General features: G+C 32.3%; 6 protein-coding genes, 1 long non-coding RNA gene and 1 pseudogene across 15 annotated transcripts in view; 4 read left to right on the top strand and 4 right to left on the bottom strand.

The window, feature by feature from the left end:
- LOC133695480 (histone-lysine N-methyltransferase ASHR1) overlaps positions 1 to 2764 on the top strand; it is a 6000-nt gene extending 3236 nt beyond the window's left edge. Inside the window, exons 8-14 of one of the 3 annotated variants that reach the window (XM_062117495.1) lie at positions 1 to 44; positions 351 to 435; positions 513 to 632; positions 789 to 895; positions 1022 to 1091; positions 1532 to 1595; positions 2288 to 2764. The exon at positions 1 to 44 is cut by the window's left edge and continues 61 nt beyond it. In XM_062117495.1, the coding sequence (XP_061973479.1) occupies positions 1 to 44; positions 351 to 435; positions 513 to 632; positions 789 to 895; positions 1022 to 1091; positions 1532 to 1595; positions 2288 to 2450 (653 nt within the window). In that variant the 3' untranslated portion in view covers positions 2451 to 2764. Of the gene's footprint in view, positions 45 to 350; positions 436 to 512; positions 633 to 788; positions 908 to 1021; positions 1092 to 1531; positions 1599 to 2045; positions 2268 to 2287 lie in introns of those variants that run through there. The other 2 variants (XM_062117496.1, XR_009842444.1) reach the window with 2 other exon arrangements.
- A 740-nt stretch (positions 2765 to 3504) lies between these two features.
- LOC133693194 (PHD finger-containing protein 1-like) lies at positions 3505 to 6406 on the top strand (annotated as a pseudogene).
- An 839-nt stretch (positions 6407 to 7245) lies between these two features.
- On the bottom strand, positions 7246 to 12566 carry LOC133693763 (serine/threonine-protein kinase MPS1-like). 4 transcript variants are annotated; one of them, XM_062115051.1, is made up of 6 exons: positions 12195 to 12566; positions 11476 to 11877; positions 10305 to 11326; positions 9789 to 9989; positions 9174 to 9335; positions 7246 to 8090 (listed from the first exon to the last, which is right to left on the bottom strand). In XM_062115051.1, exons 1-6 carry the CDS (start codon positions 12358 to 12360, stop codon positions 7521 to 7523), a joined length of 2523 nt encoding a protein of 840 aa, XP_061971035.1. In that variant the 5' UTR covers positions 12361 to 12566; the 3' UTR covers positions 7246 to 7520. The 4 variants fall into 4 exon arrangements, with proteins under 4 accessions (XP_061971035.1, XP_061971036.1, XP_061971037.1 ...); XM_062115052.1 differs by having other exon boundaries at positions 10305 to 11257; XM_062115053.1 differs by having other exon boundaries at positions 10305 to 11257; positions 11524 to 11877.
- Positions 12567 to 21414: 8848 nt separating this feature from the next.
- On the top strand, positions 21415 to 23410 carry LOC133694058 (uncharacterized). The gene is made up of 2 exons (XM_062115480.1): positions 21415 to 22342; positions 22643 to 23410. Exons 1-2 carry the CDS (start codon positions 21661 to 21663, stop codon positions 23272 to 23274), a joined length of 1314 nt encoding a protein of 437 aa, XP_061971464.1. The 5' UTR covers positions 21415 to 21660; the 3' UTR covers positions 23275 to 23410.
- A 9070-nt stretch (positions 23411 to 32480) lies between these two features.
- LOC133693892 (O-fucosyltransferase 10-like) lies at positions 32481 to 38634 on the bottom strand. Its single transcript, XM_062115262.1, has 10 exons — positions 38065 to 38634; positions 37552 to 37642; positions 37320 to 37387; positions 37078 to 37166; positions 36132 to 36329; positions 35717 to 35921; positions 35429 to 35596; positions 34770 to 34937; positions 33758 to 33948; positions 32481 to 33263 (listed from the first exon to the last, which is right to left on the bottom strand). Exons 1-10 carry the CDS (start codon positions 38446 to 38448, stop codon positions 33065 to 33067), a joined length of 1761 nt encoding a protein of 586 aa, XP_061971246.1. The 5' UTR covers positions 38449 to 38634; the 3' UTR covers positions 32481 to 33064.
- On the top strand, positions 38296 to 39303 carry LOC133693893 (uncharacterized). Its single transcript, XR_009842194.1, has 2 exons — positions 38296 to 38412; positions 39104 to 39303. It is a non-coding gene; the product is annotated as an uncharacterized LOC133693893 (long non-coding RNA).
- A 16331-nt stretch (positions 39304 to 55634) lies between these two features.
- Positions 55635 to 60837, bottom strand: LOC133693962 (ubiquitin-fold modifier 1). 4 transcript variants are annotated; one of them, XR_009842210.1, is made up of 6 exons: positions 60620 to 60835; positions 60409 to 60506; positions 56476 to 56508; positions 56224 to 56320; positions 56017 to 56106; positions 55635 to 55923 (listed from the first exon to the last, which is right to left on the bottom strand). XR_009842210.1 is itself a non-coding variant. In XM_062115353.1 (5 exons), the coding sequence occupies exons 1-5, from the start codon at positions 60706 to 60708 to the stop codon at positions 55885 to 55887; spliced, it is 315 nt and encodes a 104-aa protein (XP_061971337.1). In that variant the 5' UTR covers positions 60709 to 60837; the 3' UTR covers positions 55635 to 55884. The 4 variants fall into 4 exon arrangements, 3 of the variants coding, with proteins under 3 accessions (XP_061971337.1, XP_061971338.1, XP_061971339.1); XM_062115353.1 differs by lacking the exons at positions 56017 to 56106; positions 56224 to 56320 and adding an exon at positions 56168 to 56223 and having other exon boundaries at positions 60620 to 60837; XM_062115354.1 differs by lacking the exons at positions 56017 to 56106; positions 56224 to 56320 and having other exon boundaries at positions 60620 to 60828.
- A 2612-nt stretch (positions 60838 to 63449) lies between these two features.
- LOC133695347 (pathogenesis-related thaumatin-like protein 3.5) lies at positions 63450 to 65177 on the bottom strand. Its single transcript, XM_062117290.1, has 3 exons — positions 65044 to 65177; positions 63902 to 64565; positions 63450 to 63734 (listed from the first exon to the last, which is right to left on the bottom strand). The coding sequence occupies exons 1-3, from the start codon at positions 65099 to 65101 to the stop codon at positions 63611 to 63613; spliced, it is 846 nt and encodes a 281-aa protein (XP_061973274.1). The 5' UTR covers positions 65102 to 65177; the 3' UTR covers positions 63450 to 63610.
- Between the last annotated feature and the right edge of the window lie 5904 nt (positions 65178 to 71081).

The following is a 71081-nucleotide window of genomic DNA, read 5'->3' as shown; positions in this document are numbered from 1 at the left end:
AACAGTACTTTTTCACTTGCACATGTCCCCGCTGCATCAAAGTGGTACCCTCCTGGCCTAAATTTATAAGAATGCAGCAGACACATGCATGTGTAAAGTATGCTAGGCTTGTCTTCATCTTTCCCTCATAAAATATTTTGCATGGAAAAAAATATTATGAGGAAATGGTGTATCAAATTCTTTTGATTTTTGACTACTCTTTGATAAATCTAAGTGATTTCTGTAATGAAACCTGTTTTTAAAGTGGACTTGTGATGATCTGAAAATAAGAGGTTCCACCATATGCATGAACACACAGACACGTACATTTGTTGCCAGCTAAAATTTTTAGCATACTGTTGATGGGTCAGTATGATGATATCCAAGAAAGTGCGATTCTGGAAGGCTACAGATGCAAAGATGATAGATGCAATGGTTTTTTGCTCCGTGATTCTGGTATATGATTATGTTGTAGTCATTTCAATCATACAAGCTTCGCTGTTTTTTAATTCTTTTCTTTTTGGGTATGGCAGAAGACAAAGGATTTATATGCCAAACTTGTGGCCTTCGTAGGAGCAAGGAAGAGGTAAAAAGGATTGCATGTGAAATAACAGCAATTTCAGACAAGAAACTCAAGTCTACTTCCCCTGGAAGTATCCTTTTCCTGTAATTCTTTATTTCCATTTGGTTACATAGGTTTGCTTCTCGCCTTTCCATTGCTATGTTTTGTTTTTTTTTCTTTGTTGTAACGATACTTCCATTTACATTTGACAAAATTAAACGAGAGTTTGATATTTAACTAAGTTTAGACCAGGAGGAAGTTATTTCTCTATATAAGATGATTGAGAAACTTCAAATGGAGCTGTGCCATCCTTCTTCAATTAGTTTGATGCGAACTCAAGAAGAACTTCTGAAGGTATTTCCTTAGGTGTGTTTTCTTTTTAATGATTGTTCTCTTACGAACATTGAGCTCTGTGTTTGAAGCAATATGTGTAAACGTTCAATAAATGCTTGTGCTGAAATGTGTTATTTGGCTTTTCAGATTTTGATGGAGCTAGGAGATTGGAGAGAAGCTCTGGCATATTGCAGATTGACCATTACTGGATATCAAAGTATGCCACGCGTTGACTGGAGTTCTGGATAGGAAATATATTAAAGCTTATTTTAATTATTCTCTGGTTTTTAATAATGGAAATGGGATACTTTTGTCTAATATGGTAACATGAAGGCTTATTCCTTCAAAAGCCTTGGAAACTCAAGCTTCAAGATTTTGTAAAACTATCTACTCCAGCCTTGAAGGCTAGCAAAAAAAATTAAGCTTAATTCAGCAAACATAGCTCATATATTCTGTACTTGGGCCTGGATACTCTGAGTTACTCATTGTTGGTTGACTAGTTTCTTAACAATTATATTGTAGTGCTTTAATATCAGATTTATTTCTTTTACACAGGGTCCTTTTGTCCATGTAATTCATCTTTTTCCATTTTCGAATTGCAGAGCTGAAATTGGATTGCTGCTGACATCCTAAACTTTGTTCCCTGTCCTATTGCAGGAGTGTATCCAGAGCTTCATCCTTTGCTTGGGTTGCAGTATTATACCTGTGGCAAAATCGAGTGGTTAGTTTTTTCCCTTTTACCTCTTAGATTCTATTATTTTAATTCCAACCCCTTTCCTCCCTCCCTTTTCTTGATTCATTTTTGACATGCTTTGACAATCCCTTTGAAAGCCTATCTTGTCAGAAATATGGCTTTGAGGTTCAAAGTCGTTTTTGGGCATGTAGAACTTACAGTTACAGTGACTGGAACACTGTCTACATCCGGCAGATTGTGAATCATATCACAATCTTCTTTAGCTTAACCCTTTTAGTAATGGATGACCAAAATCAATTAACTATACCAGTTTAACAATTCAATAATGTAGGAGACAGATGTTGTAATTTGGCATAAGAAATGGGGCCGATTAAGATTGGCACATGCTTCTCATTTCTTTTTGAAATTTTCTCTGTCTGACTTCTGATCCTGTGATATGCAATGATTCATGGAATCTCTTCGCTTTTTTTGTGCTAGAAACCAAGACCTGAATGGACTGTGTTTGGAGTATTCAAGATATAGTGAGGACATCTTGTTGTGCATTATTTAAGTGCTGCACCCCATGCCCATGTACAAACAAAAGAGAAGAACTTCAAAGAATATTCTCATACTTTTTTGAGAAATAACTTCATTGGCGCTACACTTGTGGAGTTTAGACTAGTAGTTGCTGTTGTTGTCCCTGGTTCAGATGCACTGAACTACTGTTATTTGTGTTACAGGTTGCTTGGTTGCACAGAAGATGCTATCAAGTCACTGACTAGGGCTGTGGATATACTTCGAATTACTCATGGGACAAACAGTCCCTTCATGAAGGAACTCATGATGAAGTTGGACGAAGCACATGCTGAGGCTTCTTACAATCTTTCATCGAAAGATGAGTAGCGTGCTGCTATCTTTGCTCGATGAGCTTGTTCTGAATGATTCTGTTGAGCTCTGTCCGGTCATCGTTTGAGAAGCGGATTTACCTAGATCTCACAGCACTACTTTATACGTAATCTCTGACATCAACTTGCATCCGAGAGCCATCTGTCCATTTTTCTGCCAACAACTTGCGTTGCAGCACTCAGTTTGATTTAACTCTCTTCTTTGCCAGGCAGCTCTCATCTAATGTTTTGACTCACTGGAGATTTCGATGTAAAGAATATTTTTAAAAATAATATTTATCACAATATTAAACAGGTTATTATTGCTTTAAATTACTGCGTGAATGCTAAAGTCTTTGATTGCTTAACTACCACTTGAATTTCTAATGAAATCCAAACTCAAATTTAATGTTTGAAAATCTATACTAGAACTAGAACCCAATCAGAGGAAGATGAGTTTATGTCTGATTATCTATTAATTAAAGTTGCAAGATCATCCGAATCGACAAGTCACTTTCATATTCCATAGAGACATCATTATGATTTTACTTCTCCATGCGCCACTTGCTTCATTATCCGGGACGTGAGCGCCTCCTGCCGAGCGCGTGAAATACGCTCTTTATCTCAGCGGCTGGGTGATTAAAGAGCAATGGACTGTTTAGGTCCTTTGTTTTAAAAATATTTGTGAAAAAGTTTAAATTTTTTTTTATTTTAAATTAATATTTTTAAATATTTTACATCTTTTATAATATTAATATTAAAAATAATTTTTTAAAAATAAAAAAATATATTATCTTAATATATTTTTAAGTATAAACATTTTAAAAAATAATCATAACTATATTGTCAAATATATTCTAAATATTTAATAACTTAGCATGTTATTGTAATTATTTTTTAAATTTTTTTATTTAAAAATATATTAAAGTAATATTTTGTTTTAAAAATTATTTTTGATATTTTAAATTAATTTTAAAAAACTTTAAAAATTATTTTAAAGAAAAAAATAAAATAAAAATTATTTTTTAAAAATACAAAAATAAACATGTTGGAGAGAGATGGCATAGAGAGAATGGATTTTATGGTGGTTTTTTTTTCTTGTGATCTTATAGGATTTTCAAGAGAATGGATGAGCATCACTTGATAAGACTCGGATCAGATGGGCTGAGTACCCAAATCCTCTCTTTCAATCGCTTAAACAACAAGGCAAATGCAAATGGTTCTTGTGGAGAAACATTCGATGGTAATTTTCTTAGTTTTACCATTTTGAGTCATCATTCTTCTCGTCTTTCCTTGCTTTACCTTTTGGTTACATCCTAATCCCACTCTTTCAATTATTATTATTATTATTATTATGGATTTGATTATATATAGCAAATCATACTCTTTCTTTCTCTTTGGAATGGATCTGGCTTCCCTTGTGTTTCTAAATTTTACAAAACCACCATCTCTGTATTGTAAATAAATGAATTGCAAGCCCTTCCCACCCCAATAATTATCAAACTGAGTTTTCTCTTTTTTAGATCGTACGAGATACCATGCCCATGTCGTATCATGACACACAACTACTTCACCTTAATACGATGCGGGATTCTGGCTTCCTGGAGTCATTCTAGGGCAAGCTAACCTTAACAGACCTGCTCTATGGACATTTTAGGGCAAGATAGTGTCGCCGACCTGCCTGCCTTTAACGAGTGCAACGTTAAGCAATGATTATCTCAGCATTTTTTGTTGTTGTGTAAAGCCAATGTGGCAGCGCGCAGGTGTTTGATATGTTTGTTGACTTGCTGCAGAATACAGTTTGTCAAAAGTGCGGTGATCGTGGCTATCCGGAGGCTCTAAATTACTGTGTAAAGTGTAAAGTTGTTGCTGAACACACGTAAGCTTCCTCCTGTCTGCCTTTATTTGATTGTATGATTAGATTGATTTTTGGTAGCTCTAAATGTCTTACTGTCTAAACTTGATGCCAAATTGAGACCCAGAAATGAAGCAACCAAAATAGAAGGAAAGAATCAGCATAAATTGATTATCATCACTGCTGCTGCTTATCACTTATGTTGTGACTGTACACGAAATCATCTGTGTATTTTTAGTAACTTCTGTGCTTCCTTTTTTATATTATTCAGCTACTGCTTAGATGTTGTTCCCAAGGATTTTGAAGAGGATGTGGTTTGGACGTGTTGGTTTTGTTTATCTGGGAATGATGGCGGACATAATAATACCTTAGACAGTTCTAGTTATACCCAATTATTAACGAGTGATCAAGCAGTTAAAGTTGTAAGGAAACAGAAATGGGAGGCATCAGATGCATACTTGAAAGCTCTGAGAAAGGTAGAGAGACTAAAAAGGGGTCCCTCTTTGCAATCTGGTGAGGCAGAGGCAGCTAAAAGGGTTTGCTTGACTAACTCATCTGATCAAAAATCAGACTGTACTCACCTTCATAAGGACAAAAGGAGAACACTGGCCCGGGGTGAGAGCTCTGATGAGCATCAAAAAACGAGAGAACATGGTATAATGATTGTAGAAGATAGGGGTGGCTCGAATGAAGAGGTATTAACTGTTGAAAGAGAATCATTTCAAAATGGCAAGAGTGATCTGCCCAAAATTTCAGACCGCGATTCCAATGTTGATGTACAGCAACCTTTTGAGGAGAACATGAATACACTGTCTGGCAGTGAGAGTTGTGCACAGGATCAGAACTTAAGTGATCAGAATAGATTGATTCCTGATGTTGGGGGTGGCTCAAATGAAGCGGTAAATTGTATTGAAAAAGAGGCCTCTCAAAATAGCACTGATGATCTGCCAAAAATTTTAGATCGGGATTTCAACACCAATGCACAGCCAATTCTTGATCCCATATGGAGGTAAGAATATCGGGTTCTCTTTTTATTTTGTCATGTTCCTTTCCTTACTTTGGGTGTTTTCCTTTTTTTTTTTTTTTTTGGTGGGGTAGGTGTGTTCTTTAACTTGTACAGAGCATTTAACCTATTCTCTTTGCAAATTTGGCAGGGGAAATTTTACTATCAACAATGGAAATTTTGATGTTATGAAAGGACTGGTGGCCTATACATCTAACCAAGCATCCCCAAAAGTTCGTGAGACAGCTAGTTTGTTGCCAGGATCTGTTTCTATAGAAATGCTTCCTAGGCATGAAGTGTTTCCGAAAAAGTTTGGTACTTCAGATGTAACAGCTGAAGATATTGGCCTTTATTTCTTCCCGGAAAAAGAGAGGTTCCATTTCTGACAATATAATTGAACAATACCTTTGATGAGTTATATCCTGTTTTAATTCCTTGAAACATTTTTCCCTCTCTTCAATTGCTGCAGAGATGAACGAGCCTTTGATGAGTTAGTAGATAATATAATTGAACAAGACCTTGCCTTGAAAGCCGTTCTTGAGCATGCAGAATTATTGGTTTTTACATCTCTTCAATTACCTTTGCAGAACTGGAGTAAGCTTTGCTGCCATTACGTGTTATATTTGTCTGTCTCTGTTCTCATTGAACTGAATGAATGCTTGAATGATCTTTTTGCAGGATATCGGGGAAAGTATTATCTGTGGGGGTTGTTCGGTAGACAGAAGCTTTCTCACTATTCAAGTAGAAGAGAGCATGCTACAGCTTAGACTTTGTAAAATGATGTGGGTAGAGGCAGCTCAGACAGATCAGAACTATATCATGTCTCCGTAGGCAAGGAATGCTGGAAGGTAATTGGCATGATGCAGAGAAGACATACTTCGAAAATTCCAGCAATCTTTTAATGGATCAAGTCTTATATCACTGTGTTGTAAAGGAAAGAAATGGGCACGTGGGAAATATTACCACGGGAAAGTTGTCCAATTTTGAGAGTTGGGGCTGTGGTGATGGATTTTGCATCTTTATATGCTGCTGTGATTGGCAGAGATGATTCTTGACACAGATGCCTCACTGTCGCCTATACAAATATGAAAATGAAAGTTGTTATTTGTCGTTTAAAGCTTGCAATTCTCTTACACGAGGCATCTCATTGTGTCTCCTCCTTTATCCTTTCTCTTTTATTATTGTTTTTTCAGTTGGGATCATAAATAAATAGCTGATGTACTACATGCCTTGAATGGAGGAAAAGAAATGTCGGTTTATTCCAGTCTGCGAACTGGATCCTACCGCTAGAACTCCTTTCAGGGAAAAAAAAAAGATTCTGCCGATCAATCAAACTATGCCTAGATTCTGTAATCCGTCTCGAAGTTCCCTGCCCGGTTCACAAGCTGAAAACTGGGAGTATGTGCTCCAAGCTACAGGGTGTTTTTCCCCACTTTTTTCTTAAACTGGAATTTGTAGCATCCTTGTTTCCCTTCCAACATTGAACATCTAGAACCATGTTGTTAGTGACCAAGGATAATGCTAGGGATACCAAGATTCTCCAGAAAGATAGGGTACGCCCTTAATAGCAGACTTCACGGAAGCATTCAGTTAATACTCCATAGTTCGTATTTCACCTCTGGCTACATGGTAATCATGGAGCTCACAACTGGCTCTCGTTTTTTTCTAGGGCCTCCCACAATCAATCCATTGTAGGATGCAAAAATTCTCTGCGACAAAGGAACCGCCGGCCAACTACTTAAAGTTGCTCACGCCACCATATATATATATATATATATATATATATAATAGTCATTTCTCATGGATCTTCTAAGACATTTTGCAACACATTGGCTAGGTCAACAACGAGCAAGTAACGATATATATATATATATATATATCGTTACTTGCTCGTTGTTGACCTAGCCAATGTGTTGCAAAATGTCTTAGAAGATCCATGAGAAATGACTATTCCAGTTAAGCCGAGAATCAAGTCATGTATGCTGCTCAAAGTATATGTGAAAGATTACATCCAATGTCACACTGCGCGCATTCATCGGGTCCGTAAAGGAGATACATACAAGTAAAGAATTGGAGTTCAATACTTCTGTTCGAAGTCAAAATAAAACAACAGGGATGATTACACCTTATAAAGGGTAGGACGGCCATGATTTCTCATATTCCCCGAAGAGAAGAGCTTCCCGGAGTTGACTGCCGACCTCAAACATGGATTTATACACCTGAAACTATTCCTAAAATCCCTCTGACTTTGCTAAACATTCCCGGAGCTGAAAACAAAGCTTAGACATCTGGGAGAACAACTTATATTGTTGGTCTCGTGATGTTAATGACTCGGATATGTGAGTGCCTGGGTTAAGCAATTGTTGGAGCTCATGGCACAGCATAGAAGCTTCTTGGTCACTGCCACAAGTTTCTGCAACAAGTTGAAGCAGTTCACAACCTTGATTCTGAGATTCAGATTGTTGAGTCGGTACTGGTGGAACAAGAAAAGGATGTTGGAGTAATTGAGGGATCCTCCATCTCTCGTTCCTCTCCCAAGCCAGGCATCTTTTCATAAGATCAAGAAGCCATGGATTGGAGACTGGCTCGTAAGTTATCTCATGGTTTGGATCCGTTATAACTTTGAACTTGGCCCAAAATGTTTTGTACGCAGAAAAAGGGGTTCTTCCATACACCATTTGGTAGAGGATGCAGCCGAGGGACCAAATATCTGATGGCCGACCACACTTTATGGTGTTTCCATTAGCATCACTCTCATTGCACATGAATGCCTCTGGAGACATGTAGCTTAGGGTACCTACCTGCCGAAACAGAATATGAACCACTAAGCTAAAAAGCACGAACTAAAAAACCTTTGAAATAAGCTAAATTGACAAATAAGCAATCCCCTCATTTCTGTAGTCAACGCAACTTCGTCGCTTTTGTGTACCATTCGGACAGCAGCCCTTTCAGGGGTTCCTTGGGTACCGATTCACCCTGCGTAGATTGACTGAACGCAGAAAGCCTTCCACTGGCAGGCAATCGCATTTTTCACAGATTTCTCGTTATCCAAAAATATTCAGAACAAAAGAGATTCTGAAGTGGCAACATGTGGTCAGTCACAGATCGGCAACAAGGTGAAATAAGCATTCTAATAAAATCACTTCTATGTTTCCTGTTAAAAAAATTAATCAACAAAAAAATACTTTTTCATTAAAAAAAATTATAATTTAGTTTTTAAAAAGTATTTTTTCCACAATAAACACTCTGCAGAAATTATAAAATAATAAAAAATATCTTTTTATTTATTGATCATATTAAATTTAGTCTTCAATTTTTTAATTGTTATATATTTTATTTTGAATTTTTTTTTTAATTTCACCCTTTAGAATTTGATTTTTATATCAACTTTAATCTTCACTCTTTTTATTGTTATTTTTTTCTCTTATTCTTTTTTTAATTGAAATTTTTTATTTATCAAATTTGATTTTCATTTTTTTAATTGTTATTTATTTTATTTGAAATAATTTATAAATTATTTTTTTTAATTTCATCATTTTTCAACTTTTTTATCTGTCAAATTTAATTTCCATTATTTTGAATGTCATTTATTTTTTAAAAATAATTTATGAAATTATTTTTTTTTTCAATTTCATTTTCCTTTTAACTTTTTTATATGTTAAATTTGGCCATCATTCTTTTAATAAATTTGAAAAAAAATTAAAAAATTTTTTTATCTTATTTTCCATGACATAGTCAAACACTAAAAAGTGTTTTCCAACTTATTTTTTATAATGTTATCAAATATCAAAAAATAATTCTAAAAACTAATTTTAAGCGAACAAACAGGTTCTAAATCTAATAATAATCTGGAAAACCAAATGCGAGGAATAAGTAAAATCTACCTGTGAATCCCTTTGAATGTTAGTAGTATCGCTCATTATGGCTTTGGCGATACCAAAATCAATCAACTTTAGAGAACCTTTGACAAGAAGAAAATTAGCTGGCTTCAGGTCAGAGTGCACGATACGTTCCTCATGTATGGTATTGACAGCTTGAAGTATTTGCTGCAAAATATTTGAACAAAACACTGTCAATCCCCGTTGCCATTTAATTAACTATGAACAAGACCAACAAGTAATGTGTGTTTTGAAGACGATGTAAATTTGCTACTTGATAGGTATACTATGAAGACAGTGTTGCATCAGTGATATAAAACAAATGTGTTTCTTCATCCATGCCAAATACCCTTCGATACAAAATATGAGAGAAAGATGGAAAACCAAACAATGCCAATAATCAACATCATGCCAACATTAGAAACCTATCCAGTATCCACCCCATGATGCAGACCAAGTCTCAAGAATGTCATTGAAACAAAGAAACATTGTCCCCACTGTCTACAATGACTTTATTCTAGCAATAAACACTAATATCTAGATTACTATGAGAAAAAGCTATAGAGTGTTGCTATAACCAAAACTGCAACTATGAAGCAAAATAAGGTGTAGCCCAAGGACCTGCCAATAAAATCTCAGCCAATTCTCATCTATCGTCTGGTTGGAGCTATCCATCTCCTTCCATTTCTGGGACAGCATGTGAGCCAAATCAATTTCACCGTATTCAAGGACCATGTATATACACCCATCATCTTTGACTCTTCCATCTTTATTATTTACAGAGCCACTCATGACTTCGTGGAGCAAAGTTTTATCTGTCACCTAAATCCAAAAGAGACTATTAGAGATCTACTAGATAAAAATAAAGCAAGAATAGATGCCAAGCCTTGGAAATATGGATTCTGATGAGAAGAAAAAGGAACACCAAGCTCAAGGATAAAAGATATATTATTCCGAGACAAGATTTATCATCTTCTGTAATGAGATCTCAAAGCACCTATGTTGCAACCACGAAGTATCGAGTTCGTGTAAATTGGACAAACAGAGAGAACATGATAATATTCTATTGTAAACATATTGCCCCAGATTAAATCATGGAGATTAGTGCATGATTCTTTTAAGGCTGTAAGTGAATACCTCATAATCTATTAACTGTATAATGTTGTTCTTCCCCTTTAGTTTGTTTAGATAAAGAATTTCCTGACAAAAACCATATGCAGTTCCATAATCACGACCCTTGAGCTTGATTTTCTTAAGTGCATAGATTGTGCAGTCTGATGAAATGACTTTGTGAACCTCACTGCTTCCTCCACTTCCTATCTTACCAAGCCTTTGATAGAGCTTCCCATTAACTTTAAAGAACAAATCAGGGTCAAGATTCCTTTTTCGAGGCACTGATGCACCTTTACTACTTGAAACTTTTTCTTGTTTTTCATGTTTAGGAGGCTCCAACTTCACATCTGAAGATGGGTTTTTGGACATTGGAGGCTGAGATTGTACAGCAGCACCATCATCTGCTGGTTCAATATCCTTAGTGGACCTATCAACAACAAGTGAAGGATTGTTTGCAATGTCACTTACTTCAGGCACACCTCTCTGTTGCTCCTTAGGCAGGTCCTTAAACTGGGAATGGATAGAAGAGGTAGAAGGCCGGGTTGCAGTGGCTCTCAAGTCAATTAGCATGCCACTAGTGTCCTTCAATGTAGGATGTGACAGCTGCTCCAAATTCCCTGGAGTAAAGCTCTGAGAATTTGCATTAGCATCCCTCAAAGGTTCGACTGCAGCTTGAGAACCACTCTCACGAGAGCAATATGTCATCGAGTTAAGCATGGGTGCTGAAGTAGAATGAACAGATGTTGTGGTAGCACAGGATGGTCCAGCAACAGAAGATTGAGTAGCTGGTTGGCTTAAAAAGTTCCTCAATTGATGCAACTGATTCTGAATAACCATTGTTCTCTTTGCCAGTGATGGTACAGCTCCATCGGACCTCAAAGTGAGATCTGATTCCATGTTCTGAAAGTTCTGCTGCTTTGTTTCTTCATTGATCACATTTGACACCTCTACTTGATTGCTCACATCCCACTCCATTTCTGTCAATGCAAGTGAATCCATATGAGAAGTAAAGTTCTCCAATCCAGTGGCCATTCCATTATCGGCCCCTGCAAGTTAGAAGATAACAGAGCATATATATCTAGAGCAAAAAATTTAGAAACTTTTGTCACAGCATCACGAATTAGATGACAAACAACTATTCCAGCAAAACCAACTTTCAAACCACAGCTCAAAACAGCAAGGAACAACATATTACCCTGTGAAATGGTGTTGTTCAGTGTCGAAAACTGGACTTTTCTCTTACCCTCAACAGGTTGGGATTCTATGCATGTCAGGGGCATCGGATTGTTCTCTTTAGTATCGATAGCAGATTTTGGTTGCTCTCTCTGTGCATCAAAGGGATTGAAACTCTCATCAAACGTCTTCGTGATTGTTCCAGGAAACGAAGGAGGTGTGATTGACGCATCTTCATGACTTTCCATGATAACAGTAACTGGATTCTTCTTCGGCAAAGTTGAGTCTTTACTCAATGGAACAACAACTTGAGAGTTCTTCGTGCCTGTAGTTGGACCCATATTTGAAGCTACAGTTCTTGACGCTTCACGTTTTGGAATTAACGTACGTCTAGGCTTTGTGCTATTACTCGTCTGCATTATTCCTAAAACGAGCATATCAATCATTTAGAGCTTCAACAGTTATTTCATTTTTTAAAGCATTAAGTTCACGGTTTTTTTTTTCTTTAAAAAAAAAAAAGGAATCCAAATTGAAGAAGTCAATTCCATTTAAATAATAGAATCATCAACAGACAGGGTAATCAGGATTCCTGGATTAAGCCTTCATTTAGCTTTTTAGTAAATGACAACAAAAAAATAATGTGCCAAAATTGAGCACTAGCTTTCAGAATTTCTTAGTAAAAGAAAAATCCAGAGAGACAAAGCATAAAAAAAAGTTATAGATAGAGAGTTGCGGTGGTACCAAGGGGGCGGTGGCGCTTGAAGGCATCTTGGACATGCCGGAGAAAGTCCGGCGGGGAGGAGGACGAGGAGGAAGAAGACGTCGTGTCGGCGGCGTTGGTGACGGGACGAACGAGATTTCTTTGCGGAGGTGCAGATGGGACCAGAAGGTTAGCCTCCCTGTCCATGACCGGATCTGAACGGCATTTCCGTCAAGGAGAGGGGCGATTTCGGAAGTAAAAGAGCAAAATGAAGATTTTAATTTGTGGAAATTAGTGTTTGTGTGATGTCCATGAGAAATTTTGAGTGCGTGTGTTCGTGTGTCAAACAGAGAGTGGAACCAACCACAATCGCTCTTCCACTCCTGCCAAAGCCAACGAGGGAGAGAGGTGCGTCTTAAGTTTCGAAATGACTTGTTGGCGCTCTCGACTCAATTCTGAATTTGGGCCTTTATTGGGCCCCTTACTTTTTCTCATCTATAAACCACCTAAGGCTAATATTAAAACTGGGCTTTCTAACACGTGGATTTGTAAGTGGGAAACTCAAAAGCTTTCTCCAAACCGCTAAGAGTATTTTTAATGGCAAATGCTAAATAAAAAAAAATCTAAATAGTTAATATGGAATTTAAAATATATTGTAAATATATTTTTTTTATCTACACTCCAATATAAAAAAACTATTTTAACAATATATTTATACATTTTCCATGTTTTAGCTTTAGTATCTCGTGAAGAGAAACTGTTATTTTACCTCTTGGTTGAGCATTCCCGTTAGAGTTGCTTAGAGAAAAATAACTTAAATAATCATTAATTTTTTTTGCGTTGGAGATGATATAAATTTTACAGTAAAGTGTTAATATTAAAAATAATTTAAAAAAATAAAAAAAATATATTATTTTAATATATTTTTAAATAAAAAATATTTTAAAAAACAATCGCAATTATTTTTCTAAGCACCTCGTAATTACTGCTGCCGCTGTGGGTATGCAGGAGAAACAAGACTCTATACAGAACAATCTTAGTACAGTTTGGTTCGAATATGATGCATCTCAGGTCCAAAGTTCTGTCTTTTTTTCTAACAGCTTGTCCTGTTCAAATCTGCTCTATCCAGTTCAATAATTTTGAAATTGAATCGTGTATGTGAAAATTCTCTTTGCAGCTATGGTGGTACAAATTTTCTCGAGGAAGTGGGCATTAATACATGTGAGAATCATCATGACAAAACCTGGCTACTTGTGTTAAACCAATCATTTTGCTGGGCATTCCGGATAGGTACTTTTAGATTGGGCATTAACCTTTTCTTCGCCTAGTGAAGCAGCCCTTCTCCTCTCCGAGGACCCAGGCAATCCTATAATTGGGGAGCCACTGCTTCCATGCTAAGCCCAAGAGTGTACGAAGATAGGATACCTCGAGTGGAGAGTCTTGACCAGACATCAATATAATTGGAGTGAATATTAACCAAAGCAAGAACACTATAACGTGTGAGTAGACATATTATTCTATTTTTATCAGTTCATCTTTTCTATTAAAAATGTTGAACTTGTTACTGGGGTAAGATGGTTTTTTCATCAGGATTCATTAGTCAATGTTGATTTGGATGGGATGGATTGGTCTTTAAAAATGAGCATTAAATGAATGTATTGCATTTTTTAAAAAAAAAAAAACTTTAAATTGAAGGGTTTTTTTTTTCATTATTTTCAATTTTCAAGCACAATAATTTTGAGTCTATCATACTTTTTAGACTTTTTACCCTTGATTTTTTTTATAATAATCAATGTGAATAAGGATCAACTTCGTCTTTTTAGAGGTATAAGAAATAGTTAAAAAAAAAAAAGGCCAGCACTTGAAAAACACGTGTTGTTGTGTGTATGGGGAGGGGGGGTTGTGCTCAAGCGGCATGTTCAATCTCCTCTGGCTCCCAAAAATGCTCGACCGTCATGTCTCTCGCATCGTCGAGTGAGGGCATTTCCAATGAGGTGGCGCGCCCATGGTTGTTCGTGCATGATTGGGCAGCGGTGAGATTTTTTCTTTCTCCATCCTTTCTTCTCTTTCTTGGTTTCGAGATTCGTGCTTCCCCATCCAAAATAAAAATGTTTCCTCCCATTTGTTTTGCATATGAATTATAGTCATCATTCTTTTAATTGCTATTTGTTTATTTTAAATTATTTTTTAATTTTTCTTTCACTACAACATTTAACAGTTTTACCGACGGAATTTTTCCGTCAACGTAAGACATATATTCCATTGGTAATTAATTTACCAATGAAATCACCGATGGAAACGCTCTGTCGGTGCATCTTTCATCGGTAATTTTTTGTCCGTCGGTAAATCCATTGGTAATAAAAAAAATATTATTACTGATGGATTTACAGACGGAAAAGACGCGTTGGTAATAAAATTTTTTTATTACCAACGGAATTACTAATGGAATTTCCGTCAGTAATTATTTAAAAACATTTTAAAAAAAATTCATTTTATAAAATTATAAAATAATTAAATCAACACTCTATAATATATACTCAAAATGCTTGGAAAAAAGAATAGGAAAATCAACTCAAACAAATTTGCAACAAATAAATAAAATGAAAAAATAAATTCAACTAAAAAAATTCATATGAATAAAATGAAGTTGCAATTGCTAAAAATTTAAAAATCCTATAAATAAATCAACTAAAAATTGATCTCATATGAAAAAAAAATCTCACAACAACATTTATAGAATTATTAAGAACAAAACAATTAAAAATAAAATAAAAAACAAATATGTGAAAAAAATCATGAAAAAAGAAGAAAAAGAAAAATCTTACCTTAATGTAGTTGCAAGTGAAACTAAGGAGAGAGAAAAAATTCGTAAAGCATATTAATTAAAAAAAAACCCTAAGAGGATAAAAGAAGAAATAAGAAGAAAACATACCCGAGCATGGAGGAAAAGAGAAGGAGATTAGGAGAGAAAAGAAGAGAAAGAAATAGATATTGATGTTTTTTACATATAGTGAAGAAGAAGAAGAAGAAGAAGAAGAAGAAGAAGAAGAAGAAGAAATGAGTCTGTCTCTTGTGAAATAAGCGTATTCAGGCTTTTTATTGGGGCGCGTTAGCGACGAATTTACTGACGGATAATTGAATATTAATATTTTTTAATTATTCCGTTAGTAAATCCATCGGTAATATTTAATTTAAATTTTTAATTTCGTAAAAAGTTTTCAGAAACCGCCAACAATTACCAATGATTTTTCAATCCGTCGGTGATTCTATCTGTAATATTTAAATGAAAATTTAAATTAATTGATTTTTTTCAGAAAATCGCCAAATAACACCAACGACTTTTCAATCCATCGGTGATTTTGTCTATAAAGAACAACAATTAACAGTGCAATTGGAAAGTGAAAAGTTCTAGGGCTCTCTGGAAAATACCAACGAAAAATTCCGTCGATGATTCCCTTTGTAATTGACATGATGAACAATGTTCACAGTTTACCAATGAATTTACCAACGGAATTTATTCTGTCGGTAATTCCGTTGATAAAAATGACATGTCATCATTTGTTTTTCTTTGTTTTAATTTTTTTCCCACGGTAATTCCCTCAGTATATATCGAGGAATATTTCCGTTGGTAAAATCCCTTGGAAATTTACCGACGGAAATATTCCCTCGGTATTTCCGTTCGTATTAATCGCTTTTCTGATAATTTTTTCAATTTCATCCATTGGTGAAATTAAAAGGTGTCCTCCCGTTTTCTTTTTATTTCAATTATAGTCCTCATTCTTTTAATTGCTCTATAATTTTTTTTTATGTTTCAATTTTGATCATCATTCTTTTAATTGCTAATTTTTCATGAATCCTTTTGTATAATTGATTTTTTTTCAATTTCATCCATCAACATTTGATTGATTGAGAATTGGGTTTCTTGTTTTTTCAAATAGGGTGCTTCCGATCTAATAACCCTAGTCAGAGGCTGGAAAAGTTAACGCAAGCTGATATTTTTAAAATGAGCTTTGTGATTTTTTTTATTTTTTTTATCAAGTTATCCTGATCTCATGACTTAGACCATGGGTTTAGCGGGAAAATCTTGGTTGGCATAACCCTAATTATCAGGGTTATAGGATTTTCATGCGAACCCGAGTTGATTTTTTAAGTTTTTTTTTTACCCAATTTTATCCTTTCATTTTTAATAGGCTAGAAAATGAGCTACATCGTTGTTTTATTTTGGAAAAATATTTTTTTTTAATTTAGTTCATATGTTGTCATTGACCATTTTTTTATTGTCTAATTAAAATAAAAACAACTTATTTGATCCAGTCAAATCTATAACTTAAGTCATGGATTTGTTTTCCTTCTTTGAAATGCATTTGCGGCACTTAACCATCATTTTTTGTTCGAAAAAAAAGGGCCTATGACATAGCATATATATATAAGAGAGAGAGAGAGAGAGAGAGAGAAGATCTCTTTATTTTTTCGATTCATAAAAGGTTTCAATATTTTGTTGTTGCCTATATGACAACATGATGGATTTGTACAATGTTTTTAATTTTTTCCTTAGATCTTATTTATGTTAGTGATTGAACTTTATTTTTAATCTTATCATTTCAAATTGGATTGATTTGTGATTAAGCTTTGATAATTTACTTCATATCGCTTTCTTTTGGGTTTTCATAGTTTAAAAAAAAAGTCTTGGAATTGATTTAGTTCTTGATTTTACAAAGAAGATTTTGGTGTCGTTGTTTGAAAGAAAGAAAATTTTATTTTGGTCCTTAATTTTTTTTAGTCAGACCATTAAGTTTTTTTTTTTCAAATTTCATCCTTTTATATTATGTTGATTGGTGATTTAGCTTGCTAATTTATTTTATATTGTTTTCTCTCGGGTTATCACAGTAAAAAAAATCCTGATATTAGGTTAGTCCTCGATTTTTCAAAGAAGAATTCAATTTTGTTGTTTATGATAAAAGAAAAATGAGGGGATCAAAATTAGAAGTTCGGTAAAATAGAAGTCCATTTTAAAAAAAAAACAATGCCAACACCTTCTAGCCTTAATATTTTTTCCAATTTCTATTTTGATCCTTTTAGTTTGAAAATTATACAATTTAGTACAAAACTTGATTTTATTCATATTTTAATTCCTAATTTTGTGAGAGGAGAGAGAGAGTCTTTAGAAAATAACAAATAATAGAGAATTAAAGAAATTGATTTTCCTGACTCTATTCATAAAAATGATCAAATTTGGTGTCAAATTGTTTCTCTTGACAAGAGAAGTATCATTGAAGTGTTTTTTTTTCTTCCAACGAAAACAAATCGGGGTTGAGAGATGTTTCTTTTAGTTTGATTTTTTTAACCAATTTAGGGGTGGTTTTTAGTTAAGAAATTAGTTCGTTGAGGTTATAAGTGTTTTTCATGTATTTTTAAGTGGAAATAGTTTAAAATTTGGGTTTTAAGATAAAAAAAAATTGCATAACTCAATTTTCAGCCATTTATACAGTGATTGAAATATGGACATGCAGATAATGTGTAATATGCTTTGTTTTTTCAAAGCAAAATTAAACGGACATTGTGTTGTCCATCCAATTCAAAAATAAAAACAAATAAAGGTCTAACTGTGTGAGTATGTGCTGACAAGCCCACGTGCTTATGCTGATTTTAAAAGTTTTAGGCTCAATGGACCACCAAGCCCAAACGCTCGAACTGTTTTTTTTTCAAAAAAAATCTCAACAATGAATATTTACTTTGTTAAAAATTAAATAATGTAAGATGTGTGTTTGTGTTTTTGTATATATTAAGTTGTGAGCCTCTATTCAATTCCTATGCCAATTTCTAGAAAGCTCATGTTGGCACATAGACCACAATAAAGTATTACGGCCTCCAAGAGATGAGTGCAATGCCTAGCTTTTTAATCAATAACTATGTAAATATGGCACACACCTTATTAGTACAATGTCAACTTTTTTCGCCAATCTCTTACGTCTGCCAACCCTTTTGTATGGTGCTTATACAATTATTTCCCATCATTATCCTATGCAGGTGTCTACAACCTCACACTTCATAAGGTGATTTCATATGACCGAGATGTATAAATATCTCGGGTCACAAGGTAACTAAAAAGTTCATAACACAATACCAAATATAATCACATAAAACCACCAGGACAATTAATATTTACTTTGTTAAAAATTAAATAATGTAAGATGTGTGTGTGTGTGTGTGTGTTTTTATATATATTAAGTTGTGAGCCTCTATTCAATTCCTATGCTAATTTCTAGAAAGCTTATGTTGGCATATACACACAATAAAGTATTACGGCCTCCAAGAGATGAGTGCAATGCCTAGGTTTTTAATCAATAACTATGTAAATATGGCGCACACCTTATTAGTACAATGCCAACATTTTTTGCCAATCACTTATGTCTGCCAACCCTTCTGTATGGTGCTTACTCAATTGTTCCCCAGCATTATCCTATACAGGTGTCTGCAACTTCACACTTCATAAGGTGATTTCATGTGATCGAAATGTATAAATATCTCGGGTCACAAGGTAATTAAATAGTCCATAACACAATACCAAATACAATCACATAATTTATAAACATATACTCTCTTAAGCTCTGACTTTCTTGGTTATATATTATTTCTCTTATGTAATTTATTAATTTAAATATCATAGGGTTTATTATCTTGATAGAAAACTTGTTTTTATAAGGGAATATATAACAACCAAGTTCAAACACGTCATTGCAATGTGCAATCGAAAAACACAAATCTAATCTAAAATTTCAATCTAAATTTGAAGTGAGATTTATGAACTCGGCTGGTGACATACTAAAAATTGAAGGGGGATTCTTATGGCAGCTGAAACTTCAATTCAATCTCATAAATTCTTGCCTCATTCTCTCACCACCGATACACCCTAATGGAGTAATAGCAAGAATTTGTTAGTGTAGCCAAGCAATATGTTATGAGTTAATATACTTATTCTTTGGAAGAACCCACACCTGTAATAGAGCGATAACATAATCGAATATAAATTTAGCAAGCTGTCAGATTTAATATACTTTTTAAAAGAAAAAAATATTGATTTGTAGGTACTAGAATTTTTACCATTAATTTTATACTTTCTAGACTAAGTAAATGAAAATATTAACATTAACATTTAATTAACCCCTATCCATATACCAATATCAACATGCATGATGCATATGGTTTCATGATATGATACGGCTTCCAAAAAGAAAAAAGAAAAACCTTGACGAAAGCCCATTGCTCCATGTTTTATGAGCTCAGAATACACTAATATTTCTGCTTTCAGGTGGGACAACGGGATTGTCATCTCTGTCTGATAAGTTAGCATTAGCTTTGAACTTTTTATTTGTTTTTTATTTTTATAGATTTAAAACAAGCCTAATTGCAGCAAATGAGAATGCTTATTCGAAATTCAAACCCTGGATGGCTCCCCAGGTACACAGGCGTTATTTTATCAACTTTTTTTTAAATAATCTAATACTATCCACGTGATATTATAAAAACTCATTTGAAAATCAGATTTTAAAGACCTTGCTGACACTAAAAAACCTGTTGGACTTGTAAATTTCAGTCTAAAGTGTGGTAGAAAAGGTCCATAAAACTTAAAGCAGATGTTGCCCTAGCTTTAGCGGCTAGTAATCGAGAAGGTTAGCACACAGGCTGAATTGTTATTCCCAGATTTCGTGCTCGTACCAGTAACGGTTACTACTTGCTAGAGCTGAGAGATGTCCCGGACACATGTAGAAGATGTAAAGTTACAGGTGACAGTTTGGTAATTTTGAGAAGAAGAGGGGTGAAATCTTGATTTTTGATAGTCACGAATTATTAAAGTAGAGAGCTTTATTCCATTGCATATGGGTGTTCGCATGATTTTGAGGCAAAGGGAATCAGTCAGCTTTTCCCCGTAAGAAGGACCATTATGGCGTAATTAGTGAGTGCTTTGTTGAAGATGCGTCGCAGCACTTAGGCCAAGAAATTCACCTTGGGATGGCAATAAGGCAAGCTAAGGCTCTCGATGAGCCATCCACACCGTCTATCTGCACTTGTATCGGATCATTGTTTAGCTATAACCTGTATGTAGTAGACAAATATTATTTTACCAGGACAAATTTTTGAATGGCCACGTTTGTTTATTGGTTATTTTATTTATGAAAATAGAGTAATGATTGTTTTTTAATATATTAAAATAATATTTTTTATAATTAATTTTTACACCAGCGTATTAAAACGATTTAAAATATAAAAAAATTAATTTTTTTATAAATTTTATCTGAAACACAATTTCAAACCGTCCTTGCATCGTCTACTAATGTATTATAATAAAATAATTATAATGACATGATTTTTAGTATTATGCAAATTTATGAATTTTTTATTTATTCTATATAATCCGTCTCTACACTGAGATAAAAAAATTCATAAAAAAAATATATGGTTATATCTTGCTCTTGAAAAATTCATAAGAAATTACATGTTATTCTTTAAATTGAATCTGAGATAGATACTTGCTAGTCGCTAACTAGCCAACTGAGCCGCACTTTAAAGTTTTTATTAAAATATAGATTTGAAATGCAGTTGAATTAATGTATTTTAATATTTTTAAAAAATAAAATCTTTTTATATTTTTAAATCATTTTAATGTATTAAAATTAAAAATAATTTTATTAAAAAAATATTATTTTAATATATTTCAAATGAAAAACAATTTAAAATATAATAATTACCATCCTTCCAAACTACTTCACAGTCTGTGCTTAACTTTCACTTTGAATTCGAGCGCGTGGTATCTCTCTGTAAATTCTGTGCCTCGTGCGTATCAAATTTTAATAAGGCACCGTTTGAGCCGCGTTCTCAGAAAATTTAAAAATTTTTTGTTGTTTTTTTTACTAAAATTTAATATGGTTTGTACGTTTTGGATCGTTTTGATGTGCTGATGTCAAAAATAATTTTTAAAAAATAAAAAAACATCGTTGGCATGCATTTTAGCACGAAAAGTTATTTGAAAAGCACCCGCAACCACACTGTCAAACACGCTAAGTGTACTGAGGCGTTCTATCCATGTTTTTTTTTTTTTTTTTTTTTTTGAACCTGGGAAGTTTTTGCTGATGTAATAACCTAACAGGAACTGTTAATCAATATTTAATATTGATGATTTTCTTGTGCAGACCATCCACTTTTCCCATACTGCTGAAGTACTGATCTAACCTACTGGACAAGGAGACAGAACCCTTGTAGTAATTTAACATGAGGGGCCCATATTTCTTTCTTCTTCAACTGATCCAAGTATCTCCTTCATGCAATGAACGGTCAGATTCCCATCATGAACAATGTCATGCCCAGGGCTCTTGGTTTACTATAAATCATAGTTTGCACATGCATATCAGAGACTCCATAAACACCAAAATCTAGAACTACATCTCCTACAAAAGGAAGCTTCTCCTCATGTGACAGAAGAGCTCAACTTCAGTATTCTATCACCCTCCAATGGCTAAACCAAAAATATCCAGAAAACCCACCATGGAAGTCAACCAGAATCAAAACCACCAGCCCCTGAAAACAGAAAAACCACCTTCATGGTTTGTTGTAAGAGGCCTTTTTGGCTGCAAGCATATCCAAACACAGCAGCAGCAGCGGGAACAAAAGCAACAGAAGCAACCACAGCATCGAAAGCAAGATCAGCAGCAGCAATCAAAGAAGGAGAAAAAACATAACCAGCATCAAGACCAGTCGCTGGAGGAAACAAGCAAGAAATGCAAGAAAATGAAGTACTGTTCAGGCTCAATATGCAGCAACTCAAAGGTCATGCACAGGCCTGAAACAGCTTCCATTGAAGTCCAAAGGAAAAGGGCTTCAATGGGCTCAGCTGGTAAAAGTGTTTCAAGCAGATCCATGAAAGGTCCTTTAAATGAAATCAATGGGGTTGTTCCCTCAACTAACTCTTCACTTTCTGCATCTTCTAATTTCTCCAGCAGTAATGTTAGTTCTTTCAGAGGAATGCCATTCAGTAGATTCTCTGGTTGCTATGAATGTAGAATGGTAGTGGATCCTGTTCTTGGAATTGCTAGAGACCATTCCTTGAGGGGTAGCATTTGTTCTTGCCCTGAATGTGGTGAGATTTGCATGAAAGCTGAAAATCTGGAGCTTCATCGGGCTGTTAGACATGCAGGTAGCTCACCATCTCCTTCAACTCTTAATACATGTTCATCCAACTACCATTTAATCATTATTTTCACTTTCAGTTATCTATTAGTTTATTAGTGGTTCATAATATTATTTATTGAAAAGGAACTTATTTTTCATCCATTATTCCAATATATTTTGGTTGCTCATGAGTTAATTACTCCGTTTATTTCAATGCATTAATTGTTTTAAACTAATTTCAAAATTCTCAATACCCATATATCCATTAATGTGCACCATTACCATCTCAAATCCTTAACTCCCTAATTTTGGAATCAAATTTCAGTATCTGAACTGAGTTCAGAGGACACAAGCAAGAACATAGTAGAAATCATATTCCAATCAAGCTGGCTAAAGAAACAAGCCTCCATTTGCAAAATAGATCGCATCCTCAAAGTCCATAATACCCAAAGAACCATTTCCAAGTTTGAAGAGTACAGAGACTCCATCAAAGCCAAGGCCACCAAGCTTCCCAAGAAACAGCCACGTTGCATAGCAGACGGCAATGAGCTCCTCAGGTTTCACTGCACCACCTTTGCATGCTCACTAGGCCTAAATGGCTCTTCTAATTTGTGCAATTCAGTTTCACACTGTAATGTGTGTAGCATTATCAAGAATGGCTTCAAAGAATCCACCACTCGAGATGACAATGGGCATGGGATTTTGACTACAGCGACAAGTGGAAAGGCACATGACAAAGCTACAATATCAGAGGACGGCAATGGTGATAGTGAAAAGAGGGCAATGCTGGTTTGCAGGGTGATTGCTGGCAGGGTTAAGAAGAGCATGGAGGGAAATGCTGAGGATTATGACTCAGTAGCAACTGGCATGGAGGTTTACTCTAATTTGGACGAGTTGTATGTATCTAATCCTAGGGCCATTTTGCCTTGTTTCGTTGTTATCTACAGAGGGTTTTAGTATGGCCTTACTCGTTGCTACTACCTTGTATTCAATTAATTAGAGTAATGTTTCCTGTTTTGTTCACTTGATTCTCTTGATAAACATATTTAGTTTCGGTGGGATTTTGCAATGCACAATTTGGGGCTTTGGTCAACTATGAACAATAAATTTTGTAAGGCAGAAATTGGACGTGGCTCTCCATACAGGGCATTAAATGTACATTGAACTTGTGCACTGTCTCGGTGTCTCCTCATCTCCAATCGAGAAGTTGTGTAATCTAAGCAAAACAGTAGCCTTTTTATTTTTGTTTAATCATACCAAGTGATGGGCGATCAAATTCTCGGAAAGAATGCACTCTTGTTTCGAGAATATGTAACGACGGAGGTTCCAGTGTCAAACTTCCCCACCAACCTAATAGTTACAGAGGGTTTAACCATTCGAGTGACATTATTATCGAATCTATGGACCCAGAACACTAATTTGGAGGACAAATTCTTAACATATAACTTGAGATTCCAGTTCCACTAGCTCATGGAGCTGCAACACCTGCTTTCTTGTCCAACGCTCCGCGTGAAAATGAACTTCAATGTCTACTGTAGCCCAAAGGCCCAGATTTTTCAAAATCCTTTTTGGTAATACAATATTATATTTCTCATAATTGGATCGATAAAGTAGTTCACAAAGGAAAAAAAATAGCCTTGAAGTCTGCACTCCTATTCGATCTCACCAAAGCTTTGTTAGCCATTAAACAGCCAAAAGAGGGTAGACGAAGGAGAGATGTATGCTACATTGTTACCCCCTAAATGTCATCGCAAATTTTCCACCTTTTGACTTTACGTGTAACAATGAATACTAGGTTTTTATGACTTTATATATATATATATATATATATATATATATATATATATATATATATATATATATTGTGATGAAATAACAGAGTTAAAAAAATTAATAAAATAACATATATAGCAATAAAGAAGAATGTGACTTTTATAACTTATAGCTATTTAAAATAGCAACATTTTTTCAAAAATATAAAATAGATAGAAGAAAAAAGTGACAAGAGAGAAAAAAAAATATGAAAACACACTGAAGCTCCGATTTCAATCCCACCAATACCATCAGAAATATTTTAACAAGACAAACCCAACAACATAAAAAAAGATCATTAATAATGACCTGAGTTGGACCATATGTATCACCCAAAGTTAGATGACAACCCATTTGTTCTTGGTAACAAGTGTGACCCACTTGAGTTACTGTTGATGATATTTTTTAGTATTATTATATTTATCTCGTCGAGATCTTTTTAAAGATATTAGTAGTGTTGTAATCAAAATTTTAATGTATTTTTTAAGTCTTTATCAATCACAACATGTTGGAACATGTAAAGTATGTTATTTCAGCTGTTTTTTTAACTGTGTTATTCCACGGATAATTTTAAAATAAAAATGCTAATTTTTTTATTAAAAAAAATCAACAATTAATTCTTGTGGCGTGGCGTGCTTTAAGTGGGCAGGAATTGTTATGGAGTAAAGACTTACATGTCACCACCAGACATCACCAGAGTGAAGACTGAGCTGATACGCTCGGTTGGTTCCCCTATGAGCTAATGGTAGACCTGACTGCCTATGAAGTATGAACCAAAAAGGTTAGTGGGTCAGTCCACCCATGTCCTATATGGTACAGCGTGCTTTAGCGTTTGTTCTGTGGCCTTGTTTTGTAGCCTGCATGAGATCTTGATTCTCGCCACATTTCCATTCTAGATTTACTATATTTCTTGACTCTTGTTTTGTACTCATTGCCTTATGATTTCGATTTTCTTGATTTCCGCTAAAAAAAACAAGAGGCAAAGCACCCTGGTATGGGCTTGTCAATCACTTGCATTACTATAATAAAAAAACGGCTTCCACTACCAAGAGATCTTGAAAACGGAAATGGACGATATTTATCATGGCACCAAGCCATGGAATGTACTGGCAGTCTATGTGAGGCCAAGTGATGGAATTTAATGGCTCGGGATTTGCTAGTTGATGTTTTGGCGCCACCAATTTAATGGATGGGCCCGGAGGAGGCGTGGCCGCTGTACTCTTACAGTCATCGGAAACACTAAAAAGAGAGGCCGACATGCGTACACGGGCGCAATCATAATAATTTACATTCAGTGGAGAGGGAGTGAAATGATTGAAGACGTCAACATGGCATGGAAAAGAGTACTCTTCAAGGCAGCCAACCTGTACAAGTTTGGAATAATGCCTTGCAAAGCAAAGCATTGCCCTTTGCTTTAATAATGACAAGTATTTTTTTTTAAAAAAAAAAACAATGTTTACTAAGAATCAGGTTAAAAAAATATTTAGAAAATACATGGGCACAATTATATTTTAGAATATTATTTTTATATATAACTATTATTTGAAAGAAATAGCGGTAGCTTCTCAAAAACCCAACTATTATATTGGAGCTCGCAAAATACTCAACTTGCTAGCATCCTGTGCTTGTGCGGGGGGAGATACGGCATATAAAAAGAAAAAGAAAAAAGGTAGAGATGGAAAGAAAAAAAGAGATATTGTATAGTGTCATATAAACGGCATAGAGCTTTGGGTTATAAATGGATGATTAAGAGTATGGAAAGACTTGATTTTTATTTGATTAAAAAAAAATAGAAAAGAAAAAAATTTACAAAAGTAAAAAAAAAAAGGAAGTTGAATCAAAAACTGAATAAATTGACTCATTTGATTTTAAAATGAACAGCAAGCTGGTAGAAATCATCAACCATGATTATGAATGAGAGATGCATAATGGACACAAAGAGTTACGCAACTCAAAAATAAAAAAAAGATGAAGATGCATGGCTTGTTAGATGCATTCAATGCACAATCATGACATGAGTGAAAACCCAAAGAAACTAGAGGTTAAAATTATAGGGAATATAAGACTAAAAATACCAAGAAAGGTGCATGCTATGCATTAAATATCAAAGGTTTGTGAGAGAAAGATAAAAATAATGTTTGCGATTCAAAAAAACATAAAAAATAGTCCATCTAAAAAACTCTTTTCCAGAAGAAAGATCAATAAATAATCGAACTATTAAATAATATTTATGTAGTCTTATTAATTAAGAGTGGAATAGTACTTTCAGTTTAATCTATATATACTTTATTTGTATTTAGGTTAAGACTAAACACTCATAATATACAGATTATTCAGAATTCTAGCCTTCTTTTTATGTTTGATCTTAATTATTTTAACACGAACAACGTAATAGAAATCTTGAATATGATGAAAAGACATATCAAACAACAACACATTCTTAAGAGAAAGCCAAAACAATTTAAATATAAAGATTGTATATATGATAATTGAGGATGAAATCATAGAAAAATATTTTAATGTCTAAAACGTTAAAAGGGAAAGTTGGATGAAAAGGCAAAGCAACCGAAAAATCAAAAAGCTTCTACAATCTAGATGATATAAGACATTCATGTTAGTTTTAATATCTTGCTATAATTTTATTTATTGTACAAGTAATTGCTTCATTTAGAGAGTTTAATTGATAGGAAATAGTTGTACATAATTACCTTATTTAGAGAAATTAAAATTATGATATAGAGTGATCATATGTTGTAATTATTAATGAGAAGAGATCCTCAATTGAGAGGCATTTGGATCCTTTTGACATGGTATGAGAGTTGAAATTCTAAATTATATGCTTAATTCTCTAAATAAGTGTTTCTTTTTTCTTTTTTTATTTTAGGTCAAGTTCTGAGATTTTTTTTTTGGGTTTCTCTCTTGAGACTCCTTTTTGATATGGTATTGTTGGCAATTTCTAGGTGTAGAGAGCTTTTTTTTTTGGACATTGTAACGATACAATTGGATATTTTGAAAGTTTCCATTCTTAGTAATTTGAAGTCTTTTTATATTAAGGTTTTTTTTACACTAGTTTAGTTCTTTTCTTTAAATTTATCATGTTAGGAATTAATCCACTTAAGAGTTTCAATTCAAGATGTTTGTGAAGGGCAAAGAAGTATAAAGTCACTTAGATAGACCGTCTACTGCTCTCACTAATTCTAGAGAGATTGTTTTATTAGAGAGCAAGAATGTCCATGTTATCTCTTGGTTACTATGTTCTATTAAACTGTATATGGTGAATAATCTTTTTTTCATTCATTATTGTTATGAAGTTGGCAATCAACAATTATTGCCAATATAATCTTTCTATTGAACAATTTTTTAACAACTCAATTTCGACCCTTATTTCAAAAATATTTAAAAAAAATTAAAAAAATATGTTTTCAACCATTTGCACACCCATTCTATGATTTTTTTTATTTTCTCTTTTTGACATCTTTTTGAAAAAGAACACAAAAAAATGAGAAAAGTAAATTGTAAAAAAGAAGATTGATGGATGAAATGCAAAAAAAAATAAAAAGAGAGACCAAAGTAAAATTTGGTTACTTGCTATCTATGTAATTGGGTAAAAATGAAAAAAAATGACTATAAATAGAGAAAAAATTTTAAGTAAAAAAGGAAGGATGCAATACAATTTCGGGAAGAAAATGATAATGTGAAAGAGAGAAGAAAGTGTTTCTCAAAAAGAGAGAAAAGGAAGGAAAAAACAAGAAACTTTTTTTAAAAAAGCAAGAAAAGTAAAAGCCTCACACTATCTCTCTTATACAAACTCAACCCACACCATGACATCTTCATCATTTGTTGTCGAATCCCAGCCACCATCCTTGCTATAGGTCACCAGCCAATTATTACATCATCAACCATATTTTGTTTATTATCTTTCCCTCCCCATTCAATCACAACACTACCATTGATAGCATTCACTTGTTTCTTTTCCACTATAGTTAGACTAACCTCCAACAAATAAGATCAACAACCAAAACAGAAGCCTTGACTAGATACAATAGTGAAGAAGGAAAGAGAAAAAAGAGATAAATTAAAAGAGACAAAAGAAAGAAGAAAGAAATAAAATCAAAAGAGTAAATAACAATGTCTAGTCACTCAGCATGGCCTCACTCTAAAAATCATGACATTTGAGATGGTAAATAGGGCATATACTGCACAAGATAAAATAAGATCCAAGTCATATACTCATTGTTATAGTTACAAGGAGTTTAGATATATTGCAAAGCATTAATACAAAAAAAACTTTGTCATTATTACAAAAAGAAAGGGTATATCATTAAAAATTATAGAGTACAACTTCAAAATCAACACACTTTAGCCCTCTTTAATGTTATCCAGTTTAATTTCACAGTTACCTTTTTTGTTTATTATCTGGATAAGCACTTTATAAGCAGTTCTTTCTCTCCCCTCACACTCGAGATGGTACAAAATATGATTTTTTTTCCTTCTTTACCTTTTTCATACGAGGTTAGGGGAATCTACTTACTTTTTCTTGGTTGATTGATTCTATAGTTTCAATAAGCAGTATAGATGCTTGACATAGTATTTGTAAGTATGAGGGTAAGTAGCATATTTATACAGCTAATGACAGTGTTTTTCTTATTATTGATATTGAAACTTTAAGGTCTTTTTTTAATAATATTTTTGGGTCTCATATTTATTTATTAATTTAATTTATGTTGGTCAATTGGCATATTATAATTATAAAATTCACTTTGATCATGATGGTTATCATGTATAGGATCAAACATTAGGAAAAATGATAACAAAGAGGTATAAAATGGGATGTCTCTTTCCTCTTCAGTTATTCATTCTCAGTTATGTTTCTTTAATTTGCAATGCTATTGTTAATAATAGTCATGTATGGCATAAAAAATATTTTCATCTTCTAGCGTGTCTTCTGATTGTGGATCGTGCAAACTTGGCAAAACCAAATCATTACCTTTCTTTTGCATAACAGCCAGTCTTCTACTTGTTTTGAGATTATTCATACTGATGTATGAGGTTTTATTCTTGTTATTTCACATGTTTAGTACAAGTATTTTATGATGTTTATTAATGATTATATATAGTTGTTTTCTTTGTTCTAAAAAGGATGTGTTTTCTATCTTTCATACTTTTATTGTCCTTATTGAAGATTAATTTTCTATTTGTACCACTCCACAATATGATTCTAAAAGGGAATATATATTCAATAACTCTTAATCTTATCTAAGAATAAAGTTTATTCTCTCCCACTATTTTTCCCTTAAACTCCTTAATATAAAAGAGTTGCAGAGTGTAAGAACCATCAATTTTTAGATATTGTTTGTACCTTATTAATTAACTCTTTTGCACTTTCTAAATCTTGGGTAAAAGCATTATCTATGATTGTTTATTTGTTTCATCATCTACCCTTTTAAGTTATCAATTTTGATTCTTAATATTCTTATTTATTTGGTATTGCTCTTGAGTATAACTTTCTTCGTATCTTTGGTTATATTTGTTTTGTTCACTTATTATCCACTAAATAGCACAAACTTGCTGCTTATTCTATTCGATTTGCTTTTCTTGGATATAGTAATGTCCATAAAAGGTTTGTGTGTTATAATTTGGCTGCTAATAAACTTCTTATTTCTTAAATGATGATCTTTTTTTAATAATCAACATTTCTTTCAATCTTTTGCTTCTCATTATTCCTTTTTAATTTTTCTTTCTGTTTTTTATGATATGTCTTAATATATTGGATGTTTTAAGGTAGGGTTGTGAATCAAAGACACCTTTCACCATTTCTATAACTTTACCCTACCTCGATGGCTGGTCCTTTCTTGGTTGAACCTTATTAGTCATCTTGGATTTCATGTCCTTCAAATAGGTATGGATTCACTCATATAAATATTCAAACCACTCTTGATACTACATTTGTACCTTAATCTTACTATTAGGCTTTCACTTAAGCATGTTGGTAGCAAGCTATGCAAGAAGAGCTTCAAAATCTTTAAGATAATCACACCTAAAATATTATTTCTTGCATTGATGGCATCAAACTTTTTTATCTACAAATGGTTTTATACCAAAAAGCTATGTCATAATGGTTATATCGCAAGGTATAAAGCCTGTTTGATGGCTCTTGAGAATTTATATGAATATGGACTTGATTATAAGGAGACATTTACACTTGTGGATAAGATTATTATTGTTCACACTATTATAGCTTTTATTGTCATAAAATGGTGGTCACTCAAATAGATGGATGTGAAGAATGCATTTCTGTATGGAAATCTCAAAGAATAAATATATGACTCCCCCACCTAGCATGTTAACTCGTTCTTATTTTAAGATTTATCACTTGAAATAGTCTTTATATGGATTGAAGTATGAACAATACACTTGGTTTGAAAAGTTTTGTTCTACCCTTCTTGATATTAACTTTATTAAGAATTAATTTAATTCTTATTTCTTACTTTAAACAAATACTGAAGGTCTTATTATGCTTCTTATATATGTGGATGATATTGTTATTATAGAATCTAACTTTTAGTTGATTGAGCAAATATAGGCATATCTCAACAATTCAATTCATATGAAATATCTTAGTCTCATGCAATATGTTTTTGGTCTTAAGCATCGTTGTCTAATTAGCACACTCCAGCATCAACATAAGTATACTCAAAAGCTTTTCACCTAATTGATCTTTATTCCAGCAACTCGATTATTATACCAAAAGAAGTTAACTTGAAACTATAAAAAAGTGATGGCATGCTATTATATGATCCTTTATAATATATACAGCCAATAGAGAGTTTAAATTATATGACAATTACTTTGCTTGATATTTCTTTTGCTATATAGTAGGGTTAGTTAGTTTATGGATGCTTATTGCCATTCTCATGTGGTCGTGTGTATAATGTATTCTTCATTATCTCAGTGATGCTCCTAGTCACGAGTTATTTTTTGCTACTAGGACTTCTTTATAGTTGATGGGTTTTAGTGATGAAGATTGGGTTGGTTGTTCTTATACTCATCATTCAGTTGCTAGTTGATATATACTTCTTGGTAAGCTTTTATTTCTTGAAAAAGTAAGAAGTAAGATCAAGTCTCTAAGTCCTTAATCAATTTTGAATATCATACTATATCATTTGTTTGCTCTGAGATTGTTTGGGTTAGGGATATATTTGGTGAAGTTGTATTTTTTTTTTATCTTAATTCTACTCTCCTTCATGCTAATAACACTAGTGTTATTCAAATTTATGTTAATCTAGTTTTTCATGAGCGATCAAAACACATTAAAGTAGATTTTCATTCTATTTGTAAAGCATTTGATCAACATGTGATTACTCTCCCTTATATTTCCATTAAGTTTCAGATGGTTAACATGTTTACTAAGACTTTGTCTCGTCATTAACATCAATTCATAATTGACAAATTGATGTTTCGTTTGGTGATCCACCAACATTAAACATTGAATCTATTGGAAATGAAGTTTTATTATTTTTATGAAGTTATCTCAGTCTCATGACTCAGGTTACAGGTTTAACAAGTTAGTTGGGGTTGAGTTGAGTTTTTTTTTTAATTGATTTTTTTATTTCATTCTTTAGAGTTAGTTAGAAATTGAGTTTCGTAATTTTTTTCAATTTATTTTTTTGATTTACTTTCAATGAGGTTATCCCGATATCATGACTCGAGTTGTGAATTTTAACCTAGTTGACTCGGGTAGTGTTTGTCCTTTTTTTAATTTAAAATTTTTTTAATTTCTTTTTTCAATATTAAGTTAATTATAAATTAGTCTTCATAATTTATTTTGATTTGTTTTCTATAAGATTATCATAGTCTTATGACCTGGATTATAAATTTGACATATTAATCCGAATCGATTCAATATATTGTAGCCTTAATATTTGAAAAAAAATAATATCATCTAATGTATTATTATCTAATATATCATTATATTAATAATTTTAAAAAAATATCATTTAATATACATCATATTTGATTATTTTTTTTTTTAAATTAGACCATGTTAAGAACACATACAATTCTTTTTACATTAATTTTTTTTTTATTCTACCAGCCACAAAACACGAGACGAGACAATAATCTAGTTTGTTCTGTAGGATTGTCCAATTGAAACATTGCAGAATCTACCGAAATTACGATGCTGAATAGAGAGAAGACGAAAGAAGAGAAGCTCTTGTACACTGTTCTAAACATCTCATAATTTTGAATTTCGCCGAAGACGAATGCATTTAAATCCTTTCCTTTTTCTTTGAAATTTTCCAATATCAAAGACTTTAACAAATGCATTTTACCAATAGAAGAAATATAAATAGCCAATAACAAATATAAAATTAATGATAGTTGATGCCTAATTTTCAAAAAACAATAAAAATAATCTAAAACTGAGACGATATTTAGAGTCCAAGAGGGGGGAGCTCAACTAGAGGCAGCCAGTTGAATAGAGCTAGCAAGTCAATCTCTATGTTATAACAACAACCAAGCCCCAATTCCACATTAGCTGGGATCGGCTATACGAATGTTTCTGTACCATTTCTTGCGATCATACCCCCAAATGCTATGCTCACACTTTGCATGATGAAGATCGAAGGCCGCCAAAAACCAAACATTCACTTGTTGCAGCCAACAAGAAATTGGATGCTGAAAAAACTTTAACCAACGTAAAGAATGCTTGGATGCAGTCTTGCGCAAAATGTATAATATCAGAATTCCTCAAATGATCAAAATCGGAATCCACACATCTCCCGATGGCAACTGTAAGTGTTATCTGCTTTTGAATATAACAATCCATGAGAAGAGGCTGAATTGCTGAAAGAACCGCTGAAGAAAACACCCCAATAAAAGTATTGGTTGATTACTGTACATGATAGGATCACTAATCGAGTCTGGAATCTGTTCATCTTGGGGGTTCAAGAGCATTAAGAGTATGGTTTAGCCCAAGTGAGGAGTCGTGTGATTGGAGACAGTCACATTCTGGCAAGGGGAATGTGTAGATTGAATTTTTTCTGTTGAATTTTCTGACTCTTGGAATCATCATTCCCTTGCGATCGCTTTCAAGGAGCATTGCATCCATATCATCCTTGAAGTCCTTCCAGCTGCAAATCCAATGAGTAAACATCTCATCATCAACTACAGACAGCATGTTTTTTTATCTGTATTGGGCCTTTGTCAAATCCTAAAGCTCAGTAGTATCTTGCACTCTAGTTTTTAACTATACATAAAGCAAACCACTTTACCTGCAGTCTTCCCTGGTTAATGAAAAACCAAACAGCATATCCTCTTTTCTAAAACGGTTTGAGAATTGATGTTCACTATGTTTGTGATAAAATACTGGATAAATACAAACTTGGGAGAATTTTCCAAAGTTCAAAATATACTGACTACCATTTGATAGAGCATGCCAAACTTCTAAGTGGCACGCAAGACATTTTATTCAGTCAGTGTTTTCCACTGTAACTGCTATCTATCAAGTCATCAACAGATAATCAAAGATAGAAGCAGATTGCAAGTCCAAAATTCTCAACATTGTAGTTCCAAGTAGCACAAGTATATTAACAAAGAGGAATGACGCAGTTGACGGAAAAAATACCTGATTGTCATGTTTTCTAGTAGACCAACAAGCATGCGTTTATCGGGTTTAATGGTCTTCGCGTGCCCATTAAAAAGGAATCTACGGTGACCCATCAGAAAATGTGGGAAGTTTCCTCCTTGAGTTGTCACGAAAACCTCACTGAACAAACATACAGTGTAGTCCAAAGCTGCTAGCCTTGAAGAGTAGCCCTTCAATAAGAGAGAACAGGAATTTGAGCAAGTTAGTAGAATGAGCTTTTGGGTCAAATTGGAAAATAAGCACAAGCATAGCAGTCAAGGCTTGTTCAGCTTTATACATGGGTTTGTTTCCATATTTAGAATCATTTGTATGCTGTTTATATTCAAGTCAAGTAGCTCAAAAAGATAAACTCACTAACACAAAACCAATATAGCAATCTAGACATTCAGCAGTTCATTCAATTCAATCAATCCATAGACATTGCAAAATCCTATTGAACTAGTAGAAACTTTAAAAATAGAGTTAATAATAACTTGATCCCTGTAGTTTATCAAAACTAATTAACTAGTCCATGAAGCATCAGATATAATTGAAAAGTCCCTTACCCAGCATTAACCATTCTCAATTTAATAGTTTCTTGTTCCAAAAATGCCTTCTTTCCAAATCAAAATTTCTCATCTTACCTGCTTATCTGTTATTCTCTTTTGTTAAGAAAATAAAAGAACAAAATGAATTGGAAAAGAATTAGTGATTGATGAAATACTTGAGATATTATAATTAAGGAAAAATAACATTTGGAACAGAGTTATCAGGTCTTGCTCAAAATCCCCAGTCAAACAAATATGCCTTTCAAATTTTCTGTCACAAGCTCAGGTAAAACATGAGCTGTAAGTGAAGCAGGAGCAGTAAAGCGGCGCCTGTTTTAGACTTGTATGGATTGGTTAAACTTTAAAGTATATTAGTAAATTTGAAAAAAACATCCTGGATTCTGATCCAACAAATTCCTTTAAGCATACAATGCAAGAGAGGAATAGCGAGTCTTTGGATTTACCTGAAATGGAGCAAGCTCGTCAGAGGTTGCAAGAGATTCCTTGGTGTAAAGAAGGGGAAACATCTTCAACAAAGGAGCTAAATTTTCTTCTGCTTTGTAAAGTTTCCCTGAGGCTAAATAAATTGAAGTGTTGTTATCGAATCCCATGCCACGCAGCATCATCCCTACCTATGCTGACAGCAAAAACATTGTGTACAAAAGAGTTATTACTGGCAAATTAGATCAGCAGGGATGAAAAGCAATAAGGTGATTTAAAAGATAGTGCAACAACCATACCAAATTGAATCGAGAGTTATTTGCAATTAGTTTGCGTTGCCATAATTGAAACTGTTAGAATTTTGTTTTGTTTTGTTTTGGTTTGTTTTGTTTTATAGCCAATGAAACAAAATCTTTATTTTCAGTTTTAAAACAGTAATGAACATCTTGCATGGCACAAAACAAACCAAGAGAACGTAGAAGTACAACGAACTTAGAGAAAAGCTGTTGTGCACTCTTCAAGGCCATTCTCTTTAATTTAAGATGCTATAAGAGCAAATACAAGGTCATGAAAATTTGTCTTAAGGCTGCAAGTAAATCACAATAGCAGCCATTTTATGATAGGATGAGCTCAAATGAAAATGCCAGAGAATAGCAAGAAAAGAGGTACATAAAAGAGATACCTCCAAGGGGGTCAGAGGGCATTTTCCATCAATTCGATTACGACCAGCTACAAAGTCAAGATCTTTTTTTTTAAACTTCCCTTTCCACCCTTTTTCACGAAATGAATCCATTTCAAACTTTTCAGCATCTCCTCCATCATACAAACAGCATGAGAAGGCCACCATGTCCTAAAAGATGAACAGGGATATCTTCGTAGTTATGTGAAATCTGATCCTCAACATTTCAACATAAAATATTTAAAAGAACAGAAACTTGTTTAGAATAGAATAATAAATGAGCTTTAGTACCTCCTCAAATCGAAGGTGAACAGAAACATATTTTCCACCAGTCATTGAGCTCCTCTCAATCATTCGGTTTAGTAATTTCTGTGCTAGTGTTGTTATAGGAGAAGAGAACCTCAATGCTCTATAATTTGTTATGCACCTGAGCAATTGAATGTGAGATGGGACATTCATTGCCAATCTATTGGCAAAGGGTGCAATGCGGATGACCCTGCTTTGAACAAGCAAATAGTAAAAAACGAGCTAGAAGAATGTTTCAACAGATATCAGGTTAGAAAGTAGTGAACACAGAAAATATGATAGCTGGGACAAATTAGCAACTAACAAATGGATCATTTTCTTACAAACAGATACATTCTAATTGAGCAAATGGATAGAATGATAAGAACGATAGAAGAAGAAAGAATGCTTCATCACATACCCATGCTCCTGCAGGACAGGATAAACTTTTCCTAAATAATGTTTAGCAGGAGCCCATGCTTCAACACGGAGGTGTGGAATATTAGTAATATTGTGGTCATATCTTGATATCAATTCATTAGGCAACTCTTTAACCACTTTCACATAACCCTCAAGAGTGGCTATAAAATGATCTTCATCATAAATGTCTCTGAACTCGCTGTAAAACAAATGAATCTTTAGCTATAACTGATTTGGTGCGGAAAGATTCAGTTTCAAAAGAAAATCATAGAAAGCAAGGGAATGCAGGGGTGGAACTCATTGTTTCACCTATAAGCTTGCACTTATAGCAAGTGTAATTTTGGCAAGTTTCCGAATACAAACAGTGGGACACTCACCACTGTTGGGTGCACCATTTGAATCAAGAACCTAAATTTACTTCCAAAAAAGGGGTGGTTTTGATTACACACGCATGCCAATAGGGGGTTCATCCACAAACTAAAAGAAATAAAATACCAAAAAAAGTGTTGCCTGAAAAGTTACAGCAGCATGGTGGGTTGATGGAGTGATATTTTAATGCAGCACGTGAACTACTAATGCAAGCACCCACCACCACCATCTCAAATTTAAAAGAAAATAAATATGACAAAATCAGTATTTGATCATGTCTTTAAGATGTCATGCTAGGCATTAATTGTTAGTCTTAGAGATACAGCCCGGAAAAATGGACACAGCACTCCCAGCTAATTTGAATACAATCACGTGTCTCGGTCCCAGTTAAAGTTCTGCCATCTCTAAAGTACTTCCAGGTTACACTAACATGACGTCTTTAAATTCATGTGTATTTAGATAATTAAATGTGCATTACAGTAGCCAAAGAGGACCTTAATATCAACTCGCCAGTTTTGAAATTAAAAACCTGGTCAAGAAATTAAAAACGAAAATGAGGAAATAATTTAACAGCTCACCTTGGATCCTTCCAGACATTGTTGTAACCAAAACTAGGGATGACCAGCACTGCATTCAAAATTCCAGCTACGGCAACTGCATTGCAGATCTACAACAAGCCATAACGGATACAAGAGGACAAGCTTATGAGCAGATTATTAGATAATTTATATCAACATCAATGCATCAAGACCCTGCATATCTGGCAGCCCATGATGCTCTGGCTATAACCTTTAATGATAGCAGTAAATAGAAAACATACCGCAGAGCGTTGTTGGTTCAGACCGCCATTTGCCTCGACGATTAAGTAACCGGTAGGGTCAGATGACACTGCATTTGAAGATACAAATATCGGTTTTACACTCTTACTTCCTAAAACTCAGCTAATTTTCCCCATGGCGTTGATTAGCATGCCGACATTAACCTTAAACATAAGTGACTGATGCAAAGGGATGTGCATTGGACTGAAAATCATCGGTAACAATTACACTTACCTTCAACTGAGCCCAAATGCCGTCTAGCAGTTGACACGGGACAAGGTTTCTGCACTCTCATTCTCCTTTTGAATTGCCAAACAGAAGATAACTGGAAAAAGGGCAAAAAAAGGGGACATTGTTGGCAAAAAATGGATAATGCCAAAACTCCTTAATTAGGACTTAGTACATTAATTCACTTTACTAAAAACCAAAAGCCTACATTAATTCACTTTACTAAAGACCAAAAGCCTATCAAAATGACTAACGCCTCGAATCATTATCAAATTAACCCCACTCTCTTTAGACCTGAATGTCATTTGAGTTCTTTTTTTTTTCCATAAAATTTTCTCTTTCGGCCCCACAATAGCAATTCGGTGGTTTCAAACTTCATTTCTCTTTTTTTGTTTCTTCCCTTCCTTTTTCTTTTTCCACATCTCCGCAACAACCAAACAGGAAATAAAATTAAAACAGCTAAAAAAAAAACAAAATTACACAATAATAATGATGATGTGATTTGAAAAGGCTGAAAACCTCAAGAGCAGTAGAATTGTCAGTCTCGATATCATGCCAAAACTTCTCTAACAATAGATGGCTTTTATAGATCGCAATAGGCTCACGAGAGTGACGCAAGAAATTGGAGAACCGGCCCACGCACATCATCAAGCCAGAAAAGTAGAGAAAGAACAGGAGCAGCAGGAACTGTATGTTCCGCCGGCCAAAAATCCCGGCAGCTAAGCTGTATTTGCGGAAATACTGTAAGGGAACCTTCGAGCGGAGCCGCCGACGACATTGAGAGAAACCGCTTGTCTGACGCCGTGGAGATGGTGGTGAACTAGGAGGATTTCCGTCTGCACCGCTTCCCTCGCTACTGACAACAATGTAAGGTTTATTTTTCATTATAGTGTTTATAGCCATGCAAATAAAGAAACAAAGGAAGAATGTTTATGTTCTAGAGTGTGAGAGAGAGATCATTCAAAAGAAGAAGAAAAGGCGAGTGAGAGAGAGAGAGAGAGAGAACTGTTGTTCCTTTGTTTTTTGTGTGCGAGAAATGATGAAAAAGATGTTTTATGTTTGTTCTGTTTCCAGGAGTTTTTTTTCAAATTATTATTTTGAGAAAATCTCTCTCTCTCTCTCTCTCTCTATATATATATATATATAAGAGAGAGAGAGAGAGATATATATATATATATAGAGAGAGAGAGAGAGAGAGAGAGAGAGAGATTCTCAGTTGCATCCCAAATCTACACGATATATCAATTTCATTCTGAGTTTTTCGAGAGTTTCTCTATTGCATCCTTTATCAAACGTAAAAAATGCAAATGGACTAAAAAGATGTTGATTTCAATAAAATTAGATGAAAAAGTGAATACACATTAGCAATTTCAGTCTAATGTTGTCATTGAAGAGAATATGATGAAAGTGTTGGTGAACATTAACAGAGAGGATTATTTGAGAAATTTCTGAATATTTGGGATTAAATTGATTAAATCTGTACGCTTAGGACACAACTGACAATAGGTAATTATATTTGGGACTAAATTAAGGCTTCTCCAATTGTTTTTGTTCGCAGAAGAGAGCTGGAGAGGGAGGGAGCGGTGGAAAGGGAAGGGCCAAGAAGGTGGCTTGGTGGCTTGGCTTGGAGCCAATAATGGTGGGTGTGTAAAAGGGTGGGTAATTATGTATGTATAAAATTATAAATTATAATTGGAGTTAGCAGCTAGAGATTCATGAAATTTCAAATTTTTTAAAAAATTAATTATATTTAGATTATTTTAATATATTAATATTAAAATAATAAAAAAATATTATTTTAATATATTTTTAAATAAAAAATATTCTAAAAAGTTACCACTCCACTGTCCAAACAAGCTTAAGTTAGTGAATTTAGCAACTCTAAAGAAGGAATTGTTGTCTAAAATTATCACCGAAAAACACGGTGTCATGTGAAAGGCATTTAAATCTGCTGCGACCTTGACAAAAGAAAGACGCAGCCAGCTCCAAGTTGTAAGAAAAGAAAATTCACTGTCTTTAGATTCTTGAAAACATCTTCTAACAAAGAATCCAAGCATTCATACAATCATTACAATTATAATTACAATTACCATTACAACTAACAAAAGCTAATTGTAGATGGATTTTCACTGTAGCATATAAGTAAAAACACTATTGACCGGAACAATGTTTTTACGGTTTTTCCTCCAGCAAAAAAATTTAACATTAGCGGTTGGGAATATTAAAATCTTTTTATAATATTCATTAGTTATTATTAAATTAATTAAGAATAAATAAGTGTTTTTTATTTTAATTTCACATAAAAACAACCAAAATTAATACTCTTATAAACAAAAAAATTTAAATTGGTGTCAATAAACATTTTAAAGCCCGAGTCACAGGTCGGGTTGATCATTGACCCAGATCAACATAAGGATGAAAATAATTATTATTATAGTTTTAAAACTCGAGAGTGAACTAGAGGCTAGGCACAGGTCACGGGTCGAGTTGACCATTGACTTGGGTTAACCTTAGGATAAAAATGGTTATTATCATAATTTTAAAACCTGACTCAGGGCTAGGCCTAATTAACCAGACCCAAGTCATGAGTCGGGTTGACCATTGATCCGGGTCAATGTAAAAGATAAAAATAATTTTTATCATAGTTTTAAAATCTAGCTAAGGGGTTGACTCGAGGCAAGCCCCAAGTCATGGGTTGAGATGATCAACTTAGGTTAACCCAAAGCAACATAAGAATAAAAATCGTTATTATCGTAGTTGTAAAACCTAACTCAGGGGTCGATCCAGGATAAGGCTCGAGTTACATATCAAGAGGGTCAACCTGGATTAATCTAAATTAAAAACAAATCAAAGCAGCCTCGTCTTGACAAAAAATATATGAGAAAATCAATGGATTTTTTACTTATATTTTATCTCGAATTGACTAAGTCGCAGGTTGACCTGAGTTTTTGAACAGGTGAGGTCAAATCAATCCTTCCTCTTTTTTTTTTAAACCTGAACCGGTCCAGATCTTGTGTCGGTTGAGTCTCGTCTAATGCATACCAAACACAAAATAAGACAAATTATCCAATATAACCCAAAGTACACCAAACACAAGACAAGACAATTATTTGTTTAGTTCAGTCTAGTCCAATCAATTAATTACGATAGAATCACTATTTGTTTTTTCATCCTTTTTTTTCAATCACTGACACGATCAAAGAGTTGATGTCTTCTCCCAAGTGTAGGAATGTCGAAGTAATAAATAACTAGGCAAGATCGAGGTCGAACCACAGGGAGGTTAATTGTATAAACTACAAATAAAGAAATAGATAATAACAAAAAAGGAGTTGAAGAGAGTTTTGAGATGTGATATTGATATAAGGATTTAAACAAATATAAAACAATTGCCAAGGTTAGAGGATCCACTAATGGTATTTCAAATAAATATAGTATAAACATTTTTATTACTCAACTGGAAACCACACACAAAGAAGGTTCCAATCGGATTATAAATTATTAACATGATTATATTAATTATCTTATTTGAGTAGTGCCAATACTTGTAAATATGATCAGGTATTCATGATGATAACTTATGTTAACAACAAATCAAGTTCCTTTCATAACACAAGTGTCGGTTATACCATATAATTGGGCTATAAAAGTGCCAAGTATTCGTTTTACCAAGGATTGTTTAACACAAATCTATATTAACCATTTAATAAGCAAGGTATTAAGAATGAGTAAGATAATAAATACAAAACATGTTAGTATCAAACATTAAAGTTCATGTTAAGTTTATACTATACTTATTCGTACACCATTAGTATAACCTTTTCACCTTAACATAATAAACTTAGCTGAACATTATGAATAAGAGAAACATATATAAACAAGATAAGAACATAATTATATAAGTATAGTAAAGGAAATGAAAAGCATAAACAAGAAATTAAGGAAAATATAACATGAAATAAAACTTGAACATTACAAAATACAAAGAAAGAAAGCAAGAGCAAGATTTTGATCTGAAAACCAAGATGCTTAAATACATGGCAAATGCCTCCTTTTATATGTCAAAATTCAAAACTATTGATTTGATGACTAATTGTTGAGTGGGTGGCCACCTCTTAACTTGGTAACAATCCTTATCTTCTTGTCTGCAGAAAACATCATTGCTCACATTCGAATTTGAACAGATAGTCCTTATGAAAGTTCTAGAAAATTGTCTTCGCTTTTCAACAAAACAAGAATAAGGTCATTGGGACTTTTAAAACTCGAGAAATGGACTGAACACTGAATAATATCTAGGCTGCAAAACAGATTCTGACTTCTCTGTTGTTGCTATAATTTAAACTTGAAAACGGTTCTTTTGAATCTTGAACTCTTCATGAAAGTTTTAGGAATATATCTTAACTTTCGATCCATATAAATCAGCCATAAATCCAAGTTTTACAGCTCCAGTTATGATCCAATAACCGAATGGTATTCCAATTTGAATTCAACCAGCATCTCTTTTCTAAACTTAGCCCTCTTTTTGTCTTCTCAATTTTAGTAGTTAAACTCATCAATCAATCCTTTAATTTATGTGATAAGCTTGCATTTAAACTGAATATTTACCATAAATTAAAGGTATCTTATATTATCAGACTTGTTATTATAAATCATGCTCTAGTTAAGGAGTTATTGATACTTCAAGTGCAAAATGATGATATAAAACCTTGATAAAATGCACTTTTAAGTACTAATCAATCACATAATTTTTTCTTAGTTCAATTTGATCATTCCACATTAAGTTGTTTTGAGGTTAGGCTTAGCATTTCGATTCGATTAGTTTGGTACGGGGTTGTCGCATTGTCAAAAACAAAAAAACTCAATGATGGATTGACATTTGATTTTACAAAAAGAAATTCAATCGATTTTTTTTCATGAAATGCAAAATAGAGGGACATAAATTAAAAATTGGAAACAAATTTCAACCTCTTCCCTCTAAAAAAATACATTATTTCAATGCCTTTTGCCATTTTTATGCCTTATGATTTTGAAAACTTTCTTTATAGTCCTTTTAATTGTCTAATTGTTTCTTTTAATCTCAAAGTTTATTTTTATCACGTTGATGTCTTTGAACATTATAGAGAAGAAAAAAAGTCATTAAAAATAATTGAGGCGAGAGAGTCTTTGATTGTTCACATTCAAGAACAAAAAATCATGTTTGTTTTTATGTTAATGAGTTCCATACAAAGAAAGCTCCATTGTGGTGTTTCTTGTCCTTCATCTTACTAGAAAAAGGTAAATCAGGGTTAATAAAGAGAAATGTTTTTTCGATTAGATTCTATTTTTCTGAACATGATTAGAGGTTTTTGGGTTGTTAAAATGCCTTATTGGCATTTCAAGGGTGTTTTTAAGGTATTTTTGGGTTAGGATGAGTTGAAAATTTAGGATTTTTTTATGGAAATACACAATCTCAATTTTTTAGCCGCCTTGCTAGTGGCTGGACTTTGAAGATGCAGATAACGTATCGTCTACATCAATTATTCTTTAAAAAAAATGGGGTGGATGACATGTCGTTTGCCTCCTCAACAAAGGTAAAAAATAGGCCCAGATGCACAAGGCCTGTCTTTTTTTTCTTTGCTATTTGTTTTTGCTGAATTCAACCTCCAACATTTATTTTTTTCGTTAGATTGATATTTTTCTCAATTGCATCCTTCAATATTTCTTTTATTTTGAACTAGGATTCATAATTTGTTCTAACTTGCTTTTTTTTTTTTTTCTATTGTGTTCTCAAACAAACATCCCAACATTTTGTTTACGCTTAATTTTACAAGCGTCTATTTTTATTGTCATGAAATTAGCTAAAAATAGTTTTAGAAAAAATAAAGTTATTATGCATAGTGGAGCCTATGACCCGAGTCCTAGGTTTGCTAAGTTAACCTAGGTTGATTAGGAATTTGACTTCATGATTTGTTTTGATTTGCTTTCTATAAGGCTATTACGATCTCAAATAAACATACCAACATTTCTTAATTTTGTAAGCATCTATTTTTGTTATCATATAATTAAATAAAAAATATTTACCATAATTAAAGTTATTAAACCTAGTAGAGTTCATGGTATGAGTTGTGAGTTTGATAAGTTAAACTACGAAATACAAGTCAAACCAATATGTTGTCATATCAACCTTAACAAAGAAAGATGTTATCTTGAATTTTTGTTAATGTTAAGCCTCATTTTGACTAATCATCCATTTTTGGACCCATCAAGTCGCTTAGGTCATGTCAAAACAACTCCCACGCCATTTGACTTGAAACTCCAGCTAAGCATGAAGTTGATTTAAGAGGTTTTAAGGTTGACTCGCTAAATCGAATTTAATGATGCTGTTAAAGAGTTGCCTATGAATTGAGATTTCTTTTTTTACATTTAGAAAACTTTTTGTTGGACCTGTAGCACAACGCGTGCCAGATATCTAGTCTCAACTATACACTTAAAGTATTTTTTTGTGTCGATTATAACACCGAAAACTCCTTTCTAAATAGGATAATTCCATTAAATACAATTAACAAAAACTAATCATTGATAAAAATTAATCATTTGGTATAGTGCAATGTGAATATATAATAATAATAATAATAATAATAATAATAATAATAATAATAATAAATGAAAATTAGTATAAGCATAAATGAACCACATACAAATTTATATTTATATTTACAATAAGTACTAAAATTTAAAACAATGTAAATAGGGTACTTGCTGAATTTTGGATGAAAATAAGAAAATAAATATGTTATTGATAAGATCATATTCTTTGTTCTTAAAACTAAATTGCTTCTCAAGTTTTTAACAACACTACCTTGAAAATTGCACAATTAATCAACATCTATGAACTTAGAAAACATATTCAAATTTCTCTCTATGATAATCAAATCTAAAGCTTTAAAATCAAATAGTAGGCTTATGAAAATAAAAACAAAATAAGAATGAAAAAGATAGGGAAAAAAAAAGTAGAAAACGTGCTCAGGTTATTGTTTTGAATTAGCCCATACAAGCCATTTATACAAGGAACCTGAAGGAATTAATTATGCTAATTAGAATTAATTTTTATCATTTTTAATCCATTAACCCCAGTTATTTTGTCTATAAATATATGATTTTTTAATTAAATACTAGAAGTTTTTAAATGTAAAAAAATATTTAGATCAAGTTTAAAATAAGATTTAAACTAATCTTTGAGATTCAATGAATTTAGATAAGTATTGTTAATGAGTTAAAATAAATAATTTTTAAATTAAAAAATTATTTTTAAAATTAACCCGATCTCAAGATCTACATTATCCAATACCTCTCCCTTTTAAAAACTTTAGCATTATGTAGATCTGATTTTTACTTTTACTTGTTCTTATAATTTTTCAAAGTAAATAAAGATTTTTTTATTTGAAAATTTTGCAAACAAATATTTTTTAAGATTAATGTTTTATTTACAGGAATATTTTTGGTACATAGCGGATGGGAGACTATCCCAATAATTAAATGAAAAGTTTGAGGTCCTCCTTAAAAGAATTTGAATGAAATTAAGTTTGGTAACAACATGGAAAGGAACCTTATGAATCTTTACATGAACAGATCAATTTTAAAAATTATCTACTAATTTCTCATTTTAAATATGAACCGACAAGAAAAAATAAAAATCATCAATATCTAGACTAATGTATATTATTTGGTAGGTGCGTGCTTTTTATTTATTTATTTTTTACTTTGAAGTTGTGTTTGATCAATACTTATTTTGTTTTTAAATCAATATATATTATTAAAAAAAAATAAAAAATTCTTTATTTTTGAAAGGATAACCCTTTTTTAGCCAAAAAGTAAATGCACAGCTGTTTGTTTCAAGAGCTATTTTTTTAATTAAAATGGTAGCTTTCTTTATTATTATTTTTTAAAGGATTACATATATTAAATATGTTAGTGTTTTGCATAATTATATTTCAAATTTTTTTTTATATGTAATCGAAATGATGTGTCTATATATTATTACCCAATTAATATGTTTCTTTGGAATCTAAGAATTACTTTCATAAAAAAATAAATTTAATATAAATAAAATGTATTTATTTAAATATTTTTAATTTAATTCTTATTAGTTATTTTAATCTCAAAAGCAAAGCAATAGAATTTAACCAAAATGCTACTCAACTATTTTAAATATTTATTACACACAAGGCGAGATCCATTTATAGAATATTATTTTTATCTCATAAAACAACACCCAAAAACAACACAAACCTAATAAATCAACCACGTCACATCACAGCACTAACACCGTCTAATCTACAGACATATATATATATATATATATATATATATATATAAAATTAATGTGGAACCTATTTAAACGGCTATTTAATGAATTCGACAAAGGGAGATAGCCAAGCCGACGGACTACAGTAGTCTAATAATTGAAACTTCAGGGCACGCCGATTATATTCACAGTTTTTTTACTGATAATCCACGCAGTTGTTGCACTTTAAATAAACGGAGTGCCCTTTTTCTCACATTATTGCAATTCAGAGAGAGGATAACCGGCTACAGCCGGTCATCGAGTGACTGGCTTCCTCGGGCTATGTGGAGCTCCACACCAAGCCACCCTACATACTGGTTTTGTACTGGATGTTCTTGATTATATAATAATTTTAATTACCATAGATTATCAAAACAAATTAGCTTTAGTATTAAAACAATAAAATAGTTTATTAATATGTGTTAGGGAATAAGATAAATCATATTCTAGAACTTTACCTAACAGCTTAAGTTATTGGGTTGAGATGGTTTTTTGACATGGTATCAGAGCTTTTATTTCATAAAAATTAAACATAGATAAAATGAGTCTGTGCAAGTTTCAAACTCAAAAGGCTTTCACTTGAGGGGATAACATTTTTGTTTAAAAGAGGTATTCTTCCTCATAAATCTTCTCATATGAACCACTTATTTAATTAATTTTTTTTTCTTATATATTTCTTTAAGCAAAATAAATTGGAAAAATACATTAAAATAATTAAATATATAATTTATGAAACCATGAGGACTAATGGATTTGTTTAAATAAATTACAAGGGAAGTTATAATTAACTCTCTCTGTTTTTTTTTTTAATGTGTGCACAGTTTAGACTTTAGTTGATATAAAGGTAACAACTTGATTTCCATGCTCGTTAATATTTGAATCACGGATTAAGAATGATTTAATTAATCATATAAATTAAAATCTTTAATGGTATCATCAATTCAAGCGTGTTCTAAGAAAATATGTTAAAAAAACTCATGAAAGAAAGAGAAAAAAAACATGATAAAGCTTAGCATGGTCAGCGAAAACTACAGTCTGAAAAAAAAAATAAAAAACTAAATAAATTAAAAAAACTAAAAAATATAACTATAAAAACCAAACCGTGAAAAAAAACCGATTAAATCGATTAAAATTTTAAAAAACCGACTGGTTCAGTTCTAGTTTTATAAGCCTGAAACTGAAAAAACTAAACTGAACCCAAAAAAAAAACTGGAAAAAAACTGAGCCAAACCGAAAAAACTGGTCCAAAACCGAGCCAAACTGAAAAAACCAGTTTTTGTCCTAAAACTGGTTTTTTGTCCTAAAAACGAACCAAAACGAACCGAACCCAAACAAAAAAAACCGAGCCAAATGAAAAAACCTGTTTTTGTCCTAAAACCGGTTTTTTTCTAAAAAACCGAATCGAATCAAAACTGGTTTTATTTTTTTTAATTTTTTAAAATTTAATTAATTCTTTTTATAAAAATTGAACCAAAACACACTCCAGTGAAAAACAATAACAATGCAAAACGACGCCATAAATCCTCATAGCAGGTATTGAAGAAGGTCACATGGGGTGCTTTAGATTTCCCACACGGCATGGAAAGTCGACTGCCTTAACACGAGATGTATGTGTGAGCATGGAGATGAGGTCGACCTAAAGCAACCCTTGCAGGACGACAGGTCAACCCCTGAGATAGAGCAAAAAGTGATGACAAGTTCGGCAGTGGAGAAAACGTTTGATTTGATGGGTTTGAAAAGTCAACATCATCTAGCTTTCAATGCCCTCACCACATATCAGTAACAATTTACGTTGGATAATAAATACTTCTCTGCCTTTTCTTAGAGGGATGAGACATATTAAGATTTTAATTAAGATTTCTTAGAGGGATAATAAATATGCATGTAAAAAAGATGCTTATAACATCTTTCATTTTACTCCTACTTGTACTAATTTTTTAAACCAAACCAATGAATTAAAATTAAAATTAATTTTCATCATTTTACCTCAATTACAGTCATAAAAAGAAAAAAAAACCTATCAATTCTTAGCTTTAAATTGAAAAGTTTTTCCTTTGAAAAACTATTCTAGAAGATAAAGAAGATTGATTGTTCAGACCTTTAATTCATAGGATGAATATTCATAAATGAGCTGGAAGAAAATATTTTTTTATAAGCAAAATAATTATTTTATAATAACCTCAAATTCAAATCCAGAATAAATTAGCAAAAAAAAATAAAATCCAAACCTATGATTTGGAACCCAAGGCCCGTGTTCGAGTTCAGGTCAAGTTGAGCACACGCGTGTGAGTTAAACTCATACTACTTTACTTATGCTTATTTATGACTCTTTAACTTCCCACTATATAAATTATAAAAAAATATCATTTCTTTTCTATGTGGGATATAAGGTTTTGAATTTCACAAAACATGACAATCTAAGGTTCTTTGAGATTATTTTCTCATTCACTCATAAATTATTTTAATCATACTAACATTTAATGTTAAAGAATTTTTATTAGAGAACAGTTTTCAACAAAATTTTAACCTTAAAAGTGAGTATATTGTACTGTAAATCAAATGTGTCCAATAACCATGTTTTATAAAACAAATTCTAACAATCCCCCACATAAACAAAAATTGTCTAACTAATATAAAGACTTGAAGAATTGTAAAGAGAATGATTTGGTGAATCACTACATTAGGATATGTAGCTTTAGGCTTTAGGCTTTAAACTTTTCTTAATAAAATATTATCAAATTTACTTGGCTAAATAATAAACGTGATGTCTTGAACCATTTAACTTTTTTTTTGTAAATCATGACAATAATCTTCATATAGTTCTCTACCTAGAAATCTCCTTTGGTTTCTATGGTTTTGTTCATTTTATTCCTAAATAACTCCCAGATTCATTAGTGCTTTAGAGAATTAAATCTTTTTAAAAAAGTCTAAAAGAAATGACCATATTTCCACTTATATAGGTGATCAATCATTAAAAGTATTTTGATATGTTTCACTTGGTATACCAAAATATAAAAATCATTAAAAACACAACTTACCCTTTATCATGTTATAACTAGAACTACTTTCATCATAAGAATATGTAGGAAATGATAATTTTCAAGTGTTACCGAAAATGTTATATGACTTATTTTTTTTTTTTGAACTTTGATTTTAGGATCTCCAATCAACTAGGCATGATTACCATCATTATAATTTTTTATCTTTAAAGACTTTAAGCCCACCCCCCTTGAAAAATTATACATAAGCTCTCTCGATAAGCTTTTAGTTAATGAATTCAAAATACTTTCCTTTGACTTTACATAATCAATGGAAATACTATCATTTAAGAGTAAATGTTTAATGGTATTATGTCAATGATTTACCATTACACATACTACTTTATGCCCTTCCAATTGTATAATAACTTTCGCAATTGATACAGATTGTTGGCATTGATTTTGGCTAACTTGAAATATCTTATAAGAAATTACAAAGGGGCTTAACTTCCTCTCCAAATTTATCAAAAGCAATAAACTTTGATTCCATTATGGATCTTGCGATATATATTTGTTTATAAAATTCTCATAACACAATTGCTCCACTAAATGTGAAAACATATCCTCTAATGAATTTTGAATCATTGGTGTCAGATATTCAATTGACATCATTGTACCATTTGAGTATTATTGGGTAACCAATATAACGTAACTCATAATTTAAGGTGTACTTCAAATATTTGAATACTCTATTTATTGCTTTTCAATAATCCAGTCTCAGAATACTGGTAAATCTACCCAGTTTATTAATTGACCATGTTATCCCAGGTCTTGTGCGGTTCATAACATACTTTAAAATTCCTAATTATTCGAGAACATTTTAATTAGTCTATTCACCTAACTTTATTTTTTTGATAGATGTACACTTATATTAATTGGTGTTTCGATAATGCTATTATGAGGAGTCGTTTGAGAAATTGCCTAGGTTATTGTTGGTATTAAAGAAATCAAATCCTAGAACAGTTGTTAGATTGGACACACAAAAGATATCTTAGTGATAGTATAATGGTTTTTGGTAGAGTTTTTTTGGTCATTTGGACCTTATATTGAAGGTTTCAAGTACTATAGGCCACTTGTTAATGTTGACGAGGCATATTTGTATGGGCAATATGATGAAAAATTATTGATTGCAGTTGCTTTTAATGCAAATAATGAGATATTCCCGTTAGCTTTTGCAATTGTTGATGAAGAAAATAATGATAATCGGAGATGATTTTTGCTTTATTTACAAATATATGTTACTAGTGGTAGAATCGATATATGTATAATATCAGATAAACATGCAGACATCAAGAATAAAGTAGAAGAAATTTGGTGTCAACCTTTAGGATACCATCAGTATTGTGCTAGACATTTTGTTATCAGCTTCAACCATAAATTCAAAGACCTAGATACCATTTTTTTTTAATAAAAAAGTGTTATGAATCTTCCAAGTGTAAATTTGATTTATGGTATCAAAGAATATGTAACATGAACCCAACATATAAAGAATGACTTGAAATAGAGCAAAAAAAATAGGTTTTATGTCATGATGGTGGTCATTGATATGATAATATGACAACTAATCTTTCAGAATAATTTAATCATGTTCTAAAAAATACTCGTGCAATGCCTATTTCTATTATGGTGCAATTAACATTTTACAGATGTAATGGTTAGTAGGTCAAACAGAGGCGTAAAGCTAGTGATGCCATTCAAAGTGGAGTACTATGACCTTTAACAATTCAACTTAAATTGATAATGAGCAGTGATAGATCAAGAGATCATACTGCAATGTTGTTTGACTCTGAGGAACATGTTTTCTAAGTCAATACCCCTATTAAACCGGGTGTTGTGAAAGAATTCAGATGAGCAATCAAATTGAGTGATAAAACATGCATATGTGGTAAATGATAGACATTTCATCATCTATGTTCACATATTCTTGCATGTTGTGCCAAGAATAACTTGGACTTCACACAATTTATTGATGGTTATTACACGGTTCAGAGCTACAAGTAAGCATATGGAATGGCATTCCGTTCATTACCAGACGAGTTAGAATGGATTGATTGCACTGGACGTCGAGTTGAAGTAGACTCATCTAGATGGAAATTAGGACATGGTCGATGAATTTATACTTGTTTGTACAACGAGATGGATGCACGGGAAGGCTATGCACATTATAGGTGTGACATATGCAATGACATAGGGCATAATAGAAAAATATGTCCTAATAGACAACATATGTATAACAATTTTTTTGGTTATATTATGATACATTACGATATTTTTTTAAGCATATTAAACTTATATAATTTTACATCAATCATATGTACTATTACATAGGATGCCACACAGTCAAGGTGATAGATCATTTGCTTATATAAAGCATCCATATTTAGACGATGATCAGGGTGATCATTACTATGAGCATGAAGAGCATGCCTATGATATTCATGTAGAGCATGAGCATGAGTCACAGTACATGCCTACCGAATCCACCGACACTTTTGTACTATAGTGACAAGATCGACATCAATCAGAGGATGTATTTATTGGCATTGTAAGTATATTTAATTTTAATATATATTTAATTTAATCATCATTAAATGTTATATTTTGGTGCAATTATAATTTAAATTGTTATGTAGAAAGAGACCACTATTTACTATCGCATACATAGGCAAAGCAACTACATGAGTAAGTCCAGCCATACATGGTCCAAGCTGGTTTTTTATATGTTAGTAACACATCAAGCTTTACCATAGCTTGATCCATGCACTAATTAAGAAATTAAGACGTGAGACACACACGTTCCATCTTAGACATGGAGAGATGACATCGACACTACAGAACATGATAGTTTTGCTTGGATTGCCTATTGATGGATGAGTAATCACATCTACTAGTCTTCATAATATGATTGTGTTATGCAAGTAATCATTTGGATTAACACCCCTCCTTCTAAATTAAAGGTGGGTGGCATACGTCTTAAGTGACATTTTTGTCACCACCAAATGATGGTGACAAGGAGGTCTTGCGAAGGTAGAAAATCAATTATGCTTTACAAGTGTTGATTATTTTTTATGATTGCATTGATTATTATGATGATTTTAATTTGTTTGCAGGTATATCAAAGCCTATATACTTTACAAGGAGATATATTATCTGTTTGGTAGTGTATTATTCACAAACCTTACAAGGAGATATATTCCTTTGCTTTATCTGACGCTTTTAAAAAATTTCAATGCTATCCCCACATATAGCTAGGGATTTGCTGTATTGACATCCTTGTACAAATAATTATGTCTTGAATACATGAAAGGGGCCAAACATATCAGGGGATGTTTGCTAAAATGAATCGAAAAAATCTAAATAACTATTTAGATTTGAAAGTTTTTATGCATAACAAAATTAACAAAAAGTTTTTATTTAATATGTCATGAGAACATCTCCATGTGGGCAAACCCCATATACCAAGATTGCCGGATATGACAATCTAGACTATAGGGGTTACACTTCATCTCCCACTAGGATACAGGTATTGCAATATTATTTTTGCAATTATATACATTTATAGTGTTCTAGAAACTTTAAAAAATACAATTAAACTAACATGTTTTTAATGTTAGGTGGTGTGTTGGACTAGTTTTTGTAAATAATCCAGCACATATGTTAGTATTTTATCGGAGTGAGCTTGATAGGCAATATGCAATCCATATATTTTTGGAACTATTTGTTAAATAAAATAATTGAATTATTGTTGTTTGATATTTATTTAACTTATAATCTGTAGGTCATTTGGATATCTTACTCAAAAGAAAGATTGGTCGTTGCTCCAGTTGTCTGCACTAGCAAGATGGATATATAGACAAGAATGGTCCCACTAATATGTTTTGATGGTCGAGCTATATTGCTCGGATCGAGAAATGTGATAGTTCAGCTATAAACAATACATTTCAATCGATATTAATATGAGCGGTGCTTTGCATATTACTTGTAGGGGTAAAAATGATGATTACGACTAATTAGGTCAACATAGTACTTACTGACAATGAATATATGATTTGGTACATGAGTATAACAAGACAGATTATTATTCCGAATCCTGAGCAAGTTCCTTTACTTGGATATATGTAGTTCGAGTAACATGCCTAACGGATTCAACATCACGTAAGTAATAAAAAAATTTTATTTTATGATTAATACATGTTAACCATTGAGTTTTATGTATTTATCTTTTAATTGAACATTATTATTAATATTATGTTGGTTTCTTGCTACGAAAGGGTCGAGAGGTTGGATCTTATCTTCGTAGTACCAATGAAGAAAGCAAAGTTCACATCGTAGCGTTCAGGTGGTTAAATGTTTGCCGTATTGAACTTGAAACCTTTGGAGAGAGTCTAACTTTTGATAATGTCGTAGCAGAGGACAAGATCATTTAGGCAGGAGCAGGAGCAGAATCCAGTCATGCTACTGATGAACTTGGATCATCCAATAGACGACGTATGCATAGATAAATAAATGAGTTATATTTATATATTTTGGGATTACTTGAATATTATATTATTGAATTATTTTATATTCATTTTACGTGTGTATATATGTGTGCGTGCGCGCACACATTCTCAGGGCTACTTGTGATTATGGAATATGAGAATATATTGATTGTAGTTATTGTGGTTTTTTTAAGTGAGATAAAATCTTGAGTATAGTTCTTATATAGAGGAAACTCTGTCCAGATTTTGATAAAATTGTAAATATTTTAACTTTCTAAAATCATAAAGTAAATAAAATTTCAAATTAACAAAATCTTGGGTATAGTTCTTATATAGAGAAAACTCTGTCTAGATTTTGATAAAATTATAAATGTTTTAACTTTTTAAAATCATAAAGTAAATAAAATTTCAAATTAACTATGGTTTTATAAACTTTTTCAGGTTTAAAACGCGACAATGACCTAAAACTTTATAGTAACCAAAATGGTCCAACCGTTTTGGTTACAGTCCTACTATTTTATCAAACGTCGAGCAATTTTTCAAAATAAATGCGAACAGTGACATTTTAATAATATTGCGATTCAAAAACGTGATATTTCAATAATATTGTGGTTATGAATTACAATATTAGTTATTACAATTCTGAAATGCAATATATGTATTCAATTATAATATTGTATTTTTAAATTGTGAAATTAATGAAATATCACAATTTTTAAAATTATAATATCTTTAAAATATATTATTTTACCGAAAATTTTTTCAAGTGTCCAGTTTATCCGAATATCACGCAAGGGAAATGAATCACGAAGAGCCTAAATCTCTCCGAGACATGCGCTTTATCCACTTTCGCGGGATCCCAAGCAGCAATTTGGACTCGTAGGGATCTTCATTTACTAAACTACCCTCCAGTATAAGAAGTCTTTTTTTAAAAAATCTTTGAAGGTTACTTTAGCCAAACTGGACTAGCTTTTCTCTTATATCGATGAACTCGCTCACAGCTTATTTGACAAGTTGTCATATCGTGCGTGCTACTCAGCCAGTGGGGAGGGAAAAAGAAAAGAAGAGAGAAATAAGGCTTGAACAGCTATTGATAATAATGGAAGTGAAGGCCCCAGAGTTGCATGATTCCAGGCTGAAGAGGCTTGTTTAGTTTTTGAAGAGAAGATGATTTTTTATTTTTTATTGGTAGGGGCAAAGATGAAAGAAGTATTTCCTCGAGTATTATTATACAAAAAGGGTATTAGCTTAGTATTCAATAAACTATGGACTGTTATATTGGTTTCCTTTCAAAAAAACAGAAGGGTAGAGGAAGATTTTACTTGTGCATTGTTTCTCCCTTCTCCAAAAGCTTGAAATCTGCATATTATTTCTCCAGAACAAGAGCCAAAGTATTTTATGGCTGCTACTGCTCTGCAGCATCAACTCAACCTCCAAAAGGCAACTAACAACTGTGCAAAAACAACTGTCACCGAGACGAAAGTACCCGGAAATACTGGCGGGACTCCTTCCCGTTGTTGGCCCTACTAGGAGACATGAATACGTTAGTGAACGTGATGGAGTTAGTGATCAGATTCAATTGTCAATTTTTAATAGCCAAAAAATTGAAAGCGACTCTAAATGCACTTGTCCTCACTCTCTCAACCTCCCAATGAACTGACCACTGCTATGACGATATCACCGTTGTGGGCCTCGCCTCTCTGGGGCACCCCGTATCCCTCTGCCATTTCTCCTCTTTTACCGACTTGCTAGAAAGCAAATAACATGTCAAATCAAATATGTAAACACACAAACGCCCACATGCGACACATTCTCTTGTACAGTTCGGTCGGCAAGCTCACACCATCTTCAACGTGGGTGGAGGGCACGCGCAGTTTGGTCCGGAAAGAGCAAGAAAGTCAGTTCACCACTCCACCTTTGCAAGGGTCCTGGGTACTGAAAATTTTCGACTAACGACTGGGGTTCAGACCTAGGATAATGCTGAAATAGAAATTACGTTTTCCGGGAGCGACCCTTTCATGTCGTAGTGTGGGGAATCCATCAATGAGGCACATTAACTTCCACAATGGGCCTTGGTTTTAGTCTATAACCTAGATCCATCATCCAATAAGTCAAGGTAAAAAACGTACTAAAACCACTGCATCTGTATTGGCCCTGATTAGAAGTAACCACGCCTTTGACCTATAATCATTCACCCCAAGCTCAAATCTCTGATGGAATTATGGATGGACAAAATGGAAGAGAAAGGCCTAAGAAAAAGGGCAATGCGACCTTTCCATTATAATTAACTCAAAGACCATGTGTTGCAGCTACCTTTCATCTCAATTCATATTGATCATCATATCAGTAATATAATGCGCAGGAAGCAACTATCAACCCAACTTATAGAATTGGCACAGAAGAAAACAAGACACAGATTCATCAAAAAGATAAACCACTTTTTATGTCTGATGATGATCCTGTTTTCAACATTCAAAAGCTCCAACTCTATCACGGGGGATCAAGCGCAGTTCAGTACCATGTTTAAGGAAGACATTGCCTAGCCAGTCAAAATCACGTGAAACACAAATCAAGATCCTTGGCAACAGTGTAGTGCACAAATCATTACTAAAATTATATCATGAAAAGATACCTCCTAACATATGGAGCTACCATATGAGCAAGGCCTAGGGTTGAAGTGTTACGATTTAGTTTTTTTCTAAACAAATTGAGAAGTAACTCGCTGCAATCGCAAAAGCACATTATGTACTGTCAATGCACTTCTAAAGCTAAAGTGATAATACCTTAACAGAAATCTGATCACTTGCTATTGGGATGATAATAAAAGCTACTGTGTTACCTGTTGAAGACAGACCAAGGCATGAACAATAAATGATTTGTGCCTTGCTCATAATCCTAGGGGTTACTGGCAGACATTTCCTTGATATTATGGGATGCTGAAAATGGAAAAACTAGAATGTGGAGATGGGACATGAGGCATACATGCAACTTCATAATATTATGATCAATATCCATGGGGAGACACCATAAAAAGACAACGGTGAATTAACTGAAAACACAAATCTAAAAATATAAAGAGAGCATGGCATACCTGCACTTTGTTGAGGATTGATTCCCACTCCATCTGGAGAGGGAAGTCAAAACAAAAGGTTTGATGTAAGAAACAGTGAAAAATGCAAAGGAGACAAGTAATGGCTCAGACCGTATGTTCATAGAAATAATAAAGATCAATGCAGCCAATTCATTTACAAAACCAACTTGGATTTTTCCATCCTGTCAATTTGACTTGTCTAATCTCTTCATAATGCAAGGCAATTTCAGTTATGTAATCCCAAATCCCAGTGACAAGGCAACCATAAATCAGGAGCACTTTTTTTAAGGAAATCTCAAGAGTTTGCTTGCCTCTAACTCAGTTGAAAATCATCAAGGACCATCACAATAAAAAATTTCTGGTCTTACGTATGGAAAAGAGAAACGCAGACAGTGAATCATAGTTTTACTTCATGGCACTATGCCAGATCAAAGTCCAAGACAAATACAGACCAAAATAGAATTCCAGCATAACTACAGCATCACATAGAATAGTAGTCCTCAGGGTCTAGAAACAATGCAAAAGAGTTTGACTTTTCAACCATGTAAATAAGACAATCTTTTAAGGGAGTTGTTTGTTAAAAAAACAGTTTAGCAGGGACTGAACAAAAAGTTCAACAAAAATTATTTTCCAAGCTCAAAATTGATATTCAAAAACATGTGATCTATAATGAGACACTTGTTCAAGCATCTCAGTTGAGCACAAAAGCATCAAGAAAGCAGCCTTCAACTTTAAAGGAAAACAACACAGGTTTAAACATTTCATAGTTGCATAGAATTTCAGAACTTTTCTCCAAAACCATACGATGGTTAAAACAAAATATTTTAACCCAACTGAAACCCTCTATTTTTGGTTCCCGTGTCTTTCATGTGTATTTTCAGAACATGTTAGCCTGAATTCAACTTCCTTTCTATTCCAAAAATAAAGTGCACTTTCTGGTACAAGATTCATTAAACAGATAAAACACAGTATGTAAGATGAGTTTTCTAGTCCCACAAAACAACCTTTTATTTTACAAAACAAAGATCACTTTTCGAATACAAGAACAAAACAGTGCCTTAAGAGTCCTGAAACAGCTCATGCTAGCTGTTTACCAACTCCTAATTTCAGAATAAAAGAGGGTACAGGTGACAAACAAAATGAGATGAGGAGGTAATCATTAAAAAAGGAAAAGTTTTCTGGGTTAAATAGCTTAAAATGAGGTAACTTTTAGTTTTCAAATATGTTCCTCTTCAAAGGACCAAGTAGGTCCATCCCTGAGGTGTAGCAGCAGTAAACAAATATCAGATATAGGCAAAGAGCTCATCAAAATGAAAACTGTCGAGGGAGCTTTTGTAAACTAAGATAAAAACCAAGTTTTCAATTTGACAAAATCAGGAATTAAAACTAATTAAAAGGAATTCACTCCATTGTGCAATGCCAAATCCAATTGCAGGAAAAAAGTCCCAGAAAATGAGATTCCAGCGGAACAACTATTATGTCACAAAAACTAATTACTCAAGGTCTAAGGGCAATGCAAACTCAAGAAACAACTTTCCCACTGTTTAAAGAATGGTCTTTTTAGGAAAAGAGTGAAAAGCCAGATTAAGGAGGAGAAAATAGAAAAAAAAATAAAATTGGGATGAGATTACTTTCCAACTCAAATTGGTTTTCAGGGAAACCAGTATAATATAGAATACAACATTTGTGCAAGTCTCTGTTATGCATATACGCATCACTAGAAAAAGCTTCAACTTGAAAAAAAAGGCCATTTTAAGTTTTCTTGTTTCTCAGTTGCATAGATTTAGGAGCATTTTCCCTATAAATTTAGGAGGCTAAAAGCAATATGTTAACCAGCATGATAAGAAAATAGAAATGAAACAGTCCTTAAGAGTCCTAAAACAGCACATACCAGCTGTTAAGCAACTATGAGTAACAGATAAAACAGAAGAAGAAGATGAAAAGTAAAACAAGAAAAGTACTTAGAGGCCAAAAGTAATATGCTACGAAAAATTGTTTAAACATAAAATTTGAATTTGTCAACAAACAGCTCGCCCAGTTGAAAATCATAGAGGATCTCATGAAAATTGAGATTTTCCAGTTCATATATGTATATATATATATAAGATCAAAATGTAAAACAAGCAATTCTGGAAAACTAATAAAAAAAAATCCACTCCATCACACGGTCAAATCAAATTCCAACATGGGCATCTATTTGAAAATAGAATTCCATCAGAACAAGTATTACATCACATAGATTTTGCCAGGGTGTAAAAACAATGACAAAATAAAGAAAAACTCGACCTCCAAACCATGTAAATAATAATCTCTAAAAAGGGCGGAAAACAAAACAACAATTTAGCAGAGAGCAACAGCAAAACTAAAAATAAAAATAAAAATAGTAAGATAATTTTGAAAGGTGAAATTGGTGTTAAGAGAAACCACAAGTGATCTATGATTTAATATTGGTTCAGCTGTCTTAGTTAAAATCCTATTTGTTTTTGAGTTTCAAAAATGTTTTTGAAATTTTTTTGTTTTTTTCTTTGCTTTAAATAATTTTTTATGTTTTCAAATCGTTTTGATATGCTGATATAAAAAATAAAATTTTTAAAATAAAAAAAATATTATTTTGATGTATTTTTAAGTAAAAAACAATTTAAAAAATAACATCTACCGCAATACTAATTGGTCTCTTAAATATGCATCATTAGAGTGACATTTTGTCACTTTGTACATGCATATAGTTACCGTGTTTGTTTTTCACTAGTTTTTGCGTTTACCATGAAACAAACGTAGTAAGGTATTTGGTAACAAATCAAACTGCGTTTTGTATTGCGGGGCTCACTAAAAAAATAGAGTTTGAAATGCAATTTTTGTGAATCAGTTTTTTTCTTTTTTAACTGAGTTCCGTAAAACCCTGTTTGTTTTTTGCGTTTCAAAAGCGCTTTTGAAAAAATTCAATTTTTTTTTCTTTGCTTCAAATTGATATATTTTTAGTGTTTTCAGATCATTTTGATGCTCTGATCTCAAAAATAATTTTTAAAAAATAATAAAAAATATTATTTTGATGCATTTCCAAGTAAAAAGCACTTAAACATGTTTTTATACATGTTTTCACCAAACATTTTATACATGTTTTTTGCTACACATAAACTTCAACTATAATTTTTACCAAACACGTATCTAAATCCAACTAATCACAACTAAACACACCTTTTTCAAACTAGTTAGTGAGTTTGTTTTTGAAGTAGCTTTTGCGGTTGTGGTTTTAAAAAAATATGGTTAGTTGGATTTAGATACGTGGTTGCGGTTGCTTTTCAAAGTGCTTTTTATTTACAAATGCATCAAAATATATATTTTTTATTTTTTAAAAATTATTGTTGATATCAGCGCATCAAAATAATCTGAAAATAAAAAAAAATATTAATTTGAAATAAAGAAAAAAATAAAATAAATTTAAATTTTTTTCAAAAGCGCTTTTGAAACGTAAAAACAAACAGGCTCAGTTAAAAAAAAATGTAAAAATTGCTTCACAAAAACTACATTTCAAACTCAATTTTTTAATGAGCCCTGCACTACAAAATGTAATTTGATTTGTTACAAAAAAATTTTACTGTGTTTATTGCACCGCAAACACAAGAACAATTGCAAAACAAACATGTCCTTACGTTTTTTAAACCACAATAAAACAAAACCACCTACAAAACACACTCTTAACGTATACCATAATTATCTTATACTCAATGCTTTTGTTTCCAACATAATCTCATGAGGCTCTTATCAAATTATTTCAAACTCTTATGTCCTCTTATTTTTTGCTGCTCTCATATTTTTACACGCATTTTCTCATTGCATGTAATAAAGTAACTATAAACCGATGCATTTTTTCTTATTATTAATAATAATATGTAAAACAAAATTATAAGAAGAAACACAAAAGAAGAGAAGTACCGTTGGTGATGATAGCGCTGGTTTGGGGAGGAACTTTGAATTCCTCGGCAGCGAATTTCAAAACGGCCGTGAACGGGGCTGCTTCCGGTACGCTAAATCTGGAATTTCAAAATTAGCACATTGAATTAAAAGATAAACCACAATTAAGAAACTCAACAGCGAATCAAAAAGGAAAAAAGAAAATTAAAGAAACTGAAACGAATTAACGCACACTTTGAAAGGGAGTTTTGGATCGGAGGTGAGCGTAACTTTGAACGACACTTTTCCACCACCAGCAGCTGCAGCACCGCCACTCGCCATTTTTTATTCTTCTTCTTCTTCTTTTCCAACTTTATTGTTGATGTTTTTCTTCTCCGTTCGGAGGGGCTGGTGAGAGATCTTACCGCGTTTTATAGACGCACTGCTTGTATAGGATGGGTCCTGCGTACGAGGGTGTTTGTTTTGTTTTATTTTTTATTTTTATTTTTAATTATTGATTTTTAATGTTATTTTTATGATTTGAATGTGATGTTATTAAAAAAATTTAAAAAATATTTTTTTTAAAATAATACATCATATTACTAGACACATATGTCTAATGAACAGTATATCAAAATTAAACGCTAAGGACAATTAATTTTTTTACATTTCTCTGTGTAGTTTTAAGATTACATGTATATTTAATAATGTAGTGTACGAATACTTATTTTTAAAATAACAGCTTGTAGAATCATAAAAGCAAGCCTGAGTAAAAAACAAAATAAAACTTATGTATTTAATTTTTTTTATGTGTTAGAAAAGAATATAATAATATTCTATTTAATGCTGCTATAAAAAACTTTTCAAAATTTATTTTTTTTATCGATTATAAAAAAATTAATTGGCAGGTAAAACAATGAATAAAATTATGGAACCAAAATGCATTTTTTTTTTGTTAAAACTTCTTTAGTGATTCATGTAATTTTGTTTACAAAAAATAATATAGTTTTTTTTTTAAAAAAAGAAGCATAGTTCATTAAACAAAAAGCAATAGACATTCAAGAAAAAAATATTTTTAATGAAATTCATTTTCATAGAATATTCATGATGAAAAAAATGTGTAGCAGGTACACAGAACAATGAGAAAAATGATGGTTAACATTATATAAAAAAGGCATGAATCTTATTAAAAAATAAATATCAAATTGATTGAAATCTATGGAAATGACATCTTAAATACAATCCTATTTATTTAATTATAAGAAAATAATAATAAAGGGCTATAAAAAAATAGTGCTTGCTAATTTAATAAAAAAATATTATGATCTGATTTGAAAATAAATTTAAAATTAAATGGTATTTAATAAAATAACATCCTAAAAATAAATTTATTTATTTTATTTTAAAAAAATAATTTTTTTTAAATAAGACTTGTAAAAATAGCCCCGGTAACCTTAGAATATTGGGCCAGTTTATGGTCTAGAAAAAGCATGTCAAACACATGTGTGCCAGTAAGGACAAGCCCACTTTTTTTTTTTTTTTTTTTTTTTTTTGGGACGACGTGTGTTTTTGTTTTGTTAAATATCAAATTACAATGCATCGTTTATGGTTGAACTCTACCCGTTTAAGGCACCCAAAAAGATGGTATTTGTCTATTTGACTTCTATATTAATTTTTTTAATCTTTATTTTAATTAAAAATATCTAAGAAATACTCTAAAAACATTAATAAACTCATGTTACATGAGCATTTAATCAGTTAAAAAAATAAAAATTTAACATAATTCAAAAGCTTTTTTGAGCTCTTGGTTTTTGAAAGAATAAGGAATAAAAAACATCTAATTATAATTTTTCTTGTTAAATAGAACTTATTGATATTAAAATTAATTTTTTTATTATTGGAATATGATAAATTAATATTTTTCTACGTGGAGTCACTATTTTTCAATTATCTTTTCTCTTTCCTTTAAAAGTCAAGAACTGAAAAATAAATAATATAAAATTTTAGAATAAAATTAAAATTCTAAAAATTATAGCGACCGAAAGATACAATTATAATTCACTAGTTATTCTAGATGCTCTCCAAATCTGAAAAAAACTGGAGATTATTTGTATTCCTCAGAAACCCCCACCCACATCATCTTTCAGTATTTTTTGGCCTATTATTGGCCAAAGTACTTAGATGCTAGGTCCAATGTGAGTAGGATTACTTAGCCATGTTTCATAATTAGAAAAATGAGCATCGTGGAAATACATGTCACTCAACAAAAGAAAAGATAAAAATTCTTTAAAAAGGCCTGACTTAAAACAATAATTAAAAAAAAATTACATTGTTGCCACCTTGTCAAATTTGACCCAATGTAAGCAACAAAATTAATTTTTGTAATTTTTTTATATAAAATTTAGCATTAATTCAACACAGAGATATTCTTTTAACATTATAACAACCTAATAACAAAAACACATTGAAAGAAATTATAAAGCCATATTTTAATTTAATGCAATGCCAAAGGACAAATTTGAAGAAAAAACTTTTTATGATTATAATAGAAAAAATATATTAAAAGGATAACAAAATAGTATTGGAATTTACAATGTTTCTTTTTATATTTGTTTGGGCTACTGATATATATTAATTTTCTAATACGAAGGTTTAGGCGAGTTGGAATGCTAGTAGGACCAAGGTTGTCAATTATATTATGGTTGATGTGTTTTAGAGCATTTTACCATTCTGTCTTTTCTTTTTTTCTCTCTCTATATATATAAAACATGATTTCAATTTAAATATAAAAATAAATTAATTTTAAATTATATAATAAAAATATAATAAAAAGTGTCTAAATATAATTTTAAATTTTAAAATATTTCTAAATATTCAAGATAATTTTTTTTTATTTAAAGTAATTCAATCCAAATAATAACGGATAAAAGTTTTCAATAGTAATGTTTGCCGATATTGCAGTAGGGTAGCGACGCTAATTAAATAAATTCCCTGGCCTCCTTCTCCCTCTGCTGGGGGCGATGTACAAAAGGATAAACCAGACGCCATTCTTTTTTTCTTTTTGAAGAAATAACAAATTAAGCTGAAATAAATAGAATGAGCAAATCTGTATTTACATTCAATTCGGAAATACTTCCTCTCGCGAAGAGAAGATTAAATCGGTATTAAAATTGTACAAGGTGAAGCTCATAAAAAATGAGGCTTCAAAAACCGAAAACGTGTTCTTCTTGCTTAGAATCCATTATCAGAAGGCAAGTAACAGTGGGAATACGAAAACGAGAGCCCACCATCTCTCAATCAGTGATTTTAAGCCTCTTGATCCACTGCAAATAAGCTTGTTATTATGGTAGGTGCAAGCCTCTCGCTTCCTGAAATCAAAACCAAAAGGTACATATGTTTATACCGAATCCAAAAACTTTAATAAGACAGAATTTCTCTTATTCTTATAGGGATTCTTCTGCTTATATATATCCATGGATAATATATAGGAAAGAAGCTGAAAATCTTAATATATGTGGTCGTCCTGTTTACTAACCTGGATGAGCAAAAGGTGATGACATAATCTGTTCCTGCGCACGTACAAATACTGGTAGGATCATCATATGCATAGCTATAAGCAGTGGGGCAAGCTTCTTTGAACTTCTTTGAATAAAATGTAGGTTGGCACACCCTAGGGTTTCCATAAAGTCCCCTGCAACAATATTCATCCGTGTTGAACACATCACAAGCGCTTCGACAACCGATGACCTTTCCCTTGGACTTAACAGCCAGCTCTGAAGGGCAAGTATCCCTCAAATCTGCATCACAGCCAGCAACACTGCAATTTCCTTTACCATTGATCGGCGTAACAGTTATTGGCAAGTTAAACCCGTCGACAAGGCTGACATCGTAAAAGTCGAGTGTTGTTAGGGTAAATTCAGCAAGTGAGGCAGGGGTTTCACCTGAGGCCCTGCATTTCAGGAATGAACCACAGGTCCCAGTCTTGCATGAACCGTTCCCATTTTTGTCAAAACTACAGCCTGTTCTACCCCATATCCGGCCACTCCAGCCAACCGGAGCATTTAAAACACTAGATTGGCCTGGTTTCAACTCAAATCCACCACCATTGAAGTTCTCACCTGGGAAGATACCCGGCCATACCGTTTCTTTGCAATAATTAGTTATGGTGAAGACTCTCAGACTCTCCATCATTTTTGGCCCTGTCCATCCGGGGAAATTGAGTTAAGAACAGGAAAATATTAGTGCTGTGTTTTTTGAGTTTTTGTGAGGGACCCTACCATAAACCCTTGGTTTGCTACACTATCAAACTATTACTAGTGCTTCTCCAGGGTTTCATTTTTGTTTTTAGTGGTGGTCTCCACCATAAACCCTTGGTTTGCTACATTGTCAAATTATTATTAGTACTTCTCTATGGTTTTATTTTTGCTTTTAGTGGTGGATACACCATTAAAACTAAAAATAAAAAAAACTAAAAATAAAAGAGTAGACAAACACTAAAAGCAAAAATAAAAATCTAGAGAAGCACTGGCAGTAGTTTGATTCATTGTATAGCAAACCAAGTGTTTATAACATTAAAGAGGTTGTACTAAACCAAGCATGGCATAACAATATAAATCAATAGATCTAGCTAATTAATTAATGAAACAAAGAGCAAAACTGATAATGATTAACGTTTACCTGATGAAACCACGAGTAGAATCAGCAACAGCAGTAGATTCAGATTAAGACGTGCCATGCCTCTTTGCTTGTTTCTTTCTGTGGAGGTAAAGAGTGAAAATGGAACGCAGCATATAAAGCAGCGTGGTGAAGAATACGTGTGGAGGGAGGGACAGTAAAATTAAAATATTAGTCCCATTGTAGGAAGGATTTAGAGCAAAGCCGGTATGATTCTTTCCCTAATTCTTTCATGCAAGTTTAATCGAGGTTCCATTCATTCCTTTTTCTTCACTTTTACTTTTCAGTCGTGCATCAAAGTGATAAGTGGATCTGTAACCCCAAAAAGAAGTCACCAGTGGATCACCGGAATCTGCCACATCGGAAAAACTAATCTGTAACCTTCTCCGCACAGGTATTCATCATTTGCCTTTATGATTTATACATTGCCATTGTATTAGTACTTCGAATCCTACCATTATGCACTTTTCAGAATTCCAGTTTTCCCTATGATACAGAAGTTCTCAAACCCATCTTCCAAACCAATCAACAATTTTTCTGAACATTAGGAAATGAATAGGAAGTTGCTTGTAAGCCGGGCTTGCATGTGTGTGATCCGATTGCTTTTGCTTGCTTGCTATGTGTATTCCTCGTATGCTTTGGCTTTGCTACAGTTAATTGTCCACGTGGACATGTGGCTGAAAAGAAGTAATTATAATGGGCCGGTTGGTGCAGATCCTTTCCTTCATGACTTTTTTCAGTCCCTCCTACTAAAGATTTGGACAGCTTCAGGGTAAGTAAATGTTGCCAAATTATAGGCATGTATACATGTAGTTTACACTTTGCACAGAAAACCTTCCCAAAACTAGTGAATACCTCGGAATTTCCCACCATTGCTGAATTAGAATTACGAGGGAAAAAAACAAAAGAAAACTACAGGGATTTGGGAGACAAAAGTCCAAAAAAATTTCAAACCTTAGGAATATTTAATGGACTTTGAGAATTATTTTTTGAAGTTGGGCTGGGTTAATGGTTATAGGATACTCTTATACTTAAGTTAGCAAATTACATAGAGATGTAATATAAAGAAGAAGAAGAGAAAAATGCAAGAGTGTTATGTTTAGATAATTATGTGTAAGGGTGTGTTTCATGATCTATTATGTTATGTTATGTTACATACGTGGTGATCTTGAGTATTTGAACTTACTTGATCATATGAATTTTCACTATACAGGGTAGGGTTGTGGACATGTTATTCATCATATTCCTTGGAGTAATTATAGAAAAATAATTACTTTTATCATGGAATGCGTGAAACCTTGTAGTTAAACTATAGAAATAATAATTCATATAGGCACTCATACTGTTAACTTGTGAGATAAAACATTCAAGTAGGTGTCTATATAAAACAAGAGATTTAAGTGGTGATTGTTGCAGCGTGAGTTTGCTTAACATTGTTTAATGTGCCTAACATGGAGAATGCTCAAAATAAGAGAAAAATAAAATAACCTCGACGTGAGCCATTTATTATTTAGTTTGTAGCTATTATTTTCTTTATTTTTTGGGTTTGGTTCTGAAACTAACTTGTTTTTTCTAGACTCGGTTTTGAGCCTAAGTTTTTTCCTCATTGATTTTGACATTTGCAGGGCTTAGTTTTGAGCTTAAGGTTATCCTCCTTGATTTTCCCTTCTCCTTTTCAGTTTGCCTTTTTTTTTCCTCTTTTTTTTTATTTTGCTTTTCTTCTTTAATTTTTTGGCATCCTTTTTTCTTTATTATTGGGATCATTTTTAAGCCTAAGATTTTCCTACTTCATTTTGGGCACCATCTCTTTCTCTTTCTCTCACTTTTTTTTTATTGGGCTCTATTTTGAGCCTAAAATTCCCTCTATAGGCTTAGTTTTGAGCCAAAAAGTTTCCTCCTTAATTTTAGATAACCTCTTTTTTTATTAGACTCGGTTTTAAGCCCAATATCTATTTCTTAGGCTTAGTTTTGAGGCCAAGTTTTTCTTTTTTGTTTTAACAACCTTATTAGTTGCTCCCTTTAATATTTGAAATTACGTGAATTTAATTTCAAAGACTTAAATTTGCCTTACTTTGATGATTGTCAAGTAAAACAATAAAAATGTATGGGGTGTAGCTATAAAAAAGACATGTTTGGTTAGAGATGAAAAAGAAGACAAGTAGCTTTCATATATAGACTTGTATAACATAGTCATGCAATGTTATAGGCATGTTTGGTCAAAAGCAAAAGACAAATAACTTTTATAGAGTGATATGATTGAGTCATTTTAATATAATGGGATAATAAAGGAATGGAGATGAAAGGAGAAGATATGTAACTTTTTTAAAGTTGCATTATATAAGACATGCTGGAATGCAAATGGAAGGGGGACACAAACAACTTTTTCAAAATTGCATTGCAGGAGGTATGCTTCGGCGTAAGTGAAAGAAAGAAACAAATAACTTTTAGAATATTGTTGTAAATCACATTTACTAGAGATTTATATATAAAAAATTATATGGTATGGTGATTTAATATAATGAGATAATATAAGGTGACATGCTTGACCGATCAATCAAGTAAGAGGAGACAATGAAGTTTTACAAGTGAGGATGCTTACTTAGTTGTCTTTTATAGAGGTGGAAAAGCTAACTCTTTCTGATCATGCCATTATCAAATTTTCATATTTAGATAACTTTCACCAAACACTTAGAGAGAGAGGCTTCATGGTTTACTTGATGCATTTTTCTTTCCAATCAGGAAATGTTGATGGAGACAATACCCATTGGTGCTACCAACTTTTTCTTCGTATTTCCCTTAATCTGCCCACTCCTCATCAAGGTTAGAAACCCTTTTAATCACTTATTCAACTTTATTTGTGTCTTTATATTTGTATAATTTTAGGTTGGTTTAAGAAAGCTTTTAAGTAGAGTGGGCCTTAGTGGTAAAGGCTCTAGGCAAGATGAATCCAAACAGAGAAGAGGAGGAGCCTCTCGGTTATATGATTTTCGTGATCATGTGGTCACACAATTCATAACAAAATTGAAAACCAAACCAATAAAGCTAAATATCAGTTTTGAAACCCTGACCCAAAGGTAACACTGTACTTAAAAACCAAAGATATTGAAAAAAACTTAGACCCAAATATCACCTTGTACCTAAGAACTTGAAATATGCAAATAACGCCACGAAACCAGTTAATCTTCGATAAGTTGATATATGATCTTTTTTCCTATAAAGAAAGGTTGTTTACAACATTTAAAACAAAGGAAAAATCATGTTTATTCAAATCATCATAACTACTGAAACTTACAGCCATAAATGAAATATACAATCCCCTCTAAATAACCCTAATGGACCCCTTTTAGATTGCAAGCCAATAAGCCATATCTAGTAATCAACTAACACAAGTCTAACACTGAAACAAACCCTAAAACAATGTTTAATGAGCCAAAACAAACTCAATTTACAATAAAGTCCAAAGCTAATAATATCAAACACTAAAATAAATAAATAAAACACCATAAAACAAATTCCTCTTTTTTGAAACCTCTCATGCATGGCTGAAGCTCTCCCTTTGCTTTCTTTTGAGGCTTTTTCGAAACTTCATGCTCCAAATTGACTAGGAAACTTTGTTTTTAATTGCTGGAATTTTCTCCCTTAAAATCAATGTGCTAGGAAATCTTATAAAATAATAATAAAAAAACAACAAAAGAATCTCAAGCTTTTTTGCCATCACATACATTCCATAATGGATATGAAATCCTTGCAAACTATGGATCATAGTTGCTGCCATAAATATCACATTGTTTGACATGAAATCCTTATAGAATAGGTAAGCCAATAGCTTCCAAACATGTTTCCAAAAGTATTAAAGAATCCTTGTGGTGACTAGAATCCATAATACACAAGGAAACAATGTTTCTCTAATTTTCGCATATTCCTGACAGATTTCAGTTATAACTTCAAACTCGTCGTTTTGTCTCGTTCGAATGAATTAGCAGGCCTACCATATATCTTCAGAATTGCATGAATGTCTACTTTACAAACCAATTAAAATATAAGCAGGATTCCTTCTATAGCTCTAGATATAGTCTAAACATTAGATGAAGGTCCATATAGACAGGTTTGACAAGATTTTTCCATTAACTTCGACCCTCTAAAATAATTCCTTTTCGAACTTTAATTGACCTGAAATTTTAACCTAATGTAGAACATCATGTCTAGAGACTCCTGTAAAAATCCAGCCATATCCAATTGTAACACCTCGTACTTTAAGTGTAACACCACACACTTTCTCGTGCATTTTTACTTAATTTCAATGACTGAGTACATAAAAATTCAAGTAATTACACACACACACACATAATTTATTACAACTCTTGTTAAAATTTTCATCCACATTAACTATTTATAAGTTTTTTTTTTTAAATACAAATATTGTTTCTATATAATACTGAGTAACTTAGTGACCCTAAAAAATGAATGTCCTTAAAGGAATTTACATGGGACATATACAAAATCACAAATTAAATCATATTAAACATTTGCATCATCCCAATTACAAACATTTAATAATTATATGATCAAAACCAATTTCATAAATTTTTTTCTTTAAGAATATTGATCTTATATCAATTTTGAACATTTTACATTTTTCATTGTTCCCCAGTAAATTTTCTTCCCATCATTTTATTCATTACCTTATCATCTTACATCATGATAAATGTTTCTTTTATAATCTAGTTTAATTCATCACTATATGATTTATTTCTTACAACTTTAAAAATGATTGGTCTCATTCAAACACTTTTATACATTCATTTTCACATCAAAGTTATTCTACAACTCTTTGCACTTCATGAATATATTCAATTTATATTAATATTATTATCTCACAACTCATGGATTTTACCCTAAATTTATTTCCTCAACATATATAAATCATATGATCTCTTAACCATCTTTAATACATATCGTAACTCATTATTAAACATATCTGATTCACATTATTATTTAATTTATAATATATTTAATTCATGTCATATTTTTACTTACCTAATATTTATTTCATCTTTAATACATCGTACTTCAATCTATATAACACCCTTGTTATATTGAGAAATTTTCTTGATCCATTATTCATTCCACTTATTTTACATCCATTCCTATTATTTATAATTTATCACATAACCTTCCATTACTTTTAAAGTTGCAAGACATGCTCAAATCATCTTTCTTTTTCGTTAAACTTTATCAGTATTGTAATAATTAAATACCTAATTATTAACCTGTCAACACAATCAAACTCTTATACACCTTACTCCATTACATATTATTACAATTAACAATTACATAATCTACTACCCGGCACGATGTTGCTAGGTACCTGAAAATTTATTTAATATCAAATACAATAAGCTTCATACATAATGAATATTTCCTATTATCTCTTTTATATATTTACCACATAAATTACTAAACAATTAATTTCTTATTTTTACACTTAACTTTACAAATTAATACAATTAACACAATTTAAGGATATACCAATGTCTTCTCTAATCAAAACCGCACATTTGTTCTATTACTAAATTAACTGGTTTCTCTAATTGTCCATCTATCAGGGCACTAGTCTTATTAACCAAGGTAACTAGTTTTTTCAATTACCCATTAACCAGGGCACTAGTCCCATTAATCAACGATTAACTAGGATACTAGTTCCATTAACCAGGGTAACTAATTCCACACATATTGATATGAAAATAAAAACATTCCACATTTAATGTAATTGTCATTACTTGTCATAATGAATTGGTTGAATAAAGTATTAAGATGTCAATCATCTTTCTCACAACAATATCTGTTCACCTACTAGCTATTTTACACGTAAGTTATTTTATAATATATATATAAAATTTCCACTATGATGATGTAATACGAATCACACGTGATTTCCACCGTTTCAATTGATAATAAATCATAAATCAAATCTTATCAATAGTTTCAATAATAATTCTTACACAACAATTTTGTCATTGCGGTCAAGAGTAGTACATACA

The sequence above is a fragment of the Populus nigra genome, chromosome 5, assembly GCF_951802175.1.
Source record: "Populus nigra chromosome 5, ddPopNigr1.1, whole genome shotgun sequence".
Taxonomy (NCBI): Eukaryota; Viridiplantae; Streptophyta; class Magnoliopsida; order Malpighiales; family Salicaceae; genus Populus; species Populus nigra.
Note: the sequence above shows the minus strand (reverse complement) of the source record. Positions and strands in the feature narration are given on the sequence as shown.

What these genes read in the sequence shown, in the direction of transcription:
- LOC133693763 (XM_062115051.1), bottom strand. Translation starts at nt 12,360, where the DNA reads ATGGACAGGGAGGCTAACCTTCTGGTCCCATCTGCACCTCCGCAAAGA. An exon ending in TACAGTTAATAGATTATGAG is followed by an intron (nt 9,990 to 10,304) that starts GTATTCACTTAC and finishes TTTTGGATTTAG; the next exon opens with GTGACAGATAAAACTTTGCT. An exon ending in GGCTGAGATTTTATTGGCAG is followed by an intron (nt 9,336 to 9,788) that starts GTCCTTGGGCTA and finishes AATATTTTGCAG; the next exon opens with CAAATACTTCAAGCTGTCAA.
- LOC133694058 (XM_062115480.1), top strand. Translation starts at nt 21,661, where the DNA reads ATGGCTAAACCAAAAATATCCAGAAAACCCACCATGGAAGTCAACCAG. An exon ending in TCGGGCTGTTAGACATGCAG is followed by an intron (nt 22,343 to 22,642) that starts GTAGCTCACCAT and finishes ATCAAATTTCAG; the next exon opens with TATCTGAACTGAGTTCAGAG.
- LOC133693892 (XM_062115262.1), bottom strand. Translation starts at nt 38,448, where the DNA reads ATGGCTATAAACACTATAATGAAAAATAAACCTTACATTGTTGTCAGT. An exon ending in GCCCTCTGACCCCCTTGGAG is followed by an intron (nt 34,938 to 35,428) that starts GTATCTCTTTTA and finishes CTGTCAGCATAG; the next exon opens with GTAGGGATGATGCTGCGTGG. An exon ending in CTAGAAAACATGACAATCAG is followed by an intron (nt 33,264 to 33,757) that starts GTATTTTTTCCG and finishes TTGGATTTGCAG; the next exon opens with CTGGAAGGACTTCAAGGATG.
- LOC133693962 (XM_062115353.1), bottom strand. Translation starts at nt 60,708, where the DNA reads ATGGCGAGTGGCGGTGCTGCAGCTGCTGGTGGTGGAAAAGTGTCGTTC. An exon ending in CCAAAACTCCCTTTCAAAGT is followed by an intron (nt 60,507 to 60,619) that starts GTGCGTTAATTC and finishes TTGAAATTCCAG; the next exon opens with ATTTAGCGTACCGGAAGCAG. An exon ending in GTGATCAGATTTCTGTTAAG is followed by an intron (nt 55,924 to 56,167) that starts GTATTATCACTT and finishes TTGACTGGCTAG; the next exon opens with GCAATGTCTTCCTTAAACAT.
- LOC133695347 (XM_062117290.1), bottom strand. Translation starts at nt 65,101, where the DNA reads ATGGCACGTCTTAATCTGAATCTACTGCTGTTGCTGATTCTACTCGTG. An exon ending in TCTACTCGTGGTTTCATCAG is followed by an intron (nt 64,566 to 65,043) that starts GTAAACGTTAAT and finishes CCGGATGGACAG; the next exon opens with GGCCAAAAATGATGGAGAGT. An exon ending in ATCACCTTTTGCTCATCCAG is followed by an intron (nt 63,735 to 63,901) that starts GTTAGTAAACAG and finishes TTTTGATTTCAG; the next exon opens with GAAGCGAGAGGCTTGCACCT.